Raw genomic sequence first — 72,089 nt, 5'->3', positions numbered from 1 at the left:
GGATCTCAACCATTTACAACATAATTGAACATTTCTAAATGGCAGGGATAGGGATTATCTTGATATAACAAACAAGGAAATATATGTTTAAGGGGTGGAGATCTGAACCATTTACAACATAATAGAACATTTTCAAATGATAGGGAAAAGGTAGGACCCCTGGTGACTCACCTTGTATATAATTCAATTCAAATTGATATGACTAACAATAAAATATATGGTTTTGGGTTGGAGATTTTGTATAATATTTGAACATTTTCAAATGACAGGGATGGGATGACCCCTATGGACTCTCCCTATGTATCATGCAATGCATCTTGACATCTCAAACAAGAAAATATAAGGTTTAGGAGTTTGGATACCAAGTAAATTTAATATTCTCAAATGACCCCTGGGAACTCACCAAATATTTTACTTGATTTGTCTTGTCATGTCAAATATTTTACAATCATTAGATTTTCATTATCTTTAACGTTTTTTTGTGTCAAAGGTCAAGGTCATTGTTGAACATTGAATTATGACACTTTAGTCGGTCATTTGGTCCCATGATATAACCGAAAATCAAGTGTCTCTATCGCTTTCTGTTCTAAAGTTAAAACCATTTACCTTGAAAATTAAAAAAAAATCCAATAGGGTTCTATAATAGACCCCAACCTCTTTTGATCCTCAAAATCATACCATTAAATCGCCAATCTGTAAAGTGTAAGCTTCAGGATCAAATAAAGACAAACGGCTAGTATGTCATAAAGATTTGAAAAATATTCGACTTAAGAAGAAGAACTGAGCAAAAAGAATACGTCTTCCAATTTTCGTTTGGGAGACTTATATCTACTTAAAAAGGCAGAAACTGCATAATAATAACGCAAATGACAATAATTGTTACATAAAATTGAAACGAGGATGAATTTTTGTTTTATAAGCAAAACGTACCGTTTTAGATTTATATTTATAGTCATTTTCTTGCTTTGTGTAATACATTGCATGTAATTGGTGCATCATGTACGAACAGGTTTTTATGTAATACTAGTTTTTTTCACGGTTTATCTTGTAAGTTATTACCTATTATTCTTCTTAATTTTTTGTTTGCTTTATCCATACTTACTTTGTTGTCAACGATATAGAACAGTTATGTAGTTTCTTTTCTGAAGAGGTAATATTATTTCGTTTCAGAGCTGACTTCATCTGAAAAAAATATGTACTGATACAAGTTATCCAACTGACGGTAAACGAATTTTTAATCAATTTCCTCTTCTGTAGTACATACAATAGGCTTTTATTCAGCAAAGGAGTTATTCGTGTTCAAAATGGTAGGAAGCTTTACTATTTCAATTTAGAATAGAGAATGGAAACAGGGAATGTGTCAAAGAGACAACAACCCGACCAATGAGATTTAATAATTTTACAGTCCATTATAAACGTTTACGACCTAAACCCACACTTAAGTCAAGTTGTGCGATACATATAATCAGTCTTATTCGTCCTTATCCGCTTTTGGTTTAACTTTTACTTTGAGACCAATTTTTAAGAAATCTATGTTACATGTTTGTGATGTTTTCCAGTCATTCAGAAATCTTTTGATTTAGATTATTTATCAACAATATTCACATCAATATGACCTACATTTCTCGCTTCAGGAATTTGTTTTGTAATTTTCGATTAGATCCCTTCAATATATAAATCTTTGTTAAGATATCAATGAAAATCCATTTGTTCATTACTCAAGTATAATACAGCGCTGCGCAAGTCATTTTAGGTCTCTTTGGACAATATTTTACCATTGGGTGCCTTTTGTGTTTGCGTATACAGGAACAATTTCATTTTATTTTTATCAATACAGACAAGATGAATTTCATAACATATTTGCCTTATTGAGGTCTTACTCATGTTGGGCTAGTCCATGTTTGGTCATACCATTATTATGGAAATATCGTTTGCTTAGGTTTAACTTTTTTTTATTTTAATTAAATATAGATCTAACAAAATTCCATTTTTTTGGTAGTTTGGTTTATTGCTGTGAAATTAAAGAATTAAATTAATAGGTAAAAAAATTTTAATTAAATTCAGATAGTCATCTTTAATTATTTTTATAACTTTTTCAAATCAACTTGGATTTTCATCAAACTATACAGCTATCTTAGTTATATATTGATCTTATTGAATCCCAGGTCGTTATGTAATTTGGTGTATTGCTGTCAAATTTAAGGATTAAATTAATCTAGGAAAAAAAAGATAAAATTTGCATTTCGGACTAAATTCAGATAGAACACTTTAATATTTTTTATAACTTTTTCAAATCAACTTGGATTTTCATCAAACTCTACGGCTATCTCAGTTATAAATTGATCTTACTGAATCCCAGGTCCTTGTGTAGTTAGGGGTATTGCTGTCAAATTTAAGGATTAAATTAATCTAGGTAAACAAAAGCTAGAATTTGCAGTTTGGACTCAATTCAGATAGTACACTTCATTTTTTTTTATAACTTTTTCAAATCAACTTGGATTTTCATCAAACTATACAGCTATCTAAGTTATATATTGATCTTACTGAATCCCAGGTCGTTATGTAGTTTGGTGTATTGCTGTCAAATTTAAGGATTAAATTAATCTAGTTCAAAAAAGCTAGAATTTGCAGTTCAGATTAAATTCAGATAATAAACTTTAAATTATTTTATAACTGTTTCAAAGCAACTTGAATATTCATCCAAATCTACAGCTATCTTCATTATATATTTATCTTACAAAAAAACAGGTTATTTGGTAATTTGGTTTATTGCTGTCAAATTTAAATATTTAAATTATAGGTATCTATCTGAAGTTTGTCAAAACTTAAAATTTTAGCCTTTTTTTACCTATTAACTAAGTCCTTAAATTTGACAGCAATACACCAAAACACAAAACAACCTGGTATTTTGTAATATAAACATATAATAAAGATAGCTGAAAAGTTTGATGAAAATCCAAGCTGATTTGAAATAGTTATAAAATAATTTTTAAAAAAGGAAATGTGTTCCAAAGTTACAGTAAAAATTTACTTTAATCAAATTTAAATAATTTTTGTCAAATTTAAAGACATGACATACAAGAAGCACTTTAAAAAGGTTTAATTACATCAGTACATGTGTGTTTTACAGGTAAAAAGAAAGCTCTACTTTTCTTAAACTCATGGATTATTTATCGAATGTAGGACAGAAAGTCAAAGGACAAAAAGTCACAGGACAAAATGTCACAATTCAGTTTTGAGATTATTTTTCTTTAACAAGAAAACACTTATTAAAAAAAAACATTTTTGTACTTTTCTTGAACTTTAGTATATAAAGCAACTTTGTAAACAAAATTTATATAAAAAAAAGTATTTATAATGATCAAATAATTGTTATGAAAACAAATTGTCAAAGTGGGTTGGTACTTAAACGGCTTCATGGTGCCAAGAAATATATCTTTTGCATGATTAAAATTAAATAAATCTTTATTTATCAAGTCTAATGAACATTTTCCTCAACTGTAAAATAAATATATGTAATAAAAAGTATATATTTAAAGATCTTTCTCTAAAATATTCAAACAAGTGTATACATATTATTTGTGACTTTTTGTCCTGTGACTTTCTGTCCGTTTACCTACTTATCTAGTGAATTCAAAAGGCCTTGCGATTTAAGTTTAACAGGATGTTGCAATTTTGAATGAATGTTATTTAGAATTTAATACTCTCTGGTAGGTGGGATCTTTTTGCCCCAAGCAGGAAGTATTGCTTTATACTTCTCCACTAATCAGAAGAACAATTTTAATAATTTCTTTAATGTTGATCCTTTTTGATATATTCATATAATATATATCAACATGTCGAGACAATGTCGAGACTAGTCGAGTAAAATGTGAGCACAAAATCTGGTCTTTTCAGACTCTGAGCAGTTTGTAGTGTAGATAATGAACAAATCCAAAGTGATGAAGAAGATGACCTTGTAATAAGAGCCTATGACAGTTCTGACAGTGATAATGACAATGATGATAATAATACTAAATGATGAATACAGTAGTAAAAGTAGTAGTAGTGGCAGTCAAAGTGAAAGTGAAATTGAAAAGGAATCTTATTTGCCTTCTTCAAGGAGGAGATAAGTTAAAATTCCAGACAAATTCAAAGACTACTATATGTGATCTATGTTAATCTGATAAAAATGAAGTTAAAGTCCGTTTGGTTTATTCATAGATTAGATAGGACATATACTTATTTAGTAGATATTTCATATAGGACAGAAACCTTTTTTGGTATATTCAGAGGGTAGGACATAGATTTTTTTAAGGGAGAAATATGAATTGCACCGGTCCCAATCCCCCAATAAATATTGACCGGTCCCTAATATTTACATTTTAGCGAACATTAACAAGAGGAATTGTTGCATTCGTTTGGTAGGTACTTTAAGATAACAATCTATAATAACGTACAAATTCTCATGTAGTAATTATAAATGAATAGGAAACAACATAGCATTATTGTCCTAAATATCTAATTAATAGAAAATGCCATATTTATATGTAGGCCTATATATCATTTTCCTCGATCGAAATGTACAGCTAAGATATAATCACTAACAGATTGTGGAGAGTATTTTTTTGTTTTTTTTAAATTAATAAGGGTTACAAATATACTCACCAGTCTACAGACTTCTTTGGATATATTTTTCTCTTTTGACTTCAATAATTCAAGGTCTGTAATTGAAGATGGTGCTGTGCCATTTTCTGAAGAAAAAAAGGTTTACGGTTTACGGCGAGGTGAAAGACATTTATAAAGATTTACTGTTTTATCTACAATACTTTAAAATGCTACGTGTTACGCGAATTATTGGATGTTCTTTACATCAGCTAGAATCGTTTGGAATAGATGTTCTTGTGAATGAATAACGGTTTGATACAGCTAGGCTTCAACATTGGCGACAACTCTCCATTGTATGAAAGACCATTCGGTTCATTTTGACACGTTCATTAGAGCAAAGCGTTGTTGTAGGTTTGCGTACCCTAGAGCAACGTATAACAATTAGTTCACGAATCATAGAGCAACACATAACAGTTAGTTCACGTTCCCTACAAAAAAGGCCTCGTGGATCACTTGAGAGACATTAATTGTCAAAGTGCGCATCTGGTGCAGTAAATATGGCATCGATAATGTTATTAAACTAGTTAACTTTGATTTGACATTGCTGATGTAGCGAATTCCATTAGTCAATATAGGATTGGCAGGTTATCGTATGATACATTTTCCCTAGAGAACGCGAGTCACGTCATCGTGTTAGTTGCAATGCTTTGCTTTAATTTACGCGAACCAAGTGTAACGTGTTGCTCGAGCTTACGCGAATTTACAGTTACGCTTTGCTTGTCAATAATTGTATTGTGACCCGAGCTGCCCTTTATACCACTGTTAAGTGACGCGTAAGACCTCAAGTTGAGGATTTCATGTTTTCCGTTATTTACGATTTTACATGTACTCAATATAGTCAAGATTGTACAATGCAGTGCCATTCCACTTTATCGAATAATCAATTCAAGGTGATATAATAGCACATTCCTACGTGAAAGACACGACGATAACTGATACATGTACATGTATCAGTATGAACTAATAGATGATGTATTTTGCAGATTAAGTGATTGGCTTTTGAGTTTTTTTGGGTTAAGCATCTACAATATAGAAGAAATATATATAGCAAACAATGGTCTGATTCCAATGTCTTATCGAATTCGAATACAAAAAAAATGTATTGTGTGTTCATTAGCTAAGTATAGAACAAAATATCAAAGAATCTGAGTAGTAGTTTACATAAATGATTTAAGGAATGTTTTTTAATGGACTGTACATGCATAAATATTTAACTATGACAGGTCCTTGATTTGTAAAGCTATACAATATATATTGAATGATTATATACTTATCAGTTAAGTTGAAATAAGTAGCACTACTACATAAAACTTTATGTATTAGCTACATTAGTTAACTTTCGACCCTGGCCAAAATATGTTTGTCATGATCATTAGCCTGACCTGACATGACTTATTGTCTGATGTGTGTTATGTGATTTTAACAAGTTCATTAATAATCAGGAACAAATTGCATGTCAATAAGTATTAAAAAGAACATAATATATGACATGTTTTATTTTGTCCTCGCATTTCTCGGTAAAATAGAATTGACATGTTACGATAGGTTGTCTTAATATTCGGTGATTCGTGCATTTAATTTGTTTGCACAGTATGTGTCTTCTATTTGATTCGTGCATTTAATTTGTTTGCACAGTATGTGTCTTCTATTTTTCTAGCACAAAATTAATGTGAGATGACAGTTAATCTCTCTCTCTCTCTCTCTCTCTCTCTCTCTCTCTCTCTCTCTCTCTCTCTGATATATCGAGATAGTACAAGAAATAGTTTGTTGAGGAGGAATCTCAATCTCAACTACAGTTACAAATAAACGAGTAATATGCTTCATTACTTGAAGTAATGTTATTTAATCAACATTTTTGAACTGTTCGTGAATTGCTGTATTAAAGAAAAACAAAGGATATGGGGTATCCATCCATGACACAAAATCATGCACAGCAAAAACACACAAAAAAGCAAAGGAACAGTGCTTTTGTTGCTGTTTTTCATCTCAAAGTCACAGTGAGGCATTCAACACGGAGCAAAAAAAAAACTCTCACATCACTGCAAGTTTAAGACGGCCCCTAGCACTAGCATCTACTTGGAAGCGCACGGGCTTATACAGGAGTGTAACAAGCATCACTTTAGATATCAAATTTAGCAGATTGTAGACGTTGAGCTAGCTGTCAGTAATTGCGAGCATTCTTTTGTTAGGATTATTCTATTTAGCCTAGATTTACGTTTAGTATTGTACCGGCCAAGAAAATGATAACTAAAACTGTTTAAGTAAATGACTGTATTGACTAAAAGCATGTTTCACTCTTAATTATAATTTTACCTGCAATAGGGCAGCCCGGCTTGAGATTTGATTGCGTCTGTCTTTTTGTGGGTGGTTTTGGGCTTTTTTTTCTTTCTCAAATATATATGAATTGTTTAAAAAAGTATGTTCATGTAAGTTTGTTTAAGGAGAAACGGATACATAAACGACAGAAACTTTATGGTATACCCTTTACAAAGATAATACCTTGTCAATCAACATACAGTGATGTGTATTGATTTGTAATGATTATTTTAGTGTCACTGTACAGTAACAGTCACGGAGTTATTTGTCAACAGGCGACAAAACAACTCATAAAACTGATGTCACAGTTCAACAATTAAGCGGTCAGTGATGATATAATGCATTTATTTCTATAACATGAAAACTTGGATCTCTCATACTTGACCTGCAATATGTAATTAATTCGATAACATTGTCCATTTTGAGTGGCCAGTGGAATTATTATAATTTATGTGAGATTTATGAAGTGTCAAAGTAAATTCAAGGATTTGATTAAAAGAATATTATTGCTCACCCATTCAATATCTTTTATAAAAGAGGGACGAAAGATACCAGAGGGACAGTCAAACTCATAGATCGAAAACAAACTGACAACGCCATGGCCAAAAATAAAAAGACAAACAGACAAATAATAGTACAGATGACACAACATAGAAAACTAAAGCCTAAGCAACACGAACCCCACCAAAAACTGGGGGTGATCTCAGGTGCTCCGGAATATCAATATGAATAAAAGGTCATGCCCATGTTGTGTACACGTTGATGAGATTGCAAGTAAACAACGCAATAAATGAAATCATGGATACCAAGCTTTTTTCTATTTTAATTTTAGTCAAATACTGTCACAAAATAACGTACAATGTAACATGGAATGGAATCTAGTACTATCCGCCTAGAAGCCAGTGCTTCGGTATTGGCATAATTTAAATGAGGTATTTTGTTTCAGTATAGGCAATGTAAAGATTATGATAAGGCCAAATTTTGGCTCCTTGAATATGAAAATCGAACAGAATTATAAATCCACCAAATATCATCCTATGGATGTTTATAAGACATTAGTCTGTAAGAATTTTATTAATTTTGTCTAACATATTGGCCTAAGGGCTTCGAACTTTTTACGTTTAGTGCAAAACACCAAATACTGATAAAATAGCCTAATTTTGAAATCTTGCAATTATTATTTAGATATGAGCAAGAGCTTTACTCAAAAAGATATCTTGCTCCAAAATGTAATAATTTTTTTTTTATCTGTAAAGGTGCGGGCGTCCTTAATAGACGTGTTAGGAAAGGGGTTTAAATACTGCGCTGATGTTAAATACCAATACCGATACAAGATTTAAGTGAGGATTTTCTCAAAATACAATTGCACTGAAAAGTATCCCGGCGTAGTATAGTTTAGCTTTGTGGTGTGTTTGATACAATATCAAGCGAACGGTTAACGTCGACTCCATTTTTTTAAGACGTGCATTGGCCTTACGTAGATCTTCATACATTCATTTGTATTTGTTTGATTTGGGAGTGCAAAACAAAACTTAAAAAAATATATGTAAGGGTCAAGAATGGGAATGGCGGATTTTACGGCCACAAGTTCAAATATATACATTAAATGATATAAGTGGAATATGTTTAATAGTCAAATAACTCAGTTTGCCTCTCCATACGTCCAGTACACAATTCAACAATTTGATTGGATTCGTGTCTTGGATGTCTCCACAAACTTCCGACAACCCTAAATGTTTTTAAACATCTGATGGCGTGTTCGACATAAACTTGACATTCTAAATTTCTTCTATTTAGTTTTTTGCATTTTCTGTTTTTCCCTTTGCGGTTTTGTCTTATTTGGTGTCTCCTACTATGGCGTAATAATTGGTGAGAGGTTTGCATAAATCTTTCACATAAATTAACTCAGTTTGGAGGAAAATCCAATTCCAAGTTCGTGCCAATTCTTGGAAGAAAGTTGTCTTGCTGCGCATCGTTTTAATGTTCAAGAAAACCACTTTCCACGAGCCGTATGTGATTCGTATTGTCTACTACTATCTGGAGATGAATGCAATAAATGGACAGAAGGACGAAAGAACGGACGGATGGACCCATCCACCCATCACTATATACCGTCGAATTTAGAAAGCGGAGAGTATAGTGAATATTACGCAAAACAAAATGAAGGAAATCGAAAAAAAAATGCCCGACATATAATTTAGCAGGCTTTGCAAGAGGTAAAAATGAACATTCCATTTTCAAAATATCCTTCTGACCCAAAGATAATAAAATCAACGTCTCCATATGAAAAGTTTAACGCCACTTTCAACAGTATCTCAATTAAATCGTGGTGTTTTGTTGGTGGAGGAAGCCGTGATACCAAGAAAAAAAACCTTCCGACCCTTCACCGAAACGTAAATTTAACATGCTTGAATAATAACCAAATGTGGTAGTCTTTTAAAACTTAATTCGATAACCTCTTTTGTCTGAAAAACTAACTGACAAAAATTGATAGACAGAAAATGTCAGTTAAAATGTGAATTAGAATAATCAATTCACACATTTTAATGGGTTTTTTTTAATGTAGTCAATTTTCAGCATTACATTAAATTGCCAGAGTGACCTTTCTAGAAAAAATAAAAAGACAAAGATAATCAAATTGAAAAAGTTTTTGTTTCATGCTTTTATTTTTTTTTTAATTGTCAAGTACACAAATTTCTAGTTTTTTTTTCACTAGAATTTTAAGCTACACATTTCTCTATTATAGAAAATGATATAAAATAAGGAGATGTGGTATGATTGCCAAAGAAGACAACTATCTACCAGAGACCAAATGACGTAAATGTTTGCAACTATAGGTCACCGTATGCCCCCCAACAAGGAGCAAAACCCATCCTGCATAAAAGCTATGAAAGGCCCCGACATGAAAAGTATATCTTGAAATTTTTTTCAAATAAACGAACATTTTGAACAAAGATTGATGTAGAGTAAAAAATAGGATTCGGGTGTGATTTGATTGCAGTGATTTTTTTAATTTATTTATTTTGATCACTTTGCAGATTTTCCTTGTCGTTCAACAACATAGTAAGAAATGGGGGAACAACGATCTTAAACTTATTCGATCACTACTATGAAACAATGCAATTTTATGATAATAATATTAATAATGATCGTGTTGTTTTGCTGGATCCTCCTCGGTGTATTGCGGAATAAATTGTTATTATCTAATTGTATAAAAGTCATCTCAGCATTATCAAACAAACCCATACAGGTAACTATAATGAATGATTATCTGGACTTTTTGAGATGGTCCCCACAATAGCCTGTAGTGGTATTGGTATTTAACATCAGCGTCAAAATCGTATTGACTTTCCTAACACGTCTAATATCTATTCAACAACGTGACTATAAACGAATTTGAATCAAATATATCGTATGAACTGTACTTTGTTGAAAATACATATAACAATAACATATATATATTATACTAACCTGTAGTTTGTGAAACAACGTGTGGCTCCGTCCCTGAAATAAATAAAATCAATTTAATTTTCTGTCTTGAAACAGTTGTTACAATAATGTACTATTGTTTCGACAATTGTGTTGCATTGATGATTTAAAAGTTCTATTCTAATCTTAAAACAGACACCGGTTAAAAGACCGAGGTATGAAAATGTGATCACTATCTGTACACTACAACGACAGATTAACATATTATCTTTGCACTAGTACCTAAATAATGAGTGATTAAGAATGCATGATCAGACCAATTTTGTTGGCACCTAGAATTCGAAAATTAAAAAAAAAAAGATTTTATTGATTTTTCAAATTAATATCATTCCTAAGATGTCCACGGGACATTTTCCTTTCAAATATATCAGTTACTGTATATTAATTCTTGAAATTTTACTTAAATGTTGCCATTTGGGCTTCAGACTTCTTGTATTTAATGAATAAATATAAAATAGTCTAATTTTGCCATTATGATATATGGTATTGTTGTGGCTTATATGGATATAGTTTTGTCCAAAAAATATGTGTTAGAGGGTAATTTAAGGTCGGATTTGTCAATTTCGACATTTTTATTAAACCCGAGTGTCATTATAGCGACTAAAGTGTCCAGACAATATCATTCTATTCATTTATCAATAAAATTAACATATTTTAACAGGGTTGAAGATTTTTACTATATTTGCAATTTCAGGGGCCAAATACATGTTATAGCTGTTCTCATTACTTCTCTTTTTTTTAATTTTTGATATATAAAATACTGAAATTTACATCGATTTTAGAATTGAAATGTCAGCAACTGTTCCAACTAACCCTGCCTGTACAATTTTATAAAGTAAGCATTTATGCTCTATGGTCGGGTTGTTGTCTCTTTGACACATTCCCCATTTCCATTCTCAATTTTATTATTTATGAGCCACAACCATACACAAAAAGAATTGTTTTCGTATTCAAGGGGCCTAAAAAGTAGTTTTATTCTGTATTCTTATTCAGACTCATTTTTTTAGGTTGTGCAAAGATGCTTATATTTTAGAAGTTAGAAGTGTGAAATAACCTGTCATGCAAATCTGCACTTTTTTGTCAAGATTTGATTCACACAAACTTTCAATAACTGTTGGTATGGATATAAAAATAAGAAGATGTGGTATGATTGCCAATGAGACAACTATCCACCAAAGTTCAAATGATATGGATGTAAATAATTATAGACAACCATACGATAATTTATTACATAGTTACAATGTACAAACAAACAGCCTGCAGCAATTGCAAATGTGCATTTCATCATTTCACCCTACACATTAACTGACAGTTGGAAATTAATAGCGATTCATTAAAATTTACTGTCAATCATCTTGACATGCGATTCAATGAGCGTATCTTAGAAATTGAATTTATTCATTAGCGTAAAACATGTGAAAAAGTCAACCACTTCATCTTAACTATCATGTTTTCGTTGTTGAATTATGAATGTCAATAAGTGATTTACGTGTTAAGATTGACAAATGGCTTAAATTGTATATCAGGTACAGAAACCAATTAGTCCAATGGAAATGCCATTAATTGCAAACCATTTCTTCTGTCCATTATCAGATTTCATTTTTTGCACACTCAAGTTTAAATATGTTTTTACTTTTTAAGTTATTATTATATGCTTAAATATGTTTTTTTTAAACAATTAGAATTAAAGAAAAGTTTTATTGAAATTTCTAAAATTAAATTCTTACATGCCAGCAATTATAGATTTAAATGTTTAAAATAACACAAGCTAGAAGAGTAGCAAAAGTACATTGTAACAAAGAAATAATTAGTGTGGTAAATACAAAAGGCAATACAAGACCGATGTATACCTAAAAATACGGAGATCAACACACCATTAATTGAAAAGTCATTCGCACATGTTAATTACAGACCATATTTGGATACAAGCTTCAGAAATACGAACAACCATAAAACCGATACTGACAGCAAATTAAATGTCCCAATAGGTTAATTTGACATTAAAAAAAAAATGCGTTTCAATGAAAATTGTTGCTTACAGAACTTGATTTTTTTTGCATTGCCTAAAACTATATATAATACTTACACAAAATTGACAACACGACAGAAACAGAAATTATTGCAGCAAAACTAAAAATAAGCATAGTTCCTAAACATATCCCACAGCATGGCACTTTCTTTGTTTGGCTTTTATCGATGGATTGCTGGCTCATTGAATATGCACTCATACTCCGTCTACTGGATCTGATGTCGTCAGGGTGGACGTAGTACCTGTAAAAACCTCCTGGCCCAGGTGGTAATACGGGTGTGTTGTTATAGCCTTCGACGGGAGCATCCGTGTCAGCTTCACTATTTTGTTCATTTTCAACATGGTAGAGAGCAGTGAGTCTTGGCCACTATAATTAAATTAAATGTAGTGTTATTTCAGTTCGAAATTTAATTGTTTAGGATAAATTTCAGATTCAAGTTATCAGATATTGTCTTTGATTTCAAATTAATATAATCGCATTTTTGTAAAATTATAACGAAAGGTCGATGAGCGAAATTCTTGAACATATTACTACTGACTACGATGAGTTATTTATTAAAGCAGTACATCAACAAATCTAAGAGATTTATTTGACAAAACAGTATGTCAACAAATCTAAGAGATATTTACCATACCAGTAGGTCAACAAATCCAAAGTTTATTTACGAAACCAATAGGTCGACAAATCCAAGAGTTAGTATTTATCAATGCAGTAAATCATCAAATCCAAGCAATTTACTTGCCAACACAGTACGTCAACAAATCTAAGAGTTATTTGCTAAACCAGTATGTCAACAAATCCAAGAGTTATTTATCAAAGCAGTCCATCAACAAATCCAAGAGCTTTACTTGCCAACACAGTACGTTAACAAATCTAAGAGTTATTTACCCAAAACAGTATGTCAACAAATCATAGCTATTTACCCAAAACAGGATGTCAACAAATCCAAGAGTTATTTCCCAAAAAAACAGTATTACAAAAAAATTTCAGAGTTAATTACCAAAACAGTATGTCAACAAATCTTAGCTATTCACTAAAAACAGCATGTCAACAAATCCAAGAATTATTTACCAAAACAGTATATCACCCAAATTGAAAATAGTATGTCAACAAATTTTACCAAACAAGTATGTCAACAAATCTTACCAAACAAGTATGCCAACAAATTCAAAGGGTATTACCAAAACGTGTTTCAACAAATCTAAATGTTGCTTACCAAATTGAAAGCAGATTGTAACAAAATGTCACAAGCAAATGATTTAAGTAAAAGATGCTGGCACTGACAAAAACTGAACAAACTACAACCGAACGTTCAATGGCAATATATACATGCGCACGTGTTATGAATTTCACAAAATGGAGATCGGGCTGCAAAAGCAAAGGACATAAAGGACAAATAAAGAAGTCCTTACGACCAACCAAGTGCAATACATCTTCTTATATCTAAACAAAGAATTTAATCAAACAAACAAAAAATCCTAAGAACTACTCGTATGATTTTAAGTACTGCATTTATTGTAAAGTAGTGCTTCTACTTTAGAAATCACATAACTCAATAGAAATTATGAATTCGTTATAATCGAATTAGTGTTATATTAATTCACCTTTTCCACTTGTACTTTCTAATTAGCCCTGACATCAGCATTACAAAGGTACTCACAACTATTTAATGCAGTACTTCTTGAATTTAAATGGATTTTTTCAAAAAATAATAAATATTCAAATTACAAACATTGGGAGGCGACCATTTGATATTCAGGAAAAATGGCTGGGGTAGGGAATGACCGGAGTACTTATTTTCAACTGTTTGTTTATTCATTTCGCGAGAATTTAATTACAGTTTTGTACCCAATCATTATCTGTATAATTTGGGGTAGAATTTCATTTTCACATTCTGTCTTTGGCAAGATTATTTCTTTTTTGTCAGTTCTTACCAGGTCAGCATTTTCATTTTGAGAAAAGACACGAATTTTCTTAATTTCTTCATTTTCTAGTTTTTCAGAACAATTACCAATGATTTTTCTATAGTAACACTTACAGCATTACAATCAACATTTATCATGATCGAAGTTATTGCAAGTATCTGGGATATATATAGGGTATTACAAGCAGGATTTCTGCAATTACTGCCGAAAGTCAATTAAAGATAATTTTACCAAACTTCATTTCTAACTGACGAATACTGGGGGAGAAAAATAAACTGCTTCGCTGAGCGCAGCTGGATACGCCCGCAGAGGTCCAACCCTGAACAGTTGGGGCAAAAATGGACACAATATTCAAGCTTGATACAGGTCTGAATTGGGATTGTAATTAAATATTTGACATATTATAGGTTTCTGAATAAATGTAGTCAAAGAACTTGAAATTGGTAATATGAATTGAATTTATATTCAATTAAAGATGTCTTGCTGTTGTGCAATACACTGTGCTGTTGCGCAATACTTAGTAAATCTGTTGTCAGACTATAAACAAATAAAGTTCAATTTCTTCTCAATGTCATATTTGAAATTTATGAAAATCAATAGGGAGATTACATCAATAGCTATGAATAATTCACCAAAGTTTCATGAGAACTGCTGAAAGCATTTTTGAGTTGTTCTCCAAAAACTGGAAAATCCCCCCTTTTGTAATGAATAAAACCACATAACTCAGAAATGTAAAATCTAAGTCTTATAAAATTCTAAAGGGAGCTTACATCAACAGATATAAACAATTCACCAAAGAACAGATATAAACAATTCACCAAAGTTTCATGAGAACTGCTGAAAGCAATTTTTAGTTATTGTCCGAAAACTGGAAAATCCCCCTTTTTTATGAATAAAACCCTGTAACTCAGAAACGTTAAATCTAAAACTTATAAAAATCAAAAAGGGAGCTCATGTCAATAGATATAAACAATTCACCAAAATTTCTTGCAAGTTGGTGAAAGCATTCTTGAGTTATTGTCGGAAAAACTGGAAAATCCCCCCTTTTTAATGAACAAAACCCCAAAACTCGGAAACGGTTAATCTGAAATTTATAAAAAAAACAAAAGAGAGCTCACGTCAATAAATATAAACAATTCATCAAAGTTTCGTGCATATTGGTTAAAGCTTTTTTGAGTTAATGTCCGTTGAGGAACGGACGGACAGACGGACGGATGAACGGACGGACGGACAACGGTATACCATAATACGTCCCGTAAACGGGCGTGTAAAAAATGTTATCGTACCTTGCTTTTCAATGTTTATTTTTTATTATTTTTACCTTAACTTATAAGTAACTAATTCGGAAGTTTGATTTTTAAGGATATACAGAAATGATTATTATGAATAAATTCGAAAGTTTCTTGTGAAAAAGTTTACGGACAGTTGTGTAACGAAAACAAAAACGGAACCAAGAGTTAAATATAAGTTAACAGTAGCAACAACAAAAACACGCATTAAACGTGTGGATTTGTATATATCTTTTAAAGATACTAGTATAGGGAATGATAATGGAAATTGTAAAATCTTTTTTTTAATAAAGTTTATAATTTAAAAAAGATAAAAACTCGCAGTGGTATTTTGCTATTTTGTTTGAAGTAATTATATCTAAATAGTATTGTAGTATCTCTGTTTTGTCCATTCTATTCATGGTATTGAAAAGCGAAAAAAAATGTAAGAAAAATTACCTTGTCATGATATCTATCGGTCCACGCCATACCTTCCTCTGACCACTAACTGATACGAGAATAAAGTAGGGCATAGTCGACATCCTTGTCAAATTCCTTTACACGGGGCTATTGTTTTCACGCGTAAGGGTTTGTTTAATTGTCATTTTATTTGCATCAAGGTAGTATGTACAACAATTACTTGACGTTAGACAACATTAATTTGTTTTGTAATTATCGAGATACTCATATAACTATTGTTTTATGTTTTTAATTATTACGATGTGTTGTGCATGCAAATACCATCCTTGATACATCTAATTACCGTAACGCATGTTGCTAATGTATTTAACATACACGAATACATTCATTTCATTCAATTAAATTGCAAATATATTGTAACTGTTATATCATATCTGTGGTAAGTTAGAAAGTAAGTACATTTTATTTTGATTCGGCATATTGACAAACAATTGAAACAATTGCTCTCATGCGGTTTTCATCGAATATTAAAACATGTGCAATAAAATAAAGCATGCTGCATGCAGCAAGCACCAAGCAACATGCAACATGCAAATAAATAATCATAAAAACAGCACGACGTTACCTTCTAACACTAAAAGCATATACGAAGATACATAGTTAGGCGGACTATCAAAAAAGTTGATAAAAATTACTATTAATCAATAGAACTATTCGTCCAATGTTTTGTCGTTAAAAAAAAAGTTCAACGACTTTTGGGTTTATTTCTTAATCCACCCTAATACAGTTATATGAATTATAGGAGTTTTTGATGTATCTTTATGTTCAAGTCTGGTTACATCACATAAAAGATAGAAATTAATTGTCCAGAAGCAGTAAGTGTCACTACATATATTTGTTTAGTCATATAAATAATATTTTGATTGTTTATTACTCTCACAGCTAATCCATCATCATTTCATAGATAAAAAATAATATATTTCAGAAAGAAAGCTTTTGAAAATTTGAAAATCTGACAAAAAAAATTCATATATTATTATATCTTCTATTATGTGAAATCACATCAAATGATACGATGTCTTAAGATTTCCCCAATCCTTGTGATAACGTTACTTAAATCTCTAAATATCTACAAGATAAAACATTGTTTCAAGATAAGATAAAAGTAGTACAAAAGATGTGTTGATGTCATATTAAACACCTATCTTTTAAGTTTGTACGTTAACCTCACTTATCTACACAACGTACATTCAATAAGCAAAGATTATATTGATATATAATATATGTATCTCGTACCACTGGTCAACTTGTTTGCCAATATACTGGGGAAGCATCTGGGAGAGTCTTATTTATCAATTAGTTGGTATTGGCTTCGGAATAGCTTGCAGTATTTGCATGTACTCATAGACTTTTGTTTTTATGTTAGTTGTTTGTGCTTCGTGCCAATCTGTTGAGTCAAGTCTTTTCCAACTGATTTTTTTCTGTTTTTTCTTGTGCTGTGCTGTTTCACCACCGTACCAGGTTAAGATAGAGTCGAGTGCACACAAACATGTTTAACCCCGTCACATTTCACATGTGCCTATCCCAAGTAACTTGCCTGCAATTCAGTAATTGTCGCTGATTGCTGTCTGTTATATTTGTTTTTCGATTATTGTTTTGTAATGAATTAGGCCTTTGGTGTTTTTGTTTGATTGTTTTCACATTTTATCATGTCAAGCGTCTTATAGCTGAATAAAAGTTATAGCTTTTGATCATTGTTGAAGTCCGTATTTAGACCTATAGTTGCTTAAATCCACGTCATTTGGACTTTGTTGGACAATTGTCTCATTGGCAATCATACTACATCTCTCATTTCATATACTCTAAACCAGCAACACACAAGCAAAGATGCATACTATATACAATGTTTGTACATTGTAGGAAAATAATAAAACTTATTTGTACGAGCTTTCGAAAAAATAGTAAAGCGAGGCTACAATGTACGACTACTGTTTTTACCCTGAAATTTAACATTTACACTAAAACGGTATTCTTTTACTTCCCAATCATTGATTTTTTTTTAATAAAATCGACATGTGATCATGGTGATAGCCGCGATTAAAACCCAAATTTGAACTGTGACGTAAACATTAATTTGATTATAACAGTTTGCTCGCAACAGGAGCAGGATACCAGGAGACTATATTCGTTAAAAAATATCATCGAAAATACCAGATTTTTACTATACGTATATCGCTTCGTGTTATCTGTACACATGTATTTGTATAGAAGAAAGGTCGATTGCAGGTGAAATACATGTATCTCACTAGAAAGCGTCCTTTTATATTTGGTTTATGTAAATCTAGCAGTTATCAATAGAAAAACAAAGGATATGGGGTATCCATCCATGACATAAAATCAGTACATGCAAGCCGTACTAAATTGACCTATAATTGTTAACTTTTTATACATTGTGACTTGGGTGAAGACTTGTCTCATTGGCACTCCTACCACATCTCCTTATTTATAAAGCAAAAAACACACAGAAAAAGCAAAGGAATAGCGCTTTTATTGCTGCATATCATTCAAACATATTAAGATTTTGTTCTCAATATATTGTATGAATCGTCTGAACACCATACTGACAATTTTTTCATCCTGTAATAATTATTTTACATAGAAGTGTCCTGCGTTTCTGTTATTGGATCGATCGAGGCATTCCAAAAGTTATAATTTATTTCTGCATAAAATGCAACACCAATGGCTGCACGCGCTCTCCTTGGCAACGTTAAAACTGTACATAGTAAAAAAAAAACGAAAGGCTTGAATTAACTCGTAATTTCATGTTTGAAGCATAAAAATGTAATATAAGAATCTAATGCTTCTTTCTGTAGTTTAAATAAACGGTCGAAAAGTGTGGAATGTGCACACATTTTGAGTATGAAGCACTCCCACGCTTCATAAAAAATGTGCTTCGTCAACGTTATTGCTTAATAAAAAAATAAATACATATGTTTAAAAAAGACGCATGCAATCTTAATAAGAATTGTTTTTGTATATTTTCCAAAAAATACTTTGTTATTTTAATAACTGTATTCGTTACATTGTTTTTTCAGTTTGTGATTGATGTGTAACTTCCTTCCGTCCTCCCCTCTTTTTATATCCGCCATACATATGAAACAACACCAAACTGATAATTCTCTATCACAAAACACATTCCCTTATAAACATATCTAGGCTCAAATTTTCTTAAGTTTTGTGTAGAGTACATTTTTTTCATATTGCCCAATGGTCAAACGGATAGATCAACATTCTATACTTACCAGTACTCCATTAAACTTAAATATGATCATACGCACGGTTCTTAATTTACAAATTCATAGCATAAGTTCATATGCTTAACCAGCACCTCAATTGAAACCATTCTGTTGAATTCCAGTGGTTTACGAAATAAATCTGTCTTTCTATTTTGCACAGGGCCACTGTAATCGAACTATCAGCATCAATTTGAAAGTAACAAATGTCGACAGATGGGCGAATGAATAAAAGGTTGTTTATCGTCCAGCAGCAGTTATGTCATGCATAATCAGAACGAAGACATGCTAATGTAGTATGAATGCACATTACATGCTTTGGACAAGACCGGCACGCTGATCGAGATATATAACGGCTTAACTAACAGGGTAACAGTCCACAGAAAGCCTAGTCATTCTATTCCGGCACATTTTAAGGTGGTAGCTCATAAGATAGCAGTCTACAGAAAGATAAGTCACCCTATCCGGACAAATTATTCTGACTTCAAACCGACGTCTTTACTCATACTCCTAAATATCACATGCTTATCGGAGAAAAATACCAATCTCTAGTTTGACTTGGCCGATGATCCAACCCGTGACCTTCCGCATTCGAGTCGAGCAGCACGCTTCCACGGAATCTCGTGGTTGTGGTTGATTGGTGCCTGCCATTTAATAATGTTTTAAAGTAAATTAGGAAGCCAGTTCGATGGGAACGGTGTGATATTCAGTTGCAGCTTTCAGTTCAGTCATTGTTGAAGTGAGGTCATTTACGATCTTTCTTACAGTAGATGTAGGTATGAACATTCACGAATTTGTGATCTAAGTTTTGAGTATTTCAGTTAGTTATTTATGTCAAACAATGTTGGTTGCTGTTTTATCAATTAGTAAGCACTTTTCAAAAGTATTTAATTTGCTTTCTAAGTTTTTGTCGTTTTATTTTGTATAAAGTTATGTACTAACAAATGTAAACAAGAATCATGCATTTTCCCCCATAAAATTATTTGTTATGTGAAAAAAAAGAATTCTTCCAAAACTAGCTTATAGGCTTTATGTTCAACTTTAAACTCTGGAGTCATGAGACTGTTTTACATGAATTTCTATCGCTGCTAATTGAAGTATATTGATTATCTTAACTACATTTATTAAGTGTCTTGGAAATATTTTTTTCTAACTTAAAGGTTTAAAGTGTGAAATCGCTTATCACTCTCGATCCCTCAATATTCAAACGATCCGAACTTGTTTATCATCTTAAATAGGTATTTTGAAAGACATTTATAGCATTTGCTAGAATTTCACAGGAAACATCTCGCCGAAGTAATATAATAGTATGAATCCTTTCTGTTGTTTGTAGAATAGGGCATAAGAATAAAATGTTATTAGAACGATCCCAATTGACACACCATATCCTCTTCTTTCGTATATTACCACAGAAGAAGTTTCACTCAAATAATCGCACTGAATATGCATGGGATATTTGCCACTGACGTTAAAGCAAACAACAATCAACCAATCTCATAATAAACTTCAGGTCACGTGAACGCGAATAGATCCGTTACAGTGTACATTTTACTGCAAATGTACTAAATGTAGTTCATGCTTCCTTATTTACATGTTCAGATTATTATTAGTCCCTCAGAAACAATTAAACTTAACCTTTCTTGTTAAAAGTTTGTCATTCAAGGAGAACAGAAGTTTTGTGACAAGTATAGATTTTAATGATTCATCTTTGTCGCTTAGTTTTATAGGACAAGTGATTAAATTAAGACTTTTATACATATCAACAGTTATGATATGGACGGACGTTTTAGTTATATATGCTTTTGTGAAATATATAATAAATCACTTTTTTTTTGTGGGAAAAGTTTGGGGTTGGGTGGCTAGAAAACCAATTGAAGAAAAATCCAGAACTGAAATGTTTGCGAAAATAATCCATTGATCTATGGTCCCAATGAAATAGGCAGGATGAACATAGCAAAGCAATTTTTGTGAAAGATTACATTAAAACATGTTTTTAAAGCAAAATTTGTAGCCAGAACGTTTTAAAGGGTTGGTTTCATCTCTTCAGACTCTTCTGAATCATTCTTTCATTGTATTTCGGTTTGATCATTTTGGTTTTTTTCCTTCTACTATTATATTGCCAGTGTCATAATCATTAGCTCATAGTCCAGGTCTGATCTTATCATAGCTTTAACTAGAGGCTCTAAAGAGCCTATGTCACACACCTGCATCTTTAACAATGGCCACTTATTGGTACAAGAGTGCACACGATGAAATGACTATGAGGTCAAGGTCAAATAAATCCTGTCAGACAGACATGTACACCTTACAATTATTCCATACACCAAATATAGTTGACCTATTGCTAACGGTAATTGAAAAACAGACCATAAACACAAAACTTAACATTAACCAATGAACCATGAAAATGAGGTTATGGTCAGAATATACCTGCCAGACACACATGTACACCTTAGAATAATAATTCCATAAACCAAATATAGATGACCTACTGCTTATAGTGTTTGTAAAACAGACCAAAACACAAAAGCGTAACACTGATCAATGAACCATTAAAATAAGGTCAAGGTCAGATTATACCTGCCAGACAGAGATGTGCACTTTAGAATCATTCCATACACCAAATATAGTTTACCTCCTGCTTATACTATTTGAAGAACAGACCAAAGCACAAAAAATAACATTGACCAATGAACCATGAAATTGTGGTCTAGGTCAGATGATACCTGCCAGACAGATATGTACACGTAACAATCATTCCATACACCAAAAAAAGTTGACCTACTATTTACAGTACTTGAAAAACAGACCAAAACACAAAAACGTAACATTGACCAATGAACCATGAGAATACGGTCAAGGTCAGATGAAACTTACCAGACTGGCATGTACCCCTTACAATCATTCTATACACTACATATAGTTGACCTACTGCTTATAGTATCTGCGAAACCAACCTCATCACGTAACTTTATCTTTCATCACTGATCAATGAAATGAGGTCGAGGTCAGGTGAGCCATGTCTGACGAACCCATATACCAAATATAGTTATCTAATTACTCATAATAAGTGAGAAATTTACATGACATAAAAACAATTTTTTTTTCAAGCAGTCGCTGAACCATGAAAATTAGGTCAAGGGCAACGGACATATAACAGAATGAAACCTCGTAACATAAGGTACCTGCATACAAGGTACTACTTTTTATCTTAGTCTTCTACCTTCTGAAATATAAAGCTGTATACAAATAGTTTATGCCGCCACCGCCGCCGGATAGTAATCCCTATGTCTCGCATAATGAGACTTTCGTCGCTGGCAAGACAAAAATCATCATTATAGGGGAATAACTCTATTAAGAGCTAACTGACTATTTCAGTCATATTGACATATTTATAGATCGTATCCTGCTGATCATTTTCCTTTTTAACGTTTCTATTTATCTATTATAGTTTTCATGATAATAGGCAAAAAAACGCAGAAAATGGTAAATATTATCAATTAAGGGCAATAACTCCAATAATGAGTCAACTGAAGATTTCAGCCATGATGGCTTATTTGTAGATCTTGTCTTGCTGATCATTTTGTTATATAAGTTTCTATATGACCATTATAGTTTTCAAGATAATAGGCAAAATAATGCAAAAGCTAGGAAAAAATCGTTGTTAAAGGGCAATAACTTCAATAAGGAATCGACTTACGGTTTCGTTGTGCTGACGGCTTTAATTTGTAGATCTCGTCTTGCTGATAATTTTTGCTTTTTTAAAGTTGCTATCTATCTATTATAGTTTTCATGATAAAAGGTAAAAATGCAAAACAATTTGAAAATCGTCATTAAAGGGCAATAACTTTAATAAGGTGTCGACTGACGAATTCGATCAAGTTTGACTTATTTATAGACCTTGCTTGTATGGCTGATCATTTTTGTTTTTTAAAGTTTCTGTCTATCTATAATAGTTTTCGAGAAAATAGGCAAAAATGGAAAACAAAATGGAAAAATTTGTTATTTAAGGGCAATAACTCCTATAAGAAGTCGACAGTTTTGATGTCAATAGTCATTAGGTAGATCTCATCATTCTGAACATTTTTGCCCCAGTCAGATTTTCTCTATCAATAGCGGTTTTCAAGATAATAGACAAAAATTGCATTTAACGTCTATGTTCTTTTGTAGCCATCTCGGCCATGTTTGTCGGCAGGCAGGGTCATCGGACACATTTAAAAAAAAAACTAGATACCCGATTGATGATTGTGGTAGTTTTAGAGGAGAAACTGATGATCTTTGAAAAAGTTAACGGACGACGACAGACGACAAACGCCAAGTGATGACCTTTGGGCCAGGTGAGCTTAAAAAGTTCCTTACAGTCTAGATCATCTTAATAGTACAGAAAATTATTAATTAGCATTTTTTTGCAAAAGTAGTAAGCCACATCGGTAAAACTAGTTTCTGGTCTGCATTCTAACGGTTTAATAGCGGTAATAGCAATGTAGTTATGGGTCAAAAACTGGTATTTTCTCTTTATGTTACCGCTACTTTTCATAACAATGTATCAATCTGTACTACTAGAATCCATTACCTTGGTTGTTAGCTGAACCACGAAATCATTATTATCTCGATGCAATGTTAGAATAAAATGGCGTACACAGAAAGAAAAAAAAAATACAGCGGGTATTGTATATGCAATCCTATGTTCCACCATAACCGTAACAGTGGATGAGTTAACACGAGTAAGGAGAAGCCTTCAGATAAGAGGATGGTCTTGTGAATTTCAATTTTATTTCATGAAGACGTAGTTGAAAATTTCGTCTTATTATGGTGCATGGGTATTTATTTAAAGTTGCAGATATTCCAATAACTGCCAGCTAAACCCAACATCCGCGGAAAAAAGTTTTTTCCTCGGAAAACTGATATTTACAAAATAAAATTCTATATCGAAGGGCCTCAAATTTCTATGAAAGCTCAATCGCAACTATTTTCGAACTTAATCTTTTCCATCGTATGATATGACTATGCATATACTTAATGTATAATTAATAAAATTCTGGAATTACAGAAACAAATGCGGAAACTGGTATTTGCAAGGTCTTTTTTAATGTTTTAGGTCACAATGTCTGCAGAAATCACTCAACCGGGACAAAATTCAAATTCTTCAGATAGACTAAGATAAAACTAACACTACAGTTTTGGCGACTTAATCAAAATCACTTAAAGTAACATTCACTAAATCTAAACTGAAGGATTTTAAAATATTCTAATCACACGATAGGGAAAGGGTTAAAAATATATTAATAGTAAACATGGGTATAGTGTTAATATATAACTGGAACGATCGATAGACCTTCAGTCAAAAGATCCATGTAGGAAAATGGAAACTACTGGTCCGTAACTTGGTATAAGTCAAAAAACAAAATAAGCAATAATAAATGTTTATTTGTAACAAGGAACACATTAATAATTAAAAACCAATTGTTCGGAGAACAATTGAAGGTCTTTCCACCCATAAAGATCTATTTTGATATAAAAATATTAAAATTTTGGTTTAAAATGTCATTTCCAGCGTCATTTGATAGCTTATTGTACGCTGATTCCAAAAATGTATGGTTATTATACATTTTTTTTTTTAATAAGGGAGATAATTTGTTACTTCCGGTATAATTTGAATGTTTACTTGACACTGATTCCAAAAATAAATGGTTCTATATACTTTTATATTAAATAAGTACAAATAATAGCTACTTCCGGTTTACACATAGTCACTTCCGGTTGGATTTTTCAAGGTCAAATGGCTTGCAACCTAATGCAAAAAGTCCCATGGCTTTATCATGTATACATATGAGGTAAAAGCAAAGGTCAAAATCTAGAACGTCAAATTTACCTATGACCTTGAGCTCAATTTCAAGGTCATAAACCAAGGACCTCAAATCAAAAGACTCTAGGTCTTAGTTATATATGGTTAATGAGTTATATCACCATACGCGTATTTTTAAATACAAGAGGGGAGAAAACTCTAATTTAATGTTAGCGCACCCTTTAAACCAAAATGTATGTGTTACGACATGTCGCAACTAACAATTTAGTAATAATATGTTGTCGATAACTTATACTGTTTTTGAAAAGAAGTGAAAATAAGCCAAAATCAAAATTTAGAATATGACCTTGACCTTTGACCTTGACCAAATTATTTTTTTAGGTCTCTATCACTTATGGTTTACCAGTTAGAAATGCATATCACTTATATAAAATGCATAAGGGGAAATAACTCTCATATGGAGTCTCCGGAACGCTTCGGTGAAAACCAAACTCAACATCCTGAAGATATAGCGAGCAATTTGGTAAAAAAAATTTGTCCTAATCTTTTACGGTTGCGAAGGAGTAGTGGCCACAAGAAAAACAGTGTTTGGGGAGATAACTCTTACAACGTAGAGTATTCAGTTAAGCGGTTGTCAGTTTCAAAAGCGTATCAACTGTTCGATATTATATATCAAATATCTAAGCGACATCTTATGAAACAACAATACTACGCAAGAAAAAAATTAGGCGGAAGAAAAAAAAAATAAAATAATAATAATAATAATAATCAGAACAAAAGCAATAGGTCTTTCCACGGAAAAGTGGAAAGACCTAATTAGTGAAAACAATTACAAACAAGAAATGATTGTAACAGGATGCTGTTACGAAGTCTCCCAAACGAAGCTCCCATAATTCGTAATTCCCAAGGTCGCCTGACATTGGGCAAAGTCCAGTGAAAATTGGTTTGGTCCAGTAAAGTTATATGCATTAGTGATGCCTGGGGACTAACCCTGTATATCATTCAAATCATCTTGGCATGACAAACCAGAATATATATGGTTTAGGGGTGGCGATCTCGACCATTTACAAGATATTAGAACTTTCTCAAATGGCAGGGAGTGGGGTGACCCCTGGGGACTAACCCTGTATATCATTCAAACCATCGTAGCATGACAAACCAGAATATATATGGTTTAGGGGTGGGGATCTTGACCACTTACAAGATATTAGAACTTTCTTAAATGACATAGGGTGGGGGTGACCCCTGGGGACTAACCCTGTATTTCATTTGATTTGCTTTATCATGACAAACCAGAATATATATGGTTTAGGGGTGGGGATCTAGACCATTTACAAGATATTAGAACTGTCTCAAATGGCAGGGGGTCGGGATGACCCCTAGGGACTAACTCTGTATATCATTCAAACCATCTTAGCATGACAAACCAGAATATATATGGTTTAGGGGTGGGGATCTTGACCACTTACAAGATATTGAACTTTCTTAAATGGCATGGGGTGGGGGTGACCCCTGGGGACTAACCCTGTATTTCATTGCATGTGCTTTATCATGACTAACCAGAATATATTTGGTTTAGGGATGGGGATCTAGACCATTTACAAGATATTAGAACTTTCTCAAATGGCAGGGGGTCGGTATGACCCCTGGGGACTAACCCTGTATATCATTCAAACCATCTTAGCATGACAAACCAGAATATATATGGTTTAAGGGTGGGGATCTCGACCATTTACAAGATATTAGAACTTTCTCAAATGGCAGGGGGTCAGGATGACCCCTGGGGACTAACCCTGTATATCATTCAAACCATCTTAGCATGACAAACCAGAATATATATGGTTTAGGGGTGGGGATCTGGACAACTTACAAGGTATTAGAACTTTCTTAAATGGCAGGGGGTGGGGGTGACCCCTGGGGACTAACCCTGTATTTCATTAAATGGGTTTTATCATTTAGAACATTTTCAATTAAAAAGATTGTGTCTATCACAAACGGTTTTCAATTTATAATCTTTTAAAAATCTAAAAAAATAAAATCCCATAGGGTTCTATAGTAAAACCCTCTTTTCTTTTTGCCCCTCAAAGTACCCCACTATAAACCCCATTGCACTAACAAAACCCTGATTGCACCACTAGACATGTTAGTCTAACATATTGTGAAACCCTAAGTTAATCTGACAAGCGGTTTTGGAGAACGGGTGCGGACAAGTTCAAATTTAAAAGCGGCGGAAGAGGTTCAAATTTAAAACTGGCGGAAGAGGTTCAAATTTAAAAGCGGCGGAAGAGGAAGAAGAAGAAGAATAATAATAATAATAACTGAGCAAAAACTTCGTTTGGGAGACTTAATAAATAAAAGTAGCGCGATAGATGAGAGAAACATTTTTAATATATTTCAATAAGCATGTAACAAGATATTTTCCAAAACGCACAGTACAACCCTGTGATAATAATGTACAACGTTAACAAATTAACTGAAACACCTAGATCCCAAGTAGGACGTCCATTTCAAAATTTTATTAAACTATCCAAAAAAGTTTTGTTTGTATCACATCGCCCATTCTCTCTTCTTCCCTAAAATTTAACAATTTGAATCGTTTCAACAACTGGAATAAGTAATCAAAATATAACACATTTAGTCATTCCAAATTCGATAGTATTGCTCAAAACTCTGGAAGTTCCGAACGATCATTCAATCAATGTTTCTATAACATGACTCACATGACTCGCATAACACAATACAAAAACTCCCTAATAGTTTGTTGAACAAACAATTGAATAAAACGGATGCAATCAACATATATACATACATCAACTTCACTCCATGTTTCTTCTAAATATTTATATTTTGGTAACTTCTTTATATGGAAATAACAAAATATGGTACATTCATAGAACTGCACATAAAAAAAAAACAAACCAAAAGAGGAAACTACTTGTATGCAATTAATCACACAAAGAAATGTAAATAAAGCAGAAAAGTTTAGTGTTTGTCTAGAAATTGCCCCAGGCGCTGAATAAAACTTCCATTTTGTGATACAGAACTGAAATATGAGCAAAACTTATTTGGCATACATTATCAATTTGTGTTTTATGATTCAAAACTTTCTTTTATGCAGTTAGTAGTTTTACATTAAAAGATCATCAGAGTGTTTGCACCGTTAATTCGGCAATTGATGTAAGGTTAGACCAAACAATATGTTCCCCCTTTGGTCATGTATTGTTATAGGTGATTAGATATTAAATTGAAGATACGATGAAATGTAAGCGTAAAATTTGGACTCAATTTGACCTGGACTCTTATAGTTTATTTTTGGACTTGTTCAAGGATGACGGGATTCGTCAGCCATTATGGCACTACAGTTAAGTACATTGGTAATCTGATTGGAGCCATTAAAATGCATAATACTTTATTTATACATTTTAGAAAAGCAATGTTTGAAAAAGATTTTGTTTCAGTTGTCTTTCTTTACCCGCTACATGTAAACAAAATTACAGCAACAAATATTGTTTATTTTACCTGGTAAAAGCACCATAACTTTACAATAAAAAATACCGACACCTGTATAAAAAATTGAATTGTACAATTTTACGAGAATAAATTATATGTATAATCATAATGCCTCATTTTGTACTAGTAAACTAAATTATTTATTATAGTGTATAATACAGTGTACTAAATAAAAACAGTTATTAGAACATCCGACCCTTTGGGCCTATAAGTCACATCAAATAATAATGTCAATAGTTTGTAATTGTATGTACTAAAATGTACAAAATTAATTATTATCAACATATAATAAACATATAAATAATAAAATAAAATGAAATAAATTGCATTTAGTGTAAACATACAAAACTCTTAGGCTACTTGATAGAACCATGGAATTCGTATAATTAAAAGAATCACAGATCGATCGTCATTTGTAAAGCTTAATATAATTATTTACAGTCATGATACAAGTATTTGATGTCATGATTTTTTGTTATGCTAAATTTGGATTATTTAGTTAAGCATTGAATAGAATTTTCATTCAAATCTTATTCCATGTTCCTTTCAATGCCATTTTATAAAAGAAAGCCTTAGCCATAAATACAAATTGGCCGGAAGAGATGTATATAAAAAATGAAAATAAACAACCCTAACCGCAAAACGGCAAAATTCAATTTAACCATGGAAGTAAAATGCAATACTTCTATGATTTAATCAACGCTTAGATAATTTGTAAATAAATAACACAGAACAAAAGTAAGAAAATTCCTTAAAAAAAGAAAACAGACATCAAAAACGACAACTGCAACATGCCGGTATTTAAATATTAGGAGTAATTTAAACCTATAGTACGATACCGAATCAAGGAAACCTATAGTACGATACCGAATCAAGAAGTAATTTAAACCTATAGTACGATACCTAATCAAGGAGTAATTTAAACCTAGTACGATACCTAATCAAGGAGTAATTTAAACCTAGTACGATACCGAATCAAGGAGTAATTTAAACCTATAGTAAGATACCGAATCAAGGAGTAATTTAAACCTAGTACGATACCGAATCAAGGAGTAATTTAAACCTAGTACGATACCGAATCAAGGAGTAATTTAAACCTATAGTACGATACCGAACCAAACAAAAAACGTACACTTTCTGTACATTTATTTTACAGTTTCTTGTTTTTATCTATGACAACATCTATGAGAGTATGGGCATCTTGTTCCAAGAGATCAATTTCACTTCTTAGAAATTTAACACAAGCTCCGTACGCCACACCACTTGATACAATACTCCCTATTATAGGTATATACTTAGCAAATCTACCTGCTACTTGCTCTGCTGCTTGAGTTTTCACAATCTTCATGAAAAGGGTTCGAATGATATTCTTTTCAGTAAGGAGGGATTTTGAATGTTTCAAAGATTCAGTGATTTGGTCATACTTCGTTTTCGTCTTCTTACATAGATGTTTTAGGGATTCTTCATCGAGACCAAATTCGGACATGTAGAAATGGATTTCGTGTGCAATAATAGCAAGATCCGCAATAACATCCAATCCCGGAACTGGAATAGCCGCCACTCCTGCGGATATGACTGCAATTTTAAAAACTCTACTGTGGAGAGTTTTCTTCTTTTCTCGGATTATATTGTGCGTGAGTGGCCCAATCGATAAAATCATGGCCTCTTTTTTTAAATCTGGCAATGAGTGAAAAATGGCAATCATTAAGTCGTCGAACTGGCCAATTTCATGGTTATAGTTCGATATGATAAAAATGTTTGGCTCGCGGAAATTAGCTTTTCTAAGGTTGTCTGCACAGCTTTTATATATTCTCGGTACAGCCTTATCAATGCTTTGACCATCATGCTCTGCACTTTTAAAATCCTCGTCAAGTTTAGACCTAACGAAAAAGAACGGCTTGCCACGTTTTCGAATTTCTCTTGCCAGCCATGCATCGTTTTCCGAAAAACATTGATCAGACATTATTATAAAAAAATCGTACCTCTCAATGTTAATTGTCCTAAAGTAGCTTTCGTCTTTAGAAAATTTCAAAGTTCCGACACCAGGCAAATCCCAAAATACCATATTCTTGTTGTATGGATTTTCGTATGCAGTGGGCTCCAATGTAGTGTCTCCTAACCCAACAGGAGCAAATGTGTCATCCCATTCTTCTACTCTACGTAGTTGGTTAATGAAGGTTGATTTGCCAACATACGTTTCCCCAAGAACTGCAATATGGACTTCAACTTCTTGCCATTGTTTGGCTTTCTTGGAAATATAATTAGGCAGATTTTGTACTCCGGTATCTTCCACCATTCTACGTAATTCGTCTACTTCTTCGTTGGAAATAATTTCCCAATCACCCATCCTGTAAAATGAAAATTATAATTTATTTGACATATTTTGTCTATTTCATAGTCACATGGGTGGCGTAAGGGCAAATCCTCGCTCAACCTTTCCCATTTTCAACGTTTGAAATGCAAGGGGAAGACACAAATTATCAAATCCATTTGGATGAATGGGGTGGAATCTTACCTCACGACTTCCTTAAACTTATCATCTTAGCTGAGAAATTAATTTCCTTAAGCCCCCGTCACACTAGACCAAGACTATGAAGATCCCACTACGATCTATAAAAAAATAAGATCGCGGTGAGATCGTGGTATGGTCGGCTTAAATCTTCAATATTTTATAGTTTTCGCGTTCATACCAATACCTTGCTATGATCCTGATAAGATCCTGCTACGATGCCGCTACGATAGTAACACGTTCTAGTAACGATCTTGTCACGCTCTTTCTACGTCTAATAAGACCTTACCACGACTTACACGATCTCTGTACGTTTCTACCAAGACCTTCCCGATCGCATTAAGATCTCAATACGAGTCTACTACGATCGAAACATGATTTCTCTACGTTTCCACTACGTTGTTACTGCGCTCTTCGTCTCTATAAATATCTTGACTTTCCCATTGTACAGTTTCATTGAGAAAACATGCTGTCATAGGTATCAAAACACTTAGAGGTCGTGGTGCTAAAAGAAGAGGTTAAGGTAGAGGAAGGGGTCAGTCCCTTAAAATATAACAAATATGACGGAACCGGATGAGGAGTCTACTGCTGCAGATGAACCTACAGCCCCAGTATCCACCATTGAATCACAGATTGATGTCAGGGCTGTTAAACAAGATATGACTTTATCTTTATATTCCTTTACATAATGCCTGGTAGACCTCAGGAATAAAAGAACTGAAAGTATTGCGCGCCACTCTGAAGTTGTACTGAAGGGTTGGATACCTATCGCCAGAAGCTATGTGCCATAGGGTAATAGCAACTTTCAGACCGGGATCTAGTGCCTTTCTGAATCAGGTGTCTATCTTCTGAATTCGAGGACTTACTCTGTTCAAAATTTCACCAAACATTTTTAGAGGCATCCTTAAAAATTAAAAAATGACTGTTGATCCTTCATCCTTAATTCTTTAATAAGTCGGTCGTAATGCCTAAACTGGAGTCTTCTTTCAACAGAAAGCCAAGGGCGCACCCAACATGACCTACGCTGTGTAGTATGTCTAATCCTTCTTCTTATACCTAAAAGGGTAGCCTGATCAGCCAAATCAACACAGCAGCTGATTTAAAGATTGCAGAAGTAGGTATTGCTAATGTATGTCCATGGTTGAACTACAGGTAAAAGTTATTGCATCCGTTTTTTTCATACCAACAGAATGAGGTCGTGCAATTTTCGTGGTAAGGACGTATAAGTATCGTAGTAAGATCGCACTAAGGACGACAAGCGCGTAGTAGCAGCGTACTACTATTGTCTTCCTCGTCGTAGTATAATCGTATCAATATCGTAGTAGAAGCGTAATAAAGACGTAGTGAAATCGGGATAGTCGCAATGAAATCGTAGTAAGGTCGCAGCGAAATCTTTTACATTGGCTTCCCGATTGCACCACGATTCCAATTACGATGCTTCTACGCCCATCCCGATCTTACTACGTCCTTACTACGACCTTCCTAAATTCTACTGAGACTAATTTTGGTCACGACTGCACTACGAATGTTTTGAGCATGTTCAAAGTTGGGCGTTGACTTCCACGATCATGAAGACATTGACACGTCCTTACTACAACCACCACGATCTTACTACGATTTTTCATAATTTCTGAGGTCGTAGCGGGATCGTGGTCCTAGTGTGATGGGTGTATTAAATTGACCATGTATTTCAAAAGCATTGAAAACGTATCTATCGTGAGACTTCTAAACAGAAAAGACAAGAAACTTTTCAACGGAAAATTTGTAATGATTTATAAGGTATAGCGAGCGAATTAATTCACGGTGTCGCATATTATTTTATACCTGCTTACTTTCATTATACTTTGAAACAGTGATTAAAAATAAAAGTAAAGCTAATCTTGCATAAGCATTTTCAAAACGTCCATAAACATTTACAATAATTAAGATTGATATACGAATAAGGAGGTGTGGTTTGATTGCCAATGAGATAACTATCCAACATAGTCCAAATGACATGGATGTAAGCAACGATTCAGGTCACCGCACGGCCTTCAACAATAAGCAAAACCAATACCGTATAGTTAGCTATGAAAAGTCCCGACATGAAAAATGTGAAACATTTCAAACGAGAAATCTAACGGCCTGCTTTGTACTTGAACAATACGCAAAAACAGTTATGACAGACTTTACCATTGACAAACACCGGATTAATAGCTCCTTGGGCAGCTTATTTTGTATCAATGAAATTTAAACGATATCATTTTGATTACTAATGTTCTTCGATGCAAACTTTATGGTTTGGGTTTTACTTATCATTGAAGGCCGTACGGTGACCTATACATGTTTACATTCTCAACCTTTAGTCTCTGGTGGATAGTTATTTCATTTGCAATAATACTTCATCTCCTTATTTTTATACTTCTTAAGAAGATTTTAAAATTAATAGCATCATATTTTTTACGATCCTTTATGAAGATGTCCTTTCATTTAATAATTCAAAATTGGGTAACTGCGTTGATCACATCTTCCTAAATGAACTAGAAGTAAAGGATACATGTATATAGTTAAGTTTCCTTTGTATTATAACTTGAATTCAAAAGTTGATAGTATGGGTCGGTTGGGAATTTAACTTTACGACCAAAGATAGGAACTCAATTTTCCTATTGTGAACTTTCAATTTCTCTGTAGCAATATTATATCAGTGCCTGCATTTGGTATATGATACGATATTCCAGGGCTTATGTTTCCTGCCATGATATACGACTAAGATAGGTTCTGCTTTTATAAAGCTAATATTATGAAGTTTACGTGGACAGGGCGAAGTTTCCTACATCTACTGTACTAATGAAAGCTCTTTACAACGAATAACATTAATTTCTTTTTATATCCAGCAAAATTTTATAAAAAAAAACTTGTCATATAAACAGTATGTGTGATAAAAAATAAAGACAAAATATAACAAAGAAATATCATTTCAATTGATAATAAATGGACACATGAAAAATTATGAGACTTATGTTCACAGTTCTATCCATTACGTGTTTTGATAGTTTGTTTTGAAAACGATTATAATTTAACAACAAGTATTTGTGTTATAAAGTGTACTACTGTAAAATACGGGAACACTTAAAAAAAACTTTCTTACGTTATACTTGGTTAAGACAATAATAACGTTTCCGTCTATCTTTGGTGCTTAGTTAATCTTTTTTTTTTATAACCATGATAACGGAGAATTATAGGTTTCATACCAAGTGAGAACTTTATATCGCTTGATATCTATTTTCAATATAGTTAGAATATAGCAAAGTGCTCTCGACCAATGAAATTGTAGGATTGGATGCCTCTTAATTGTGAAGAATGAATGTAAATCATGTTCTTAGTAAGGGATTATCCTATTATTTGGGTCTATTTACAGTTCAAAACAAAGAGTTTCTATAAATGAGTTACAACTGCCCCGAAGCACATTTATCAGATTGGAAGGATTTATCACACAGTGATTGAAACTGACTAAAAGATGAATTGTGAAACAAACAAAAATCTCAAAATAAGTTGGAGTTTACTGGTGCAGTAAAATTTGTACCGTGAATGTTATTATGAAAATATTAATAACTTCAAATTACAAAAAAAATTAAACAATACCAAAGCAAAGCAAAAAAATAAAAAAAATCTTTCAGATAAAAAAATAACCTAAATCTTTAGCTTTCCAAAATTTTGATTACTTGATCAGTGGTTGAGAAGAATAGTTATTTTCAATATTCCGATAAAAAAAACCAGGAATTTAATTTTGAACATATTAAAAACTTTTAAAGGCATTATTTTTTAACATCCCTGAAATAATGAAATATTATTTGATGTAAAAAGCCGGACCAAAATATTGGCTGTGAAATAAAATTTAGTTGTAACGCAAATGTATTAATTGATTTAAACTGTAAATAAAAAAAAGGATAATGCCTCACTAAAATATTACATGATTTACATTCATACTCACAATCAAGAAACATATCCAATTCCTACCTTTTCTTTCTACTGTTGTGTCAACTAATATCTATAACGCTTTTTTTTAAAAATATTTCCCAAATGATATGAAAGTCCTTACATCACTAAAACTAATCCATAAATGACATGCCCAAAAAGGAAGTCATGCATCAATTATAAACATTGCACTGACAATGAAACTAATTCTTGAATAGATCATTTGAGGCTTGAGCACTTTACAATATTCTAAGTTTGTAAGAGAATGATAATCCCTTACTTCATGATATTATCATTCTCTTACATATACTAATAAACGAGCCTTCGGCGAATTTATTATTACTATTCAAATTAAATAACGAGAGTTGATATCAAGCGATATCCAATTCTCACAAGTTGTTAAACCTATTTATCTTATGGTCAACACTCGTTGTGTTAAATAAAAAAAAATCCGTGAATAGTTGATCTAGTCTTTTACACATACAAGTATGACGTCATATGTCCTGTTCCGGTGTCAAACTTTAACATCGGACATTTTAAAACGTTTCGTACGCTTTAGAATATAATAAAATTTGACAAAAAGAAGATTTTCAGGTGAAAAGTGTGAGTGTTTTGAATATTATTGAAGAAATCAAATATGCCAGTTGCCATGGACGAAATGTACATCGTCCTAACCTTTGAAAGTCATCAATGACCTAACGAATAGCCAATGTAAATGTCGGAATATCGTATCAAATTAACGCTGATTTTCGTATCACTTTTCGTATCACACTCCGTGCAGTGTGATACGAGAAATAACATGCAAGAAATAGATAACAGGCCGCAACCATAAGAGAAGAGAAAATAAACAATTTGTCATTTGTTGAAGAAAGATGGTAGACACATTCGAAAAAAGCAATTCAATTATTCCATATGATAGGTGTCCCATAACGAACATACATGTGAGAAACATGGACACCAATGATTATGTTCATGATATTGTGTCGAGTCTGTTGAGGTAGATGGGCACAACCGGATTCTCACTACAATGTGCTTTTATAAGTCTTATAATCTTTTATTTCACATTTTGTCATACAAGGGTTCTTTTATAACTTACGTTCTATACGTTATGGATTTTGTTCTGTTTTGAATGATTGGGGAGCCTTCCATGGGTTTTTTTTTATTATGCATTGGCGTAGCTTACGTTGAGGCAACCGAGGCAGTTGCCGCCTCGGTAAAAAAAAATAAAAAAAACTTTTCTTTTAAACAATTTTCACAGCAGCAGACTCGCTACTACACGTTAAAGTACCGACTTGTATCGTCTTGTTACCGTTATTGATTCATACCCTTTGCGAGTTCAAGACTTATGGAAACATTTTCCTCCTCTAATTGGAAATCCCGATCGCTTTGCAATAGTTTTCAGTAATCTCAATATGTCGAAGTCAAAGAAATCGACACAATTGAGGCTGGCACATCTGTATAATCCTACCCCAAGCAAAATCAGTAGAATAGATGATTTATACCCAACTCACAAGCCTTCTCCGATCGAATCACTTGACCATTCAGGTAAATTATTAATTTTTTGCAAGAATAATTTCTAGTATATGAGAGTCTGGGTGAGGTTTACAGAATACAGAAAAATATCCTGAAATTGATTTAAACTTAAAAGAATAGAGATTTGAATGGTGATAAATATAAAAGAAAGGAAAATCACATTATGGACAAAAAGAATTAAAAATAAATATTTGAGGACGCCCATACCAACCCTCATATATAATTGGTAACGTCTAAAATTGAAATTTCGTTGTGTGTTGACATTTCCCCCGACGTGTAATACTTCAGCTAGTACATTGAGTTTTATTAAACTTTGATACCAATTGAAATAAAAATTACTAATATTAATCAACATGCACAGAAAATAATTTGCTATGTTGTTCTAAAGTTTTATTCTCACCAAGGATTTGTATAGTATAGTGGCTTACTATACAAATCCTTGTTATCACTATTTAAAATTTTAAGTTTTTTCACTAGCAGGGAATTTTAAATAATTGAAGGAGTCATTAATTCCAGCGACATAAATAATATATATCAGTTTCTATATAAAATTTTCAACCAAATACTGTTTTCATTTATTATCATGATTATGAAGACTTCAGAAAAAAACGTAAATTTTTCCGTAAGTACTTCACCGGTTGTGATTTTCACAATGGGAAAAAGTTCAAAACCGTATAAGAATTTGAAGACCATCCAAAAAATATCAGGACAAAACACAACCAATAAAAATGCCGTGGTGCATTTCACATGTAGCATGTGTTTATTTCCTAGTTAATCAAGAAATGCTGCAACCGTGATGTCTGGTAATGTTTCTGGCATTAAAACCTGCTTACAGCAAATCCAATCAAGAGATATATCTGCATTGCAAAGCGCACATTTTGAATCTTGTTGTTGAGTCCACTATTCTGTAAGCCAGTTGATATGGTTTCTTTGAGGATTCTCAGCTGTATTGTTGACTTGCTGTGTCATTAAAATAAACCCATACCCATTTCCTTTTATTCGTAAAGAATTTAAAATCTGGGACGTTCACTGGAAGGATTAATTTGAAAAAAGTGGTGAATGTTATTGAGAACATTTATGTATTCATCCGAACATTGAAAATGTTGTAGGTACCAGTAATCAACTTAAAAATCTGTAGTATAACTTAGTGTAAGGCATATTAACATTATTATGATGAAGTAAAATAAAACAACTGTTACTGCTTTTATTTTTAATAGATTCTTTTTTTTCAAATTGCAAAACTTCAACAGCTTCACGGGGGGCTGCGCCCCCCAGACCCCCTGCCTCGGTTATAACAGAAGGCAAGCTATGCCACTGTTATGTGATTACTTGGCCGTTTTTTTAGTGATAATTTGATTACAAGACCAAATATTTCATGATTATTTGATTATCTAGGATTGTATTTTTGATTAATTGATTACCAAGTTTAAAAAAAAATGTTATTGTGAATAGCAAAAATATAAATTTTGTTTTTAAAAGATGTCAATTTTTTTTCACTTGCTACGCTCGGCAAAATTGTTAAAAATTAAATCCTAAGATTGAACACGTTCATCAAGCAATCTTATTAAAATCCCAAATCTATATTAACGTGCTATAACATATAAGTTTAACGTAATCGGAGATATATATTTCAATTAAATTGGTTCGTCCAATTTAGTATTGAATTCTGAAGTTAATTTACTAGCTTAATTCTTTAATAAAGGATTTGAAAAATGTGCTGAATGAAGGTCTGGTAAATCTCAATGAAACCATAACATGCATATCCAAATAAAGTTTCCTGAAGTCACAAACAAATTCCCTCACTTGAAGATCTATTTCCACTACTTATGCAATATTGTATTTATCAAAAATAATATAAATAGAAATTGTATGCATGTAAATTAAAAACGATCTGGGTAAACTTAATATCAATCATTTAAATAAACTTATTTTAATAGGTTACCAATTGAACACTGTTATTAGATCTTTGAACATTGTTTTTATTGGTATAAATATTGATTTTGTTATCAGTATATTAAAACCATACTTCTGTTGATACCTATATTTTGGCATTGCACAATTGCAAGGTCATGTTTTTTTCTGACTGTTAAAGGGAAACTTCGCAAAAAAATGAAAAATTCATATTCTGTTCATTATGTATAAAAAAGCACAAATTCATAGATATTAAAGTTTTATTCTGCAAGTTAAGAGATCACCATCTATTTTAAATTTAGAGTATCAATTCTCCGCATGCGGCCATTTTGACATCCTCCCCGAATATTGACCACGATATATCTATAAACCACAAAGAACCAAAACAAGCAGTAACCTAACGTAGCCGTAATTGAGTGTCGATATCTTGTCAAGAGTACGGTTGTTTTATCCGACAAGGAAAGCAGTTTCCCGGGTCACAAAAAAGATTATGATAGACATGGTTGTGCAACCTTTCCTAACTAACTTGATACGGAAAATGTAATTTTATATACATTATTTTTTAAATAACTAGTATTAATAGTATGGTCTGTCGTTTTGAAACTGTTTTGTTTACGAAGTATTTAAAACAATAAATTGAAATTAGTTAAAAAGTCAAAGTTATAAATAAGTGTTCCGTTTAAAAGTGTTTTTGAAAATCTAGTTTGTTCATAATTGTTTTATGTAATAAACTTTTTAAAATAAATTCGGACCTTCCCTTATCTGATCACCAGAATGGCTAAAGGAATTGTTCCCAGTGGTATTGTGAGGTGACACGTACAGGTATTCAAGCGATTTCCTGTCGGGCTTTAAAACTGTTATTACACAATTACATAAAACAAGTTCGTCCATCACTTCTTTTCTGGGGGTATTGATCAGTGTACACGGCCGATAACATGTAACTTCCATTTTGAATCTATCAGGTGTAATATACAACTTTGTATAGCGTATCCGATAGTGATATACTAGTCATTGCTAAACTCATACGCTTGTTTATAAATAACATTTTTGGTGTAAAGAATGATATTTATGAAAGTTTAAATAATTAAAAAAAAAAAAAAATTTGATGAAATAAAAATCTATTTACACATTTTCCAAGGGTAAATTGGGGAAAATGTAAGTATATACCCGTTGTCAATAATTATGGACATTTTGAAACACACAAATATTGATTTAACAAAATGTGCGGCACTTGTCGATCATTGGTTTATACGCCTAGATGGAAGGTTCAATACGGAACTATGGATAGTCGCAATATAGAACTAATATCATACAAGTATATTGAATATACGAGAGAAACATCCAGAACCAATCTGATTTAAATACAGGTCGATATCTAACTTGCTTTGGTTCATCGAAGCTATAGACATAGTAAAATCACAGATTTATATTTCAATAAGATTATTTCGAACAGTTTAAGAAATTCGTCATCATCACATTTTCCTGGTCCGACATGCATGTTATATATATATGCCACTGGACGTGCACTAATGATCCCTAAAGCCTATTTGAAGAAATAAAGAAACTTCACTCCGGATAGACTGATGGTAGTTGTATTAACGTCTGGTCAGCTAGAGGGTAGATTTATTTATTTAGTTAGCTTGTAGGGGATTTAACCACTCTTAATATTGCACTTATGCATTAGATATTAAATGACAGTACCGGTAATATAAGAGAAAATATAAATACGAAAAGTCGCATATCTGATAGAAAAGGACTCACCATGAACTATAGGATTGTACGTACGATTGTCATTCTAAATGGCATAACGGACAGTCATTTAAATGCATGCATGTACGCTGTGATAAAAAGGGGTGTCGCAGTTGCAAAGTATTCATCATAAATCTATTTCAAATTTATTATTTCCTGTTATTTTTATAAGTTAACGCAGAGACATGTATACACTAGATCTCTATTTAACGACAAGCAACTATATAAATATCTGAATCTGATGTGACTTACCGTTCATCTCTTTCTTTTTTCTCATTTTATTTTTATTTTTGCAGGAATATACACATTGTAAGATATACTGTTCCTCGATTTGGGGGGAGGGGGGGGGGGGGTCTGAGGTCATGTCTATCTATCTATGATTAACCTTGACATTTCCGGGTATAACAGAGCTACTTGTATATTACCTGAATGTGGTTAGGTGACGTTCCATGAGGTCTTACGTATACATGTTCATATTTATAATGGTTTCTGATATAACAATTAGGTTTTATAACATTCACACTTCTGCATGTTCTGTATACCAAATTCGTATCTTTTTTTCAGACCGAATGAGGATGTGAATATTTTCCAGGATCAAATTCATTTCGGGATTTTTTTTATTTCTTTGTATTAAATCTCAGAAATTTACAGAATATACTGCTTGTCCGCTTTAGGAGTTTTCTTGTCAGTTTAAACAGACGTATATATGTCTCTGGTTTAGAGTGGGTTTATGAATGAATGATAAGTCTTACAAAGGTACATGATATCAAGCACATTGAAAATTGATTTCGACGTTCTGTCTCCATTTAAAAAAGGAAAGTTGACGTTAGATTGATTCTGTTATTTGTTTTAAACATCGTTGGTCAAATAGCTTAAGAATTATATAAATACGTTGTGAGATTTATAATATTTTAATAAGGGCATTCCTGATTAGGTAAATGAAGATCGCTTTGGACGACAAAACTATATTTTTGTAACTGATAATTTTCTCTGCACATTTAAATATTCAAGGTTACCGATGATAATTTAAAATAGTACTGTTTTGATATATACGCTCGTTTTCGTGTGCCATTTATAATATTTATGTAATTATTTTATTAAAAGTGATACAGAATTTCGATGTTACAACAAAATACTCACCTATTTATTCAAAAACTGAGCAAATGCAAAATGTTAAAAAAATATATATATAACGGCGATTAAGGTATTTTGCCACCATATTCCTCATTTAATAATTAAAAAAAATCTGTCTCATACCTGCAACGGTGAACCCTTGAGGACAAACACCACTCTAGTGAAGATCAAAGGATTAAAATTACATAATGCTAATCTTTTAATTACCGTGAATTTAACCACGCCTTTACCAGGTGGTGTCAGCATAATACACATGCATTGTATTAACACAGTACTAGACTGATGCAAGGATTTGTATAGTAAGACAAATCCTCGACTGAAGTAATAGGGGAGAATACAAACGTGAATTTCTATTATACTATCAGTTATATATGTTGTTCAAAATATGCGTCGAAAAAAAAAATCATAAAAAAATTCTATTGTATGATTTGCTTTTATTACTATAATCATATCAGAAACCCTAAAAATATAAATCGTAAATTTTAATTTAAAAAAATGCACGGCTAATCACTTTTCTTTCTGAATTGTTAGTTGGTTAATAGCTACACCAAAAGTCGTTGATGCGCTTTAAATCGCGTTATTTGATGATTAACGAACAAGACTTTAAATGAGATTAATCCACTCCCGGCATGCAAAAAGACTTAAACTACGTCACATAAGTCAGGAAGTTTGAATAAATAGAATTAAAAATTCCCAATTTTCTTCTTTATTAGTTTTCATATCCAGATAAAACTTGGTGAATATGTTTTTAATGGTATTATGAACATAATAAGATGATAAGTAAAAAATCGCGAATTTTCCCTTTAATGACATCTTTACACTTAATCCATTGGATGTTGGATGTGTATTGATTGATATTTTAGTCTTAGATAAATTATTTTTGCATTAGGTGTTGTAAGCTTTGAACTAGCTGTCAGTACTGCGAGTACTCTCATATCTGTACTTTGTGTCCTTTTTTGTTTGTTAAGGTGTATAAATACCCTGTCACGCCTAGTCTGTGTTTTTGTTAGATGTTTTTCTGTTTTGTATCGATCTGATGAGTTAAGCCTTTTTCAACTGATTTTAATAGTTTGTTCTTATGTTGTGCTGTAACATAACTGTCCCAGGTTAGGGGAGGGTTGAGCGCTCACAAACATGTTGAACAAGCCACATACTGTATGTGCCTGTCACAAGTCAGGAGCCAGTATAGTTCAGTGGTTGTAGTTAGTTGATGTCTGTCATATTTGTTTTTCCTAAATTATTGCGTTATAAATAAGGCTGTTATTTTTCTCAATGAAATTGTTTCATATATTTCTTGTCAGGGCCTTTTAAAGCCAACTATACCGTATGGATTTTTCTTATTGTTGAAGGTCGTATGGTTGCCTATAATTGCTTACATCCACTTCATTTGAACTTTGGTGGATAGTTGTCTCATTGGCTATCATACCACATCTCCTTATAATTGTTATAAAGAATAAAAGTATTGAAAAATGTTGAGGGGATTGAAATTTGTATGTCTTAGGAAGGGGGGTCTTGAATATTTTTTCCTTCCTCAACATGCTCAAGGCAGAGACTTGAAAAAAAAAGAGAAATTCCAATGTTTCCTCCCAGGTCAACCAATTTTAATTGGATATTTGACATTTTGCTGTCTCCTTGGATTTGTGTTTAGAGCCAACCAGAGCTGACTGCCTATTGGTGGGCAATTCCTGCTCAGTTGAAGACCATGTGATAAGCTCTGGATGTCTTTAAGTGTGTTGCATATGGGTGATTTGGTGATGTCTTCATGCCATTGTCCCATTACTTTATATAGATAGCTTATCAGTCAACCTGATCTATCAAAGACGACAAATGATGGCCAAAGCTTTCCTGGCCCTTTGAATAGTCAGGCGAGAAACAAGATATAAACTGACTTGGCTTGGTATATACATGTATATGTATCAAATAAAGTAAACTTGTATAAATTTAAGTTAAATTAATATATTAAAACAACATAAAACTATTAAAGTGTAAAAAAAAATGTTTTAATTAATGTTATAAATATATTGTGTTTGTGAGTGGCCATGAATAAAGGCATGTTTTCTGGTCTGGGTAAAAAAAGAATTGACTTGGGGTACAAATCCCTGCCCTACCCCAGACTCAAATGGTTGCTCCCTTAGGAACAATAGAGCTTGAAGATGTTGAGAATGAAGATCAGATACAATTATTCTTACATCAGAATTGTACACAACAGTTTTCCATCAGCAAAAGATGCAGGTGATACTGTTTCACCCGAGGAGATGGATGAGGAAGAATAGCTTCCTAAAAAAATTGGTAAACAAGCAATTTAAGACATGCCAGAGAAGACCCAGAGTTGAAGCTTTTTTTGTTATTAAATACTTTACATTTAAATTATTACTAAATGGTTACCAAACTTTTAGTTTATGATTATTTGTTTACTAAAGAAAATCATTTTCTATTACCAAAGCAAATACTTAATGATTGTGTGATTATATTGGCAAAAAATTGGTGATTATGTGATTACTGGGACCCCCATGAGGGGCCTCATTGGGACTCAGAATTTTTCACATGCCAGTTGGTATGTATAGCCAGACGAAAAATGAAGAACACAGTGACTAAATTTTTGGTGTTAATGTTAATACAATTCAACAATCATATATAACCATGTTCATACAAAGAAAAAAACATTTACTGATCTTTACTAGCATTGCTGTGCATCTAGTCCAAATAATTATGACGTCTTGAAAGGCTTTTTTTTCTTCTGTGACAACATGCGTAAATGATAAACAATTAGAATAGCCTTTCAAGACGTCATAATTATTTGGACTATAAATTTGTGCATCTAGTCATTGGGACTTTCTCGCTGCGTTGAAGACCCATTGGTGGCCTTGGGCTGTTTTCTGCTTTGGACGAGTTGTTGTCTCTATGACACATACCCAGTTTCCATTCTCAATTCTATTAAAATTGCCCTTTTTTTTTAACCCCGGCCTCGCCATTAAACATGGGGAAATGGTTTGTACCTACCTCAATATTGTTGTGCAATAATTTCTTGAGTTCTATGTCCGCTGTATTGACTATTATCTTGAAAAAATACTGCTTTTGAACCAATACGTCTAAATCTAGGACAACTTCCACAAGGATGGCATGTCAACCAACATTTAAGACTGGAACTGTAAATTTATGTTAAAAACAATCACTCTAACCTGGTCCGAGTAGGATCTCCGTATACTGTTTACAGAAGTTCCTGGATTCCCCAATAGATAAAGACGTGGAATGTAAATCCCCTGGTCACCTTGGGAATTGTAAATAAAATTTTCTACTTTCGCTTTCACTTTATTGAGGAGAAAAGCGAGATAACTCTAGGCTGTGTTTGATTCTGATTAATTAAGATACACATAGACAGACGTTATTTTTTTAAAATGTCTCGATTTGGTTGGTAATGTGTCCCTGTTCATGCCATAAAGACATATAAACACATTTAAAGTGCGGACTGGATATCTCTGCAAAGATACATAGTAGTGCTGAAAAGATTGTATGTGGCATACACAGGCGCTTGGGGAATGGACCCTCCTTTTTTTTTTTTTTTTTGTAATTTTAATTTTTTTATGTTAAATATTCTATTATATTTTAAGATATTTTCACTTATTTGATATTTTCTTGCTCTATTCTATACGATATTTCAAATAACAGTAGTTTATAAATTTTGACCCTCTATTCTGGAAGATAATATTACTGAGAGGGTCAAAATCATGGTCTGCTGTTATTGGAATGTCGTATGAAAAAGAGCAAGAACAAAATTAAATAACTTAAGATATTACAGATTTACTAAAAAGAATTAAAACACAAAGCAAAATAAGAAAAGGTGGGTATTTAGTGTTGCCGTTTTGTTTTCGTTTTCAATATTATTATCACTAAGTTACTAGTTTTCGATATATGGTGGGGGGGGGGAATGTTTTTGGGGCCTTTTTTGTTTTGTTTGTTTGTTTTTTATTTTATTATTTTTTTTTTTTTGCTTTTTGTTTTGTTGTTGTTTTTTGGGGAGGAGGAGGAGAAGGAGCAGAAAAAAAGAAGATACTTAAGTACAAGGATGGTAAACAAAATAAATAGTAATGTAACTTGAATTATATGTCTTGATAATTCTTATAATTATACTCAAAAGTATGGTGCAACACACTGCGGTAAAGTTGAATTTAAATGAATTAAGTTGTTCTGCCAAGGTCTTATTTGGTTTGATACCTTCTTACTTGATTTCTAATTTGACTTATGATGCCGTTTATAGGAGAACCTGAAGTTAATTATTAACATCGCATCTATATTTCAACCAGTACGTAGATAGCAGACGAAAATAGCTACGGAATTAACTGTACCATATATAAGTCATACATGTACATTGTTAATTCAGTCGTTCATTTCAAGATTGTTTCATATCTAGAAATAAGCGGCATTATTTTGCATCAAGATTGGCATTGCAATACGTGACTACCTTTCGTTCCGGCCTAAGGCAGAGTTGGTCAACCAAAGTTCTTTTCTGTTACCAAATACGGAATATTTGAATTTTCAAGTTCCTGTATAACATTTTTTTTAACTTATCACTCCTACGGTTTCCGTTAGCTGTCAGACGAAAACAAATAACTTTGAAACGTGATATTTTCTTTACGATATGAAGTTTCGACCAGAATTCAGCATTACAAGGCCTGTGGTTTTTCTTTATTTCGAAGAGTAAGGTATATAGTTTACTATTTTTTGCGTATTCAGAAATTTTATTGTATGTTTTATTTTAGAATGATGGATTCTCTGAAACACAAGGAAACATCAAAAACAAAATAACGTGTACATCATTTTGTCTACCTTAGAATATACGTCCAATTTTAACTACTGAATTAAAGATTTTACCGATTTATTCGATATATTCGATATATTGTAATTTGTTCAAGCATCTGACGCCATGATTTATAATATGCGAATGAATAAAACGCTTCTGATTTCTTGACACGTTTTCCCACAGTAAACACAAGAAACAAAAATGAATTTATTGGACATCTTTGCCGACATTAACATGAGATATACCTTAATTTAACAAATAGAATATTTTGATTTGATATACCGCTGGAAGTTCAGAAATCTAAGATACTATTTTGACAAATGTTATATTCAGATGCAGTTCCACGTGCTTTAAAAGTTGTATGGCAATGCGGAAGATTGTCTCTTTATTCACCACATGTTGTGTCTGTACAATACTTGTTTTCTTTCGTTGCTTGTCTTTTTCTCAAATTATTTGCTTTCTCTGTCGTTTGGTTTTTTTTTTTTTTTGTTGTTGTAGACTCTTCCTGCTCTTACCATGTAAAAAGTTATAAACCTACATGAATATAATTGAAATGTTGAAACGCCACCGTGTCCGTAATGTGTATCCAAACAATTCAAATGAAGGGAGTCATTAAAGCTCAATGGAATCTTATTACATGTTAAATATTACAAATCTCTGATTTCGTTATGACCATAAGAGCCTGACGAGTAAAAGCGAGGTACTATGGATCTTAGTTTATTCAGATTGGGCCCAGTTCTACCACAAATTATTGATAACAGTAACAGTATATTTATTTAAAGTGACTTCTTTCAGTTTTTTTATGACGGGCTTCTACAAAACTATTACGATATTTTCTGGTGAAATCTTACCGTCCCGCACTCGGAATTTGCGCTGTATATTGCAATTTTGATATACTAGTTGAAGTTTTGGCAAGTTTGACATGATTTAAAGGTCGCAGTGAACTTAATAATATGGGGCATAATTTTAAACGATTTAGTATATGAACGACAAATAATTCTTCTTGCAAAATATAGTCATCTGTCATTGATATATTAAAATATAATATTGATCTTGTTTTGGACTTATGACTTTCCTCTGTTTCTAGTTCTTAATAAAGACGCATTTGAACATGTTCATTGCAAATAAATTCTCAGTGCTTTAGTGATCTCATTTTGCATTTATGAAGCTGGCAATTATACACTCGCTTTCAAGCGGTACATAGTGACGGGGAAGTCCGTTCGTCTGTCCGTTCGCCCGTACATCTGTTCGCTTGTCCTTCTGTCCTACTTTTGTATATCCGCATCTGCCACTGAACCGCTTGATAGAATTTTGTGAAACTTTCACATTATCTCACTTACATTATACACTTTTGCACCCCCTATTTCTTCATCTGAAAGAAATTTGGGGTTAAGTATGGGATAACATGGACTTCGTCATATCTGCAAGCTATAGTACACATTTGTATCCGCTACTTCGTTATCAAAAATCATAATTTCGTGAAACTTTTTAGTTTTCCTTAACGAAACAAGGACTTTGTCATTGCTTTATTTAGGTGAACCCGTTTTGTATCAGCAACTCCTCCTAAACCCCTTATTACAATGTACAATTTATTGAAACTATCTCACGAATTTAACCATATGATGCTTTTGTGCATCTCCTATTTTCAAATTTTTGTTCATCAGATTTATTTTATAATTTCTGTAACCAAAGCATCATGGACTTTGCCATTGCCTTATTTGGAGGTGCTAATAATGTATTTGCAATTTCTTCCTAAACCTGTTATTACAAATGACCGAAAATTTCTCCCATGCAATCTTAACCATATAATTCTTTTCTGCATCTCTTGTTTTGTTTATGATCAGAACCATGCATATTTGGATTTTCCTTATAGTATAAAGGATTCCGCCATTGTTTTATTTGGGTTACCCATTTTGTAAAACCCCTAATTACAATTCATTGAAACATTCTGTATCCAAAACTCCGCCTAAACCCCTTATTACAATGTAGTAAAATTGAGAATGGAAATGGGGAATGTGTCAAAGAGACAACAACCCGATCAAAGAGCCAATGAATTTCTCTTATTATCTTTTGTGCATCTTCCATTTTTTTAATCAGAATCATGTTTAGGGGTTCCCTATTCAAAGCATGGACTTTGCCTTTGCTTTATTTAGGGTTATCCATTTTGTATTTGCAACCTCTCTTTAACCACAAATTACAGTTATTGAAACATTCTCATAATCTTAACCATATGATACTGTTGGGCACCTCTTTTTTCTTAATGATTTTAATGGTTTCTTTCAGCAAATCACATGTACACTTCAGTACACATTTGTATCCACAAGTTCTACTCCTATATCCCTAATCAGAATAATTTTATAGAAATAAAAATTCTCAGAAACCATACCATATAATGTCAATTTTTTTAAGGGTTTTCTTTACCAAATCATAGACGTAGCAGGGGTATCATATTGTGAGCTTTGCCCACAGTACCTCGTTTGTCACACAATGTACCTGTTGAAATTCAAGTAGTTTTATATTACTTGCGTGCCCTTCTGAGTGAAATAAGTAACGGGGAAAGTGTGCAATACCTCTGTATTTGTCATTTCATAAGACTGTACTACAATCCTCTTCGCTAAATTCAATATAATGACTTATTAATTGTAATCGTTCTGTATAATGTTTATTGTGAAATAGAAAAAAAATTGAAACAAGTATTGAAATGACAGAAAATATATAACAATAATTGTAAAATGCACAGAAATGATAAAGTCTGTATGTTTAACCATATTGCTGTATTCGCCTCATTTACGTAAAGAGGGTAACATACTCTGAAAAAGAAAAAAATATATTCAGCGCTGAATATATCACTTAAACTCTATACTCGAACGAATTGAATACTCTGCTAACAATTGAACAGTTTCATGTTAGGCCAGTCTTAGACTAGTGGAATTGAAATGCTAGATCAACCAAATCAAAGACAATCATGAAATATTATGGTCTTTGAAACATAATATGAAGGTGTCATCGAATTATGCGGATTCCCATGCTAAAACATAATATGACAGAGAAAATAGATTGAAGCATTCAAAGTTCAAAGATTTTTTGCTAGAATATAAATACAATCAACACTATCACCATACCAATTTATATTGATACGAAGTTTCAATTTGAAATCAAATTCATTTATAACATGTATAAGTTCAATAAATCTTAAATTACTCAAAAAATTTTGATCGAAAATGTCATATGTTTTCTAATCCCAAATAACGTTTAGCAGGATGTTCTGTTTTTTTTAAACATTTCCGTTGACATATAATCAAATTACGGAAATCCATAAACAAAGACTAAAATACAATCATGACCTATTGTCATCACGGAACTATTAATTGCTTCCATTTCTATTATTGTGATGTAATCCCCATTGGAATACACAAATTTGTCTCATTGAAACTGTTTAATATCGTTAATATCGGAATGCAGCTGTACTTAAAGTTCAAATTTGATTAAAGGTATAAAAAAAAGTCGGTCAGTGCTGACAAATTTTAAAAGACCAGTAGAATTCTGTAACGAATAGGCATTTCAATAGAATCATTATATGGTTTTGTTGAAGGCCGTACGGTGGCCTATGATTGTTTACATCTTTGTATTTTGGTTCTTATGGATAATTGTTCCAATTACATTCATACCACATCTTCTTATTTTTATACTTTCACGTCAGGGTGGCTGTTCAGAAGGCATTTTTCACATAATTTATATTTGCCAAGGGCATAACTCTCGATTTTTCCCAATCGGCCTTTATTTGTCATACTCCTTTCATATGTACTTATATCAACTTAAAGTACAATTTTCTTAAAATCTATGTTTCCATAATAAAATCGTACCGTTGTTTCGATTGGCACTGCCTCGGAACTCTTAGTAATACTGTTAATACAATCCTTAAATTTAATTTTAAATTTTATCTAAATACGTTGTATTGCAAAATCTATCAGCACCAGGTTTCAAACTTGATTGAAATATTGCAGGTATACACCTTTCATAATAATTTTATCAAAATACGTTAAGAAGATAAGAGCTCTAATAAGGTGGACAAACAAAATGCCCGACATCTATTTGTCCCCGCTCCGTGTAAGGATTGGGGGAGGAGGGGGGATCATCGAAAGATATAAATGTATGCACAAGCTCTTTTGGAATGGACTTTCTTTCTTTTTCGTCAATTTCTGTGTTACAGATATTTTCAATACAGTTTCTCTTTCATATTAGCTTGATTGTTCTAATATAATCATATATCATGCAGAAGCAGTTTAGTAGAAAGGCGACACATATAAACTAAATGTAAATCTGGTTATCTTACACGTACAGGAGAACATGCTCTCTTGACCTTCAATCGACCTTCAACTTTAACAGCAATGAACAGAACAAAAAAAATAATACCAGAATCTGGCTAAACATTTTATAAATTTTACATTTTTCAAATAGTTTAATTTATAGAACATAGTTCAGATTAAAGCAGAAGTGGTTTGAATTACTATTTATTCGTAGGAATCTCAGGAGTCAAACTGGCATTAACATTAAGTAAGGAAAATATTATTAATCAGACATTTTCTCGTGGCTTTTCAATTACACCATAATATTGACCCTAAGCTGCGCCGACTGTCACCTTTTTTTTCAAATCCATAATATTTCAATCGCTTTTATGTTATTCATGAAAATGTTTTACCATGCAGCTCGGTAGCTGGCAAGACATTTTTGACCTCAAAGATAAAATATATAACTATAGAAATTAACTAAACGCGTGCAGAGAATGAAACCAAATGGACAACTTAATCTGCATTTATTCTGTTCAACTAGCAATTTTGTTTTTAAATGATGCGTTTTTGTTCTTATCCTTTTACTGATATCTATTGATAAAATTGCCATTTTCATTTTTATTGTAAAACATCTAGCTTGTTTCACTTGAAAATATATTTGTTTGATTGGTTGATTTATTACTGCAAAATAAAAAAAAACATACTAACCATTCCAGGTTAGACGATGGTCGCCATTTACATCAGCTATCATGTAATATCCTTCCGCAGTTTCGAGTGCTTCTCTGGGGGACATGCCAATATTCTGGGCAATATTGACTAATTCATCACGTGACACATAACCATCATGATTACTATCCTCTAGTTCGAACCATTCCTTGGCCATAGACGCACTGTAGTTTGGTGCTGATATTTCAGACAGGTAATCAGGAATGAAGTCCACATCGCCATCACCTGCATAATGTTTAAATAAATCTCATCATTATTAGCTTTATATAAATATACAAGGCTCCGTGTTGAAGACCGTACTTTGACCTATAATAGTTTACTTTTATAAATTTTGACTTGGATGGAGAGTTGTCTCATTGGCACTCATACCACATCTTCTTATATCTATAGAAGTTGCAAATGTACGAATGTTATTCAATGACAAGGCATACATTCTGTTAAAATTTGTGTATTTGTTACCAATGAAATGTTTAAATATTTTACGATTGCCAAGAATTAGTGCTTATAGGAGATATTTTACAATTGCCAAGAATATTCTGGTTTAAGGAGATAACCCAATTTGGCAAGAAACAAGATTGATTTTTGACGAGCGACGTTTGAATAAGGGAATAGGCTAACTAAACACATCCACGACATTTGAACTCTGGTGAAGAATTTTCCTCATTGACAATCATACCACATCTCCTTATTTGTATATCAAAAGTCGGAACAAAATTTCATATATTATTTTTATAATTGATTCATCAATTTAGATGTTATGGAAAATGTCTATGCAACAAAACAGTAGAAACCCTTTAACCTAGAATTAATTTTATCTCAAGTAAAATTTATCATAAACCAAAAAATGATTACTCATACCGTTTGTGTCTCGTCTGACTACGAAATCTTGTACTCGCTTTTCTGTTACGTCAGGATCATATTTTTGTAAGTAACTTTTGATTTCCTTGAAAGATGCTCGTCCGTCATTGTCTTTATCAATGAAAGCTGTAAACTGAGCTTTAAATGCTGCAAAAAAAGCAAAGCAAAATCAATGTTTTGGAAAAATCAAATCCTAGCAAGTGCAAATGATGATCTTGTTTTATATGTATAATTTTTATATATATATATATTTTTTTTGGGGGGGGGGGGATTAGGCAGATATTTAAACTTCACTATGCTTGTCTCTAACAAATTAAAACACAAATGGTTATACATTATCATATCTACTATATAATATATATAAACCAGTCGCCAATAGTAACGATACACAAGGTTGAATTCAAAATTACTTTAAAATATGATAGGAAGCCTAAAACGTCTGTCACATTATCCAATGAAAATCATTTATTAGCCGTGCAAATGCATATGATAATGAAAATCTTACCAAGTCTACAAGTGCGAAAATACCGTGTTATTAACTAAGACATCATTTATTTTGCGCAAAATGATAAAAAAACACAGCACCCAATTTCGAAGATGAGGATTTGATATTCATCTATCTTTTCAGGAATTAAAAATTTAATCAGACCAATGGCATGTTTAAGTTTCAAACTTTTAAGTTCAAATATCGGATCTTGGATGAAAAAAATTGATTTAATTTGATATACTTGAGAATAACATTTTCGAGTTTTTTGCCATGAGAGTTTTTGATGAGAAAACAACAGTGTATATATTTGATCAATTGGGATTTTTTTAACATGGTACCGGGTATTCTATTTCATGAGATATGGAAAAAATATATATATTGGTTTTATTTTTTTTATTTTTTCAATGAAACTTCCAGACAATAACAATGTTTGAAGAGCGACGAGACTTTGTTCCCACTGAGGACAAGACTTGAAATTTGATCAAACCTTGCATGTTTTTGTCATTATTTATATGCCTTTAAAGACATACAAGGTTGGTAGACGAAATTATACTATGCATATTCTTTAACGAAATAACATGTTAGGTTTATATGAATACAACAAAGCACAAACAGGTAAGTAGAGAATCATTTATTTGCATTAATATATTGGACCATTTCACAGATTGACATTATACAATAAATCACAAACGATGTAAGCCAACAAAACCATTTACGTAGATATCTGATCATTTGTGTAAATGCCATTGGTTTTATTTCTCATCATTACTTTTCTGCCTCTTGTTTTATTTAAACAAATTGTTTCTACTTAATCCAAAATAAAGTCCTGATTGATGCATGATTGACGTAATGAATTAGGTTTTTGCAAAACAAATCTTTTCTTATTGAGAAATCAATGGTAGAAATAATGTTGACTTTAGTTTTTTGCTATCTTTGACAAGAAACGGATTATTCTGTCTCACGTTTTTCATATGTTTCAAACTGTTAACCAAACACTGGAAATGATATATATCTGTTTTATGCTTTATACTAATAAAACTCTTCTTCAACTTCACACCCACAAGAAATCATAAAATTGATAAAGATAAAGATGTAATGCTGAAATGTACGGAAGCGTATTAGGGAAATAGTAAAAATAAAATTGACATTGAACTTTATTTTTCAAGTCGAAATTTTGACATTTAAAATCTTAAATTTTCGACCGCGTTCACAGAGTACCAATCAAAGTTATCCATTATAGAAACCTCATACTCAAACGCAACTTATGGTTTAGCATTGATGGGGTCATGCAGTCCCTGAATTGTACATTCAGCTTGAAACGGCAAATGATGAATACTGTTGTTTTTGTACTTAGATATATAAATGAATAAAAAATATCAACCATAAAATTACACACCATAAGGTATTTTAGTGTGGCTTAAAACTGAACATGGCATTCAATCGTCGTAACTTTATTTATGCAATTTGTCGACAAATCTTGTATATGGGCACACAATAAACAGAGAATATATCAGTCTGAAAACGGCAGTAATTTGTTATTGTCATAATTGTAGTTCTTCTGATCGATAACACGTATTGTTTTAGGATGGTGAATCACTATTTTTTATGTTTACAATCTCAGCATTCACGGTAACTTATGTAAATATACTAACTTATTTTATGTTTATAATCTCAGCATTCACGGTAACTTATGTGAATATACTGACTTACCTACAAGCTGTCGAACATCAAAACATACCTGTAAATTAGAAAAAGTAAAAATATTTTCGCTATCTGAGTGTTAAAACTAATCTAACTCTGTCGCATGTTCATGAGCTTGTCTACAAAACGAGGCGGAATATAATACCAAATGGAAATTCAAAATTCAGGAGAAAGACCAACCCCACCCTGGCAAAAACGAAAAAACAAACACAGGTCTACATAACTCTACAAATGAAAATTAAAGACTGCGCAACACGAACGCCACTAAAATGGGGGGGGGGGGGGGGGGGGGGGTATCTTAAGTTAAATCTAAATATTCTAGGTTGCTATGATGAATTTGATGAGACTGTTAAATCCACTACTTTTGTAGACCTAGGGGGTTTAGTGCTTTTTTGTTTGTTTGTTTGTTTGTTTGTTTGTTTGTTTTGTTTTGTTTTGTTTTGTTTTTTGGCTTTTGATTTTGTTTGTGTGTGTGTCGTTTGGTTTCTATTTATTTACATGCATAAAAATGTTAAACATGTGAACACTATCATCCGAGTTGCATTTCCATTAACCTACAGTTCATAATTGAGTTTGTTTATTTTCTCAACTAAGTTCAACTCCATTAGTTTCCCTCTGTTTGTGGTGTTTACTTGACCCCTACCTATCTATGTTCTTTAGTAAACTCACCTAGTCACATTTACAGTTATTGTTATAATTGTATAAAATTCTTTTTTTCCATTTAGCATTTGTGTGGTACATAAATGAACAAAACTTGTGCGAACTTGGGGATAGAAATGTTATTCTGTATCGATACTTCATACACAGACTTAAGCTACTTCTTAGTATTCACTGAGCCAAAATGGACCATGGTGGTCGAAATGCTCTGTATAGATAGTCCGTATTGGAGTTCGTAATTTTGTTTGGATACTAAAAATATTACAACGGTGGTCAATATTATGTACATTTATACGAATACAGTAGCCTACACAATTGTCAGTTATTTTTAAATTTTAGTGAGATACTTTGAAACAATACTATTTGATTGATATTTTGTATCAATTTGATGTGGTAGCAATACGTAAAATGTGTGATTTGATAATGGAAAAGAAAAGATACGATGTCTCAGTTCATGACACAAAATAACTTCATGAAAAAAGCAAATGGACAGTTCTTATGTAACACCACTGTCCCATTTTAGGGGGAGGATTGACGCCTTCATACTAGTTTAACCCCGCCACATTATGTATGTGCCTGTCCCAAGTCAGGAGCCTGTAATTCAGTGGTTGTCGTTTGTTGCTGTGTATCATATTTATTTTTCGTTCATTATTTTGTATATAAATTAGGCCGTTAGTTTTCTCGTTTTAATTGCTTTACATTTGTCATTTCGGGGACTTTTATGGCTGACTATGCGGTATGGGTTTTGCTCATTGTTGAAGGCCGTACGGTGATCTATAGTTGTTAATTTCTGTGTCATTGGGTCTTTTGTAGAGAGTTGTCTCATTGGCAATCATACCACATCTTCTTATTTTTATATATAAGTACTTTTATTGCTGTCCCTCATTTCTAAGTCACAATGGGGCCTTCAACATATAGTAAAAACTCGCTGCAAGTTCAAGATGGTCCCTTATACCCTGCCATTTAGAATTCTTTGCGTAAAGTCGATCACGCTTTATATCTGCGCTTTAAAAACACATATCTCTGGTGTAATTTCAACAAATAAATAAATTATATCTGACATAGCAATCTAACAAATACTGTCTTATACTATTAATCGAATACTCTAAGGATTTGTGATTCGGTAAAACTTGATCACATGTGCATTTGTATCTACTCAGTTTGCACGCCAATACTGTTGTGTTTAGTTTTCGTAGGTCAAAAACTTCATATTGCACAGGGCATACAGCATGTTACTAAAAGTACATTCTAGAAATCCCCAATTTTACATTGTTCATGCAATAGTTGTTGATTAATAATATAATAATTGTAGCCTTTGGTTGAGGTCACTACGATGTAATATTGACCTAGGCCTTCGTCCTCAGTCAATATGCTTATCTTAGGTCGATATTACATCGTATCGACCTCATACAAAGGCTATAATTATATAATATTGTCCCATAATCTCATTGTAAATTACAAAACTAATACAAAGATTTATGTAAATTTCAAACTCTATAAGGGCGTTTCGGAACAGCATATATACACAATAGATCAATATGGGAAATACTTGGAAGAAGATCTTTTGCATTGGAAATAAAAACGGACAGGAGTAATGGCTTTACCTGATACATGTAGAAGTCGATGGTTTCATATTAGTATTTCAAACTATGTCTTATCAAACGATGGCCATCACCAAGGAATATATAATTGAGAATGGAAATGGGGAATGTGTCAAAGAGACAACAACCCGACCAAAGAGCAGAAAACAGCCGAAGGCCACCAAAGGGTCTTCAACACAGCGAGAAAACCCGCACCCGGAGGCGGGCTTCAGCTGACTCCTAAACAAAAATGTGTTCTAGTTCAATGAAAATGGAAAATATATCTATATATCTATATAGGATTTCATGAAAAAAAAAACCCAGAAAGGTGTTTGTCTACTTGAAAACTGCTCAATTTTAAAACTGAATGAGTAATGTGATAATAACACTATCTCGAATGCATTTTTCCAGTACTTGAAATCAATGCTGACTGCCTCCAATGAATATACATAGTTCATGAAATTACATTTGCATCTAAATACATATGTCTATAACTCCACGTGTACGAAATTAGCAATATATGTTTTATTTAAAGCTTTAGTTTATATATTCCAATTATGTATGTACTTTGGCTCTCGTACATGTACACTGCTATATTCTTTTGTACAATTTTTAATTTGCAAGAAGTTGTGATTATTAAGCCTCCACTTTGTAAGGATTTACATAACATATTTTTTTATATAAATAGTTTCAATCTAGTTTTACAATATCCTGAACAATCTTACGATCAGAGACAATAGAGCTGTAATCGTTTCCATGACAGTAAACCAGAGCAATTCATATATTTAATGCCAAAAGGATAATTCAGTTGAATAAGGCGATACTATACATTTATTTCCCGTGCCGGAGGGAGATATGAAGATTTGTTCACCCAAGAATATTCATATTTCACGAGGGCTCTGCCCGAGGGAAATATGATTTTTCGAGGGTGAGCAAATCTTCATATCTCCCGAGGCAAAGGGAAATGAATGTTTTATTCCACTGCCCATGCTTTGTTTACTATCTATACATTAAATATTATTTTGCATACATTTTTTTTCTTATCCGCTTGTTTTTGTAAGTCAAACTAAACACGAGATACCCATTGATAAACAGTAAGGATCAAAATTTAATTATAAGTCTTTTTGTTTTATCGTCTGAAATAAATTTGAACATGATAATGATTTTTGCTATCGCTATTTTAAGAAGAATAAGAAGTTCAAAACGTTATGTACATTAACCGCGCGTAACGTCGCACGAAGTAATCCCGACATTTCAGAGGGGAATATGATCCTCAGAATGGAATATGAAGATTTGTTCAATGACACGTGGGATAGTCTCAACCAATCAAATATTGATTAAACTATCAATATGTTTAAACAGTGGAATAATATGTAAACGTCAACGAGAAAGCAACAACACAACGCAATAAAACGAAAAGAGACACCGTGATGGTAGATCTTTGGTAGTTAGTCGCATTCACCAAGACCCCAGTTATATCGTAAATATGCCCACAGATTGTTGAAGCATCAACGAAGATCACTAAAGGAAACACGTGAAATTCTAAGCAATTAAAGTTACTTTTTGGATATTTCAACAAACAATTTTCCAACACTGGTTTGCAAATCCAAAAACGCAAAATATAAAAAGTTCGAAGAGATGTGTATCAAGTTCAGAGGCGAGCTACTCGATAGATATTGTTTTACTATGCATGCGGATGAACTCGAATGGTTCAATCCCTCTCCGTGTCCGATTTTCTCCCACGCGAATGCAGCCATCGTAGAGCAGCGGAATATAACGACTGAATTAATCGGGTTACTTACGGATATCTAGATGTACTCATTTTACATATTTTTCTAAATAAAACATATGGCATTTATCTACCTCAATAGAATCTTACTAATACCAAAAAAATAACGACTGTTAATTTCTAGACCTGGATGATAGTCTATAATGAAAATTCCCGTATAAAAATTTATGATAAATAGGACGACTTTTCTTTTCTTATTTGAGATTCCTTTCTGAACGGGTCATGGGATTGATTTGCGTCAAGGTTAAACCAAAGACGTGGAAATCGGAATTTGCTGCCTCTCCGCTCCATTGTTGTTGGTTGCTGTCTGTCATACTGGTTTTTCGTTTTTTCATAAGTGAATTGTTACACCTTTTGTCATCCAGTGGTCTTTAATTGCTCATTGGAGGCTATGCGTTTTACTCATTGTTGGTGACCTGTAATTGTTTATATCTTTTTCCTTTAGACTTATAGTGTATAGTTGTATGAGTGGCATTCTTAAAACATTTCCTTGTTTTGTACATACATTGAAGTTCAATTGTTATATATTTTTTTTTAAAATGATTTAGCTTTCGTTAAAAGTCGTGAATTTTTGTTACACATATTACGAAAAAGGATAACAGGAATCAGTAAAATACTAGACAGTAAACCAGTCCACATCAACGAACAACACAAACGACTTCGGTAACAAGCAGACGTGTAATTTGAAATAAAGACAAACAACAACAAACAACACAAGGTCCAGATAGTCTTATTTCATACAGACACACAATGTGCTGGGGTTGAACAAGATTTATTGGAGCACCCCCCCCCCCCCCCTTCCCTCCTTTGACTATCTAGATCGTATGTCGTAAAACTAAAAGACACCATGAATACATGCACAGTGAAGATATCAATAGATTGAACACTTACGTGTACAAGAAAATGAAAAACGCATATAATTTGGAAAACAAATGTAGTCGCAACTACAAGAAAGCTAGCTAAGGTATCTACCATAGTTGGTTGGAAAATGCCGCTCGAGGAACAAAATAAAATCGAAACAACTCTTCTAACAGCTTTGATGAAATCCCATCATAACATTTGATTGAAATCGCCAGTTTTTGTGATATGCTAGTAACTATTTCAAATCGTCATAATTGAAATAAATAGTATTTGTAGAGGCCAGTAAGTAAAACCGCCAAACTGAAACTGTTCTGAAACAAATAAAATTCCCTCTTGCAAAGAATTATTATTTAAGAGCTGTATCTCATGTAAAAATCAGAATCCTTTCATGATGTCTGCATGATATCCTATTATTAGACAGAACTCAATCAGAGAAAAATTGCATGTAGACTTATGTTAGATAGGCCAATAAAAGCAATGGAAGAAAACATGCACTGCTTTTACACAATTAACGTTGAATAGACCTGTAATGTTGCGCTTTTTACAGTCTATAGTAATCTTTTCTAGGATTTAAAACTTGAAGTGCATTGTAATTTACCTGTAGGGAATTGTCAGAAGAGTCTATTGCAATGAAAATGTACTTAAAATCCATGACAATACATTTGCAACACTTTATGTAAAACTGCTCTGTTCTATAGAGGCACCACTGCTAACGATATTGTTTCGTATATTGTTTCAAGTCACGTTATACCTATTGGCACTTCTCAATAGGAAACTGTAACACTGTACATACTTATTATTCAAATATCCTATTACTATGTCCTATTGTATTCACTTTCACACGAATTGAACTGTTTGTAGATATTAACTAACAGTCAGCATTCTCTGTTACTGATATAATTAACAAAAGAAAGAACTCGGCTGTCATTACCGGATATGTCAAATCTATATCAAATGAAATGTTTTTCGTGTATATGTTGAAGCATTAAAACATGATGATGGAGCAACTTCGAAAAGGTCAAGATACAGACAAAGTGAAAGCAATATAAATTCAATGAACTAAAATTATAAGCTGATGTGCCAGTTTTTCTGTTTTGGTATGATCTAAAAGATGTCTTTCAAGCTAACTAAATTATGCAATTGTTATAAACTAGGGTTGCAAATTGATCCCAGACTGTTTTTGTTGGTTTTTATGCTATTTCTAGTGTTATACTTTCAAACATTTATAATTTTGGATCTGCAAGTCTCCGGCTCGAGCGTTATTGATTAGGTTTAATCCATAAACACGTGTTATGAATTCTGAAATTATATGTGGTTGTTTACGTGTTGCAATGGGTCAGCACCGCTACTGGTGGACAGACAGACCCTAGAAGTACCCTCCGCCTTGTAGCCTGGGCTTTGCTTTGGCATGATTTATATGATGCCTTCTGTCTTGTAATGTCCATTAAAGTAAAACATAGGTTTTAATAATTTTCACAGTGAGAATTGACTTTAGGCGGTTTGGACTGTTCTATTTATGCCCTTTTGGTTATCATGCTCCCAAACGGTTACATGTTTGGCTTTCCATACATTCGGTCTCCAGTCAATCTGAAGGAAATAAATTCACAAACACGTTCGCACTGAATTAACAGCATACAATTTTATAAAAAATATTGATTTCTATTGATTTTACTTTTGTTTCGTCTGCCTGTTTCAAGTTAGAGATTTAGATACTGGGTACATTGTAGTGTTTGTATGATTTTTGTCAAATGAGAAATATTAGTGTAAATTGTGAGCACTAACTAAAATCAGGATACATGAGTGAATGAATAGTTTCATTATACCATATATGAATGTCAAATTTTAAAAAATTGGCCTTGTGATTTGTTTGTTTGTCGTCAAAATACCTTTAATCTAACTCACAAAAAAATTATGCATAAGTCGTCTCAAGCTTTTAGTTTTGGTAGTTGATAAAAATTATTGCAAAAACACATTTCTTTCGGGCGTTTTGAGGCATGATGAATTTCTCAGTACTGGCTTGGATGTTAAATTTCTATTTTTTATATACATGTTCCCGTACCTTTCGAGTTTGTGTGGGATGCATTAATTACGCAACCTGTCAATGTGTTGAGTGAGCGCATCTTTCTCTGCACGCTAAGGAACTATTGAAACGACACTTAAAGGAGTCTGTAGTAGGCATGTGAAAGACTAACTTTCTGATTTTATCCAACATGCCCTTTTTCAATTCGAAAAAAATATTTAACCCTGGGCGTAAAACAAACAACAATCCAACAAACAAATTATAACTTTGTATGGTACAATGTGTATAATGAAATTTTCCTCAGGCAAAATTGATCTCAGACAGTATTGGTTTTAAGGTTTTTTGAATGCCATACATATTTTATGTATTTTATTACATTTGTAACTTTAAAAAAAAATGGTTGCTATTCCTCATAAAAACAAGGAGATGTGGTATGATTGCCAATGAGACAACTATCCACCAAAGTTCAAATGAAGTGGATGTAAGCAATTATAGGCAACCGTACGGCCTTGAATTATGAGAAAAACTTGGTCTTTTCATTGCTGTAGCATTAACAAAGGTGGTAGTGCTCGATAATGTCACAAAATATAATAGGCCAATTCAACCCTATATCGTACGAAAACATTATTGAAACAGACTTTACCAATCAATCCATGAGGAGTTTGACATTTCTCTACTCTTCTTTCAATAGTTATATTTTAAAATATTCTGAAACATTTCGAGGACGTATTAAAAAAATCCACTACCACGAGTGATTAAATATTGTTTTCCACCAAATGCATTAAAACTGTTGATAAACAATAAAGAAATTAGATTGTCGTAAACGTGAATGAATATGAAAACAATTAAAGATTACCATATAAGACGGCAATAATAATTAACAAATGAATAGACTCATTTCCTGTATGTAAATTTTAAAAAATGGAAAGCAATAACTTTAGTCAATTTCATAACAAAACGAAATGTATATTTCCATTGATTTATGTGCAAAGTCTGAAACAACAAGATAGAAAAATGATAAAATATGATTCTCCCACAAACCGCGAATCCAAAAACAAACTTTAATGAATGTTATAGGATCAACCTTGAAGTCATAATTATACACGTTCCTAATTATATTATATGTTTAGAAAAAAGGTTTGTTTATAGCATAGGACGAGAAGAAAAAGAAAACATTGTAATCATTAGAACAACATACATTTGTACTTACATGCTGTTCAAACGAGCTGGCATCTTGTCTCTTTTTCAATTTTTCTAATCCCCTAAATATGTGACTGGTACCAAAGTGTAGACTACATTCAAACGCTTTCATTAATAATACAGTTGTGAGAGCTGCTGTTATGAATATCGAAGGCATCATTTATAGCTGTAAAACAGTAATAGACATTAAGTCAAACTGTTTGTATATTTTGATCGAAAAGTACATAATGTACAAAACACATTTTCCTTGGAATTCGGTATTTTTGTTGTTTTACTTTATACCATCTTAAAAAGAGAGTTTTGAGATTTAAAAAAACTAGTTAACCCTGCCACATTTTCAGGTACCTGTCCTTAGTCAAGGTCCTCGTTAGTAGTTAACGTTAGTCATAATTCATTTATAGACTTTGGATGATAAAGAGCTTGACGTATTGTATAGACACCTGTCTGTTGCTGAAGACTTGTGTTGCCCTTAATGTGTATTTTGGTTATTTTTTTCGCTGGGCTGCTATACAATAGATGTATATGCCCATCTCATAGTAGTTACACATAAAGAACGAAGTGGCGTTTATGCATTGTAAGTATTTCATGTAGTTTCCCCCCCCCCCCCCCACATCAGTGAAGTAATATAAGCTTAGTGCATACATCTTGGCCGAAATCTATGAAATCATCAACAGAAAATTATACATTTTAGAATATGTTGTTTGAAAAATAAATACTTATAACATGCAGAATTGTGAACATAATAAATAACGCACCTTAATATTGTCGACATTCCTCCAAATTACACTTTGCATGTCTAAATTTGCTGGGAGTAAAGAAAATCGTGGGATGCATAAATATGATATTTTATTAAATTTGCTGGATAGCATCCACACCGAATGTGTATCAATTTTCACACTTAAGTTATGAGCGTAATTTGAATTTAGCTGAGGGAAGTGTTACAGTTGTTAATCTCGTATCATGGGTTGCTGCCGATAAGTAATAAACAGCTATAAACAATGCCGTAGAGAGTACAAACTAAAATATACATCGCCATTATATCACAATTTTTTCACTGATATTTATCGAATGACATTTTATGACAAAAACATGAATAATAAAACTGTTCCACCAACACATATATGACCATGATAAGTACATTAAAATTTTGATTACAGTAAATGATCATCGTACGACATTTTTCTGTTTTTATAAAAAAAAAATGCGATTTAATGAACTAAAAGGGAACATGTGAAAACTCATTGCACAAAAATCAAAAGTATTGTAATCTATTTATCTAATGATTTGTAAGGTTCAAAAGTAAGTGGAAATCTTTTATTACTGTACAGGGATATGCACACACATTTTGTTTGTTCTACGTCGCTTATTTGTCGTTATTAGGGTTCTGTTCATATAAAAGCAAATAGACAAAATCATGACAAATTTTACTATCTTTATTAGGTCTGAGATTGAAATCTACATTGTATCAATATTTCAATTCAAATGTCTACTTATACAGTTGTAGCCATGGTTGTGATGTGCTTACTTTTATGTGTGTTGTCTCTGTTTTTAGTGCGCTTGCATGATTGTGTTTTATATTGTTGTATATGTTTGAAGTATTCAGTTAAAAACTCTCTTAGGCTTATGTTTTGTAGTTTAAAACTATACCGAATATAAATAAAGCTTTCGTATCGTATCGTATAGTATTGGTATGACGGTCATGATTTTGCTGTTAGGTGATATAGCTCACCGTTGAAGACCTTCAAGTAGGTGTGCAAAAGCAGAATATACATATTACATGTTACTTTTATTATTCTTCCCTTAGTTTATTTATTTTGTATTCATAATTATTTATTTTGTAAAAATATTTCCTTTCTCTATTGGTACTGTACAGGTATACCTAACAACAAAATTATTTTCATTTACCTGTGTTTAAAGTTATTGCAAATGGATGGTATTTTTGTTCGAGCATATTGTTTTTCTTTAATTGTTTAACATTTCTTACCGATATAACATGTTACTTTTATTATTCTTCCCTTAGTTTATTTATTTTGTATTTACATTCTATCATAGGTCAAATTTATTTGTTCAGTGTATGTTCAATGGTGTTAATATGTCCTTTGATTGAGTTAAGCTATTTCAGTTGATATTTTATAGTGTGTCTTTCTATGTTGTGATGTTACACTATTGTTTCAGGAAAAAGGGTGAAGGTTTGGTACCATTAAAACGTTTAAACCCGCTGCATTTGTTTGCACCTGTCCTAAGTCAGGAATCTGATGTTCAGTAGTTGTCGTTTGTTGATGTGGTTCATAAGTGTTTCTCGTTTCTCGTTTTTTATATAGATTAGACCGTTGGTTTTCCCGTTTGAATGGTTTTACACTAGTAATTTTTTGGGGCCCTTTATAGCTTACTGTTCGGTGTGAGCCAAGGCTCCGTGTTGAAGACCGTACTGTGACCTATAATGGTTTACTTTTATAAATTTTTACTTGGATGGAGAGTTTTCTCATTGGCACTCATACCACATCTTCTTATATCTATATAATTTAGCTAGATTCCAAATTTGTTTTGGAACAATAGATGTGACTACATAAGTTGGGCTATATGAAATGTGGATTGTTGCACAACAGTTTATAGATATAAAGATGCACTGCCGTTGTGTCAATCTTTCACTATTTTTAATCACTGCACATTGCACACATTGTTCCTTTAGTATTGAAATACATGTATTATCCATGCTTAATATGGTCATAACAAAAAAAATAATTCCACAACAATAACAATGTGCAAATTTTACAATATAAAAAATTGAATACTTCAATGCCATGATTTTGTTCACAAGAGCAAGAGTAGAGAATGACTGTATGCATAATTCATCCAAAAACTGTCAGTTATATATATACATGCCTTTGAAAACCGACACTGCAAAATCTTTTAGAGACGTTCGATGATGATCTGTTTCGAGATATGAATTAAATGTTTGTTCGTTTCCTTTTTACTTTATTTCAACTTCTTTTTCTTTCTTTTTTTTTTTTTAGCGGCAAGGGAAGGCTTTTTGGGCTTATCTCGCTCTTTTCATACAGGTATAACAATTTGGACATGGGGCTTATTTCACCCTTTATTCTATAACAATTCAAGTTTTAGCTGTTTTCTAATGGTTTCTATGTCCTTCATTCTTTCTAAGCTGTACAAAAAGTTCTTATTGTTTCGAACGTCTAACCAGGTGTCAAAATTTCTTTTGATGTAGTTAAACGTATCTAACTGTTGATCTTTGTAGATGCAGTTGCTCAATTGTGGTGTATCGCTTCTTACTAGGAGATACAAGTCGTTGTCATCAATATCTATAATGGACGTGACTGGTCTACCTGTTTCCATATCAGAAGTGAATTCGGAGGTATTTCCAAGATCTCGTCATTTGGAGGTGGTGCGGTTGTTCCGGCTCCTCAGTGTTTAAAGTCGGGTCTCCTGACTGTTGTTGTTTACGAGAGAGGAAGGCTTATCATCGACGGTTATTCCTATCTTGACGTGCTTTTGGTGATCTCTTTTTCGTCGCAATTTTCTGTCTTTCTATTTGACCCCATTTTATCGTGATAGAGTATTTGTCATTCCGTTTGGTTAAAGTCCAATTGGCGGTTTGACTCTCAATGAGAGAAATGATGCTGCTATAACATCTGGTAATTATGTGGAAGTTTCCATACTCTATTCATCACTAGATGTATTATGTATTCGACTTATTGTTCAATGTGGTCGGTATGCTTGACATGTTTAACTAATTGTATTCGATTAGTCAACTTCTTCTTAATTATTTTATATTTCATATTTTGAAGTAGTTGCTCGACACTAAGTTTCGATTTCCGTAAAAAAGTCACTCATTTTAATGTTTAACCATCTGTCGTCATGATGAGATATTAAAAAATGGTGTTTGATGGTATTGAAAAAATTGACACAATCTGAGTTGTTTTAACATATAAAACACAAGTAAACGTATAAAACGTTTGTCAGAAAAAATTGAATACCGGGGATTGTATAAGAAGGGAAAATGATGCCATTAATATTACAGAAACCAATGTCAAAGTAACTATAATGGATATGTAAATGATTCGATCACACAAGAAGGTTTTGAACAGACAACAATATATATATGAAATAAACATATGATACCGATATAACTGAGCACGACACTTATTTCTTCAATAACCGTAATCAGATATATACTTGATGCCAAATATCTATATAAGACTTGAAACAAAGGATGTACAGCAGACAAACAGAAAACTTGGTATTGAATATAAAAATATGCATGGAACCCTCCATATATATATATATATATATATATATACAAAATAACCTTATTATGACATTAAGAGTTCTGAAATAGATCTCTGCGCGAATTTCTATCTTAGTTCATATTGTCTCAGACAGATTAGTCATGAGCTATTTACAGACGTCTAATTACATTATTGTAACCATCTAACCCCAATGTTAGTGTTCAACTGTTGGCTTATTTATGAATAATGTTAAAAAGCACAGTTATGAAGTTTAAGCAGTTTAAGAGTAGAGAAACCATCGTATGATTCAAACTAATTAATCCTATTCTTAATGCATGACAAATATTTATATAATGCATTGCCTGAAATTACTGTCACCGAGACGTAATCATTTTAACTAGTACCGTTCGTGACATATTTGTAAACGCCCTTTTGGAGTGTTTTGTCTGAGCTAATTGTTTTAATTTCGTCATAGATCACTGATTATTAGATATCCATGTTGTCTGTTTCCGTAAATGACTATTAAATGACCAGACAAGAAACTGCAAGCATTAAGAAAACACTAGAAGCAGGTTTTGGTGACACACCTATTCTCAATTCTTTCACGATTTTGTGCAATTTCTTTTAAATCTACTTCGATTTTATGTTTTAGGAGTTAGAAGTATGATATTGTTTTTATTAGTCGGTAAATTTTTTTTACTGATTTCCCTTTATCAGGTGTTCCGATTCAATGAGTCGTAATCTATTCAATCTTGAAATTTTGATCAGATAGGCCTACTAAATTCAGACATTGCGCTGTTCGCTATCAATCTTTATATTTTCATTAATTATCATTGATATGGTCATATTAAATTATAAATTATCTTTCTGTTAACAAAACTATACATTTTTCGAAATACTAAGGATTTTCTACCTCATGGATAGATTACCTTAGCTGTATTTGGCAAAATCTTTCGAAATTTTGGGTTTCAATGCTCTTCAACGTCGTACTTTATCTGGATTTTAAAACTTTTTGAATTCCAGCGTCACTAATGAGTCTTTTGTGGACGAAAAGCGCGACTGGCATACAAACTTTTAATCCTTGTATCTATGATGAGTTTACATAAAGGTATATATTAAATTGAAACATAGTTGAGAGGTAGGTTTGTATATTACCGTTTGTCTCTTTTTTCTTCTTATACCATTATCTGATTGGTGTTTTTATTATGAACTGTTCATGTCATAGATATAAGAAGATGTGGTATGAGTGCCAATGCATGTCATCTTTCGAATAAAAGGTGTTTGTTTCCTCTCTTTGCAATATTCCAAGAATTATAATCTCCAGAGGAAACCCTTAACAAGTTAAATTACTTTCTAGAAGAAATAAATATAAGAAATGGGATAAATTGGGACATGGGTAATATTGCTTATTAATAACAGACTCGTGAACGTGTTTTAGGAAATATTTAAACAGGGGAATGCTTGAAATGATTTGGAAGAATTTACCTAAAATTTGAATAAAGAGTAAAAAAAACTATTGAAAAGGGCGATTAACTTTTGGTAAAAGTCATAGAAAGCCTGAAACACCCTTTATATAAACTTTTTACTAAATTCATCGTCTTGTGTACTATACCCTTCTTAAACAACTATAATCTTGAACAGTCCTTCTCTCCTTCCTCGTTTGTGCGCAGGATTTAACCCAATTCAACCTTCGGCTTCAGTGCGTGGAGCAAGAATATTTTACATTCCTGGACAATTATGAATTCAACTACAGTGCAAAAGTGATTTGTGTATCAGTTTAGAATGTTGTTTTTTTTTACTTATAGTCATTTTTTCTGTCTACCTTTTCTTTGTGTTGGTTTTGCTGTCGGTATTTCGATTTAAAATGTTTGAAACCTTTATTACTGACAATTTGAAATCATCTCTATTTACATATGCAACAATTGAAGAACATATTGACGCAAGAGATAACCCGTAACATCATTAAAAAAAGATAGGAGGAACCAAGATGGCAATACAAATACATTAGTAAATAAATAAAAACAAGCAACACTATTACCGAATAGAACAACGAAGAAAAGACGAAGAACAATAACAAAATATTACACAGAAAACTTAAGATTGAATAACACTAACACCACTAAAACTCGAGGTTACGCTTGTGCTTTGGAAGTGTACGTTTCTGCTGTTCCACTAATTGTATCCTTTGTGTTGTTCATGCAAGTAGATACCATTGATAAGTTGTATTCGGTAATGTCATAATCAAAGAATAGAGGACGGGATTGTAGTTACGAAAAATGGAACATATCTATAGTCATCTGTGACACAGATAAATCCTTACGGTCAACCGAATCATGGGGGTCTCCGTAAAACTTTCGAAGGGGTGACTTCAACGTTACCATTTTGGATCCCTTAATGCTATAGCTTCTTTGTAAGCTGGAATATCCGTATCAACTAGGAGATATATACTTTATGAGCAGGCACTGTTATTATGTTGCCACATATAAATGAAAAGTACATAATGGAAAATTTATATTTATAACCGACCCATAGATGTAAATGTAGGTCTACACACGAGGCAGATTTAACTGTACCTGAGGTATCCTTATTTTATATAGTCGAAAACAGAGATACAAAGTTATGAATAGCCATAAAGTATATGTTAGGGGTACCAAGTGAATTGGCAACACCTAATTTCTTATCAATCTGGTTAGATGTGTTTGAGTTTTTGATTTTGCCATTTTATAAAGGACTTTCCTAGAATTTTCCTGGGAGTTCGGTATTTTTGTTATTTTAATTTTTATTTTAATGTGATTAACGAACAAACGATGTTGTTTAGATCTTTGTCTGTGGGAACAACAACACAGTTGTCGTGGAAGTAGGACAAATGTGTAGCAACATTTGGGTCTTTGAAGATTTGTTGTATCCTGATTTGTATCAAAGATCTCACACCCTTAACTACCCGGAAAGAGTGTGTACGGCTTCTGTTTCACGTTTTGTCCATTTTCTGGCATAGTTATCAACTGAATAAGTATTTTTAAAGTTCTGTTTCCAGTTTATGAATTTTTTCTCACGTTATTTCGGTCTGTTAAATTTCTTTTTTTAAAAGGAACAAAACTGTATGGCCAATATTGAAAAGAAAGCATGGTCCATTATCAATTTAAAATCCCTTGGTAATGAAAGGTCCCATTCCAAATAATATTCAAAAACAATAATTACGTAGGGAGTTATCGGGAAGAAAAAGTAAACCGAAGTTAAACTGTATCAGACTTTCTAGGGTTAGGGAAGAGTAAATGTTTAAGGGTCTACCATTTTTTTTACTACATGTACGTAAAAGATACAGCACAATAGCCTTCTAATAATAATACAAATATAAATCAAAATTAAAACAGGTCAGCCCTTTAATAGTTTAAAATTCCAATAATATTTGTATTGGTAACGATGTATGGTGAAATATGGGATGATAAATAGTGCAGTTAGAATTTGTGTATGATGCAGTGTGGAATTTGTATATAATGCGGTGTGGAATTTGTATCGTGCGATGGGTAACGATTTTTAGGATTTGCGCCTTTTTTTATTGCATTTTTTTCAATTAAAATGTGTAACCCCACTCTTCTCTGTAAATAAATTGCATTATGGGTAATTGCAAATAATACGAATATAGTTACGGATAAAATAGGGAAATGGAAATGGTGTAAAGGGGTATGGTGTGTTAAGGAAGTTTATACGGATAAAGGACGACAAAAGATGTACTACCGAATATAATTTTGTAAAAAAGTACAACAAAAATACCGAACTTCAAGTTAAGTGAAACACAGGATATTATACCCTGAGTAAACAATGTTGACTACTCACTGGTTTTAAACATAACGGGACTCGCATAAAGTTACGCGACTAATGATACCAGTTATACTCGACAGAATGGTGTCCTCAAGTCAACAAATTCAGTAACTCAATGCTTGGTCTTTCCGATTCTTTTTAATTGTTCTTATTGTTCACATTTTAGCGTTGCATTTTTATGTCTTGATTTTTTTCTTCAGAAGATCGAATATGATACAGCATGTATTCTTTTTTACGCAATAGCATACGATTTTGTCGAATTTTCTATCAAATATACACAGATATATGGAAGAAATAAACTAATATGTATATTAAGTGAAAAAATGTATCAAGGATAAAGGATCAGTTAGTATTTTCAACCAATTAAATAATATAAAAACAAGATTATATACAAAACGTTAAAAACTCAAAAGATACTTACAATTTTCTGCTCTGATTTTATGTTTCCGCTGTGTTCCGTCTTGAATAAGTAAAAATATTTATTTTACTGCAACATTTGCATTTTGAAATTGGATTATAAACGCGGTGCTTTCTCTGTTCAAACAAAATGTTGGTGAAATACAGCAAGCAAGTTTTTCTTATAATTTACAGAAAACACTTTCCAAAAAAACGTAGTATAAAAAACAAACGTTGGTATAACAATGACGGTGTTTTAATTTAGTGTAGATTGAAGCTTGTTGTGTCGTTTGTTACCGTTGCATTATTAAGAAGTTTTACAGCTCAATTCTTTTGTTATTTCCAATACTAATTTCGTATTCATTAGTTTTATGTGTGGGTATATGTCCCCGCCTCGTAATCTGCTTATATAGTCAGCTTCATAATATCAACTTGATACAATACTTTACGGTATTAATTAACAATTAACCCAACAATGAATGATGTTTTTTGCTGCGCTGTTTTAGCGATGTGTATCACTACCATTAAATTTGGCTATAGGGATATTTAGTAGAAGTGAACATTCAATTTGGCTGATATGATAAAAAAATGTTTTGGAATAAATATTCCAGTATATCGAAGAATGATGGTATAAATAAATGAAAATAACGCTTTATAAATAGTATGCGTCCGAAGCGCTTTTCTTGATTTAGCTTCATAAAGAACGGTCAAGCCGAATATTTTGAGAGTTAAGGATGTATATGAACCGAAACAGGTTGTAGGGATATATGACCAATAGGACCTACAAATAATAGTAAAATTCATTTAAGGTCAACTTATAAATTAAGACTAAATGATAGTTTCAATTTAAAATTAAAAAACAGTTTATTGAAAGGGTTTCACTAAATAATACCTAAAAAAATAACATGAATCACCAAAATTGTAGACAGTACAAAAGACAACAACCTACTATCAACACCCGACTTTTTTATTATAAAAAGATAGATGTCTTAACAAAGACAAACAGAAATGAACAACAATTACAAATTGTTATGACCATTCTAACATAACTGTTACACAACATGGTACATACATAAACTATGGAATCATTTTTACGCAGGCTCACGTTGTAAATAAACTCATCTTAAAAAATCAGGATTAAAATTGTGTACGACAGACGCGCGTTTCGTT

At 32.4% G+C, this 72,089-nt stretch overlaps 2 protein-coding genes across 6 annotated transcripts; both read right to left on the bottom strand.

Annotated features, from left to right (window-relative positions):
- Positions 1-24,795: 24,795 nt before the first annotated feature.
- Positions 24,796-44,817, bottom strand: LOC127738274 (interferon-inducible GTPase 5-like). 5 transcript variants are annotated; one of them, XR_007999979.1, is made up of 3 exons: positions 44,495-44,817; positions 29,712-31,052; positions 24,796-29,641 (listed from the first exon to the last, which is right to left on the bottom strand). XR_007999979.1 is itself a non-coding variant. In XM_052249461.1 (2 exons), exon 2 carries the CDS (start codon positions 31,049-31,051, stop codon positions 29,855-29,857), a length of 1,197 nt encoding a protein of 398 aa, XP_052105421.1. In that variant the 5' UTR covers position 31,052; positions 44,495-44,817; the 3' UTR covers positions 24,796-29,854. The 5 variants fall into 5 exon arrangements, 2 of the variants coding, with proteins under 2 accessions (XP_052105421.1, XP_052105422.1); XR_007999978.1 differs by having other exon boundaries at positions 24,796-29,697; positions 29,734-31,052; XR_007999980.1 differs by having other exon boundaries at positions 29,746-31,052.
- Positions 44,818-48,936: 4,119 nt separating this feature from the next.
- LOC127738279 (calmodulin-like) lies at positions 48,937-71,233 on the bottom strand. The gene is made up of 6 exons (XM_052249467.1): positions 70,945-71,233; positions 62,471-62,626; positions 54,363-54,390; positions 52,166-52,312; positions 51,290-51,532; positions 48,937-49,102 (listed from the first exon to the last, which is right to left on the bottom strand). Exons 2-6 carry the CDS (start codon positions 62,618-62,620, stop codon positions 49,080-49,082), a joined length of 591 nt encoding a protein of 196 aa, XP_052105427.1. The 5' UTR covers positions 62,621-62,626; positions 70,945-71,233; the 3' UTR covers positions 48,937-49,079.
- Positions 71,234-72,089: the final 856 nt, after the last annotated feature.

The sequence above is a fragment of the Mytilus californianus genome, unplaced genomic scaffold (assembly GCF_021869535.1).
Source record: "Mytilus californianus isolate M0D057914Y unplaced genomic scaffold, xbMytCali1.0.p SCAF_4, whole genome shotgun sequence".
NCBI classification, from domain to species: Eukaryota; Metazoa; Mollusca; class Bivalvia; order Mytilida; family Mytilidae; genus Mytilus; species Mytilus californianus.
This window is presented reverse-complemented; position numbering and strand designations above follow the sequence as displayed.

Bases quoted from the DNA above. Each gene is read 5' to 3' on its own strand.
- LOC127738274 (XM_052249461.1), bottom strand. From the start codon at position 31,051: ATGGGTGATTGGGAAATTATTTCCAACGAAGAAGTAGACGAATTACGT.
- LOC127738279 (XM_052249467.1), bottom strand. From the start codon at position 62,620: ATGATGCCTTCGATATTCATAACAGCAGCTCTCACAACTGTATTATTA. The intron at 54,391-62,470 runs GTAAGTACAAAT...TCTAATTTACAG, and splicing joins CCAGCTCGTTTGAACAGCAT to GTATGTTTTGATGTTCGACA. The intron at 49,103-51,289 runs GTTAGTATGTTT...TTTCTTTTTCAG, and splicing joins CCATCGTCTAACCTGGAATG to AGTATGTTACCCTCTTTACG.